The following is a 71,018-nucleotide window of genomic DNA, read 5'->3' on the forward strand; positions in this document are numbered from 1 at the left end:
TAACTCAGAGTTCATTAAAATGTACTCTTTTTCTGCTCAGCATGGGCAATTGGATTCCAGGGTAGATTTTATATTCCTGTAGGAGATGGCCTTCTAACTCAGCGGTTGCTTTGTCCTGACAGGGCAAGCAAACTACAAATGCGACACGCAATTATTGTGTCTATGATTCTGACATTGCAACTGGCTTAGGGGTTGGTTCATTCCTGTTCCTAATGGCCAGTCAAATCCTGATAGCGGTGGCAAGTCGTTGCTTGTGCTGCGGGAAAGCTTTGAGACCAAGTGCTCCAAGGGCATGGGCAATATGCTTATTCATCACCTGCTGGTATGTGCTTACCATCAATACTTATATTCGAGGATTTGGTCTTTTTCACCAATATGACTTGTTTTAGATGTACAAAATCAACCCTAGCTTGCTTCTGAACTTTTGCCCCAAGAAATGTACCTTTCATTGCCCTCTGGTGTTGGGTGGAGTGGTAAGGACGGTGCAGGGTTAGGCTAACTTTTAGGTTCATATATTGCAAACAAATAAATTAATATGTTTTCCCTTGTAATTATTTCAAACTTTACATTGACTTGCAATAGTATTTACATTTCAGGGTGACATTTATCATTGCCGAGGCGTGCTTGCTGGCTGGTTCTGTGAGGAATGCCTACCACACCAAATACACGACTAAATTGACAGACAACCCCCCTTCATGCGAGACGTTGAGAAGAGGGATCTTCGGTGCAGGGGCCGCTTTTGTGGTCTTAACAGGCGTAATCTCTGAGCTTTATTATGTTAGCTATTCCAAGGCCAACGATGATCATAGGTCTTCCTATGCCAGGGACACTGGTGTGAGGATGGGGAACCTATAGGCTAATGTGTAATAGTTCAGTTAATTGATTTTCACATCATGTGTATGAAAACTTACGTGTTAGTTCATGTAATTGGGTATGCTCATCTTATATATGGAGTTGCATTAGGAGTCATCTCTATAGACCTATTTTGTGTCTTATACATGTACTTGCTAAACCTTGCTGCTTGCCTATTATCTTTCTTTTGTACGTGAAATAAGGGATATGTTTAGTTAAGCGAAATTTTGAGAATTTTTGAATTTTTTTGGAGATGTACTGTTTATTGAGTTTTGTGAAAGTAGATGAACAAATTTAAATAATTTTTTTTTAAATATATTTTGTATTGGTATTGTGAAAGTAGGTCTGGTTGGGAATGAAAAAAATTTAAAAATAAAGAGCAGTATTATTGTTTCTCTAATGCCAATGTCTAAAAATCAGGTGGCTCTTAGAAAGAAATTTGATGGTTTTTCCTCCTTTAAGATCTCAAAATTAGCATCTTAGAAACAGCCGAAGCTTTACTACGAGTCCCTCTTGTTGACACACAAAGAAATTTGACTCCGAACCAGCTTACCAAATGTCATGATGTGTTATTATGTGTTTCAATTAGAGGTCATTACCACCATTCAGACCTCCAAGCCTTGCCGAGGTTGTCCACACTTTTTTTTAAAGGAGAACTAGGCTATTAAATTTATTGAAATCTCAATTTTGATAGAGGAATACCGTGAAAACGTAAATCAAAAAATGAAACCAACAAAAAATAATAATAGACCCATCCCTTTAAATCAAATTCTAGTATAAAGAAGGCTTAATTTTTCAGTCCTAATCCGACCGCTTAGTAAAGAAGGGACCATAGCCAAAGACTCCCAAGTTTGCTAGTTTTGCCAAGAAATCTATCGGGCTATTGCCTTGCCTATAAACATGCTGAATGGTGAAGTTGATGTCATGAAGTAACTCCATGAGCTCAATCCAATAATCTTCTAGATATCAAATGGGACAATTAGATGCAAAAATTCAATTTACAACAATTATAGAATCCATCTCTATTTCCACATTACTGAAACCCTATCTACTCAAATGTCTAACCCCAAGTAACAGGAACATGAATTCAACATAGTTATTAGTACTGAAATTAAGAGGGACTGAAAAGGCCAACACCAAATTTCTTGATGAATCATGTATTAAAGCACCAACACTAGCCTTCTTCAAGCTGTCCCGACTACTCCCATCTATATTTAATTTCACCCAATTTGCAACCCATTAATGATGATTTGGAGGCTCTAGCAAACCAAGCAGAGACAATTTCCATCCATGTGCTATGTTGATGTCGAAGGAACCCCACTTGCATGGCACATCTCTTCCAAACAACCATTGCCGCTTCACCCATTACCAAAACATGGTTCATGTCCTCATATTCCCCTTGTGAACAACAATTGTATTTGGAAACAAGTTTGAAGAGAACAAAGTTGTCAAGTACCTCCAATGGGGAAACAAGAATCGGTATGAATTGAATTGTTTCCAAGCTGATGTACACGTTGAGCCTCAGAGCAAATTGGCAGGCCCCTCTAGCTTTTTTTTTTCTCTTTTTGTTCTCTTTTTTTATTCTTTAAAGAAAGAGGACGGTACCTCAAATTTATTAAAAGTCCTCACTTATGACGGAGGAAAACTATGGATACAATCAGACTCCTGGGGGATATAAACAAACTTGCAAAACCAAAACTAAAGTGTAAAAAAAAAAAATCGTCCAAATACAATGCCAAGAAGAAGACAGAAAAACTACAACAAACTAACCCAAGGCCGGCCCCTCTAGCTTGTTTAGTTACATCTCAAAGACATGAAGGCTTGACATCACGAAGGTACCATCAATCTTTATATGAACTAAAACAAATGGATATCTCATCGTGGACAGGAAAAAATCATGTCCAAAGAGGCTCTTTAATTTAGAGTGCACCATAGAGCGCTGTCTGTATGAATTTAGAGTGCACCATAGAGGCTCTTTAACTAGCCAAGTTTACTATTTTAGGAGGATATGGCTGTCTCTATGAATTTTGAAAATGTTAAAATGATCGTGTGTACGTACCCTAATGTAAGCAACCCATTTTGATCAAGTTGAATAGAAAAGGCCAAAGGCTTCTATAAGTTTTGGTTATCCTCTTTCATTCTTGTTGTCTCTAGCGCAGAGTCCTCCAATTTTCAACATAAGACAACCAGTTTTTTTCTATATATTTAATGGGTTATGAATTTGTAATTTTCATTTTGAAATAAATTTGTAATTTTTTTTTAACATTACTCAGCAAAACACACAATATACAAAAGAATAATATATATATATAGTTATAAAAATATTAGCTGGGCCTGAGTACTCTATAATTGGCTTGGTTTTCAACATGGGTGGTGCTAATTAATTTGAAGCCTTATGACTCCGAACTTCCCTCCCCTTTGATTTGTTGCAGAACTGAATTTGCACAGCTGAGTTCTTAATGCAGTTGGCTCAACCATTGATGATTGAACCGAATGAAAAACAATATAAGCGAAGCTCAGAGGAATACATGCTTTAATGGTGGCCCAACATGGCAGATGCTCAGTTAAACTGGAAGGGAAGGATATGGGATGACCACCTTGGAAAGAGATTTTTGAAATAATAATAATAATATCGAAAGAGTTACTTTACAACCAAACTGGGTTGGAGAGAGAGAGAGAGAGAGAGAGAGAGAGAGAATGATTCTCCACAAGTGGTCAGGAACAAACAATCCAAATCAATCCGAATATACATATATATCCACAAGAATCTTCCGTCACATTCTATCAGATCAGGACTGCCGGAGACCCTTCTATCTGTGATCATCTAAAGCAATCCTCGAAATTCCATCAACATCTATGGTTAAGAACAAAACTAAGCTCCTTACGTACACGACACTAATCCATGATTCCATCAGAGGAAAGTGGTTGATAAGAGAGGGACATATACTGATGGACACCTTAGCCTGAAGCTGAAACTGAAAAAAAAAAGGACCGCTTCAAACAGTATACATCTTTCTCTTACGCTTACAGTCTACAGATCGTACAACAGAGATTATGACCAGTAGAAGAAGAACATAAAACCTGTGACACTGGAAAAGAACTTTCTTCTAACAAACATAAATAATTAAACACCCATTGATGCAAACTTGTAGACTGCTAACATGGTTAAAACTCTTTTATGGTTTGATTTCAAAATCATCCCAAGGTAGATTGAGATCAGTAGAGGTAAAGGTATTAATGTCATCCCAATTCCAGTAAGATGACGTATCCATGCCACTGCTTGTTGTAGGTATTTGCCATGGTTGAATGGCGGTGCTGCTTGTTTTGCCCATGATGTTGGTAATGGTTGGCTCCTCCATGGTTTTCAACTCTTCAGTGTAGTTATGAATTACATTTGAGGACTGGAAAGAGGTTGAAATTGAACATGGGTTTGTGTTAAAAGAGCTTGAACTTGAGAAGGGAAAGTGTTGGTTTTGGTCTAGAGGAGGACGCGGAGTTGAGTCCAAATATATGTTGTTGCCACTGAAATTATTGCTCTCCAAGTTGCTGCAGCTGATCAAGTTATTTTGTGGCGGAAAAGATGGTGGACGAAGCAAAGCCTGGTGGAAGATATCAGATATTTTGCGTTTCTGACCATCAATATTTGAAAGCGGAAGATTCTGCATCTGCTGCTGAGCTTGAAATGTCATGTGCATCTTGAGCCTATTATTGGCATCGCTGTTCTTGGTGGCTGTGGTGGCTGCAATACCGCTGGAGTTGGTACTGGTGGAGCCAGAAGTTGTTGATTTTTTCAGCCTCTTATTATTCTTGCGGCCGCCTCCAACAGGAACGTTGCGGAGAGTTCCACCCTTGGTCCAATGCCTTTTACAAGTTCTGCAGAAATGCCGTGGCTGGGACTGGTTATAGTTGTTGTAGTAACAGAACTTGGTGTTTGTTGAATCGCACCTTGGACACTTTAACGGCTCGGATTGTTGCTGCTGCTGCTGTCGCCTTATCGGAGGAGGCTTTGGGAGCTCTAAAGTTTGAGCCTCCAACAAGGTCTGGCTCCAATGATCAAGCCTATCACCAGAAACCTGCTTAGAACTCAAACCCATGATTTCACTCAACGTACACCCAAGAACTCTGAAAGAGCAAACCAAACAAAGAATAATATCTACGAACTGAGAATTGATTTCCAGCGAACAGAAACAAAAATAAGAGTTCTAGCCTTCGGATCGAGGAAATAGAAGAGAAATGAATCTGTAAAAGAGCAAGAGGATGAGATTGTTGCTTATCAACAACCAAACAATGAGTTGTTCTGAAAGAATTGGTGAGCGGAGAATATGGCTAGATGCAAGGAAATATCTAGGAAAGTGTGGAGAAGCGAGCATGACGCTGAGTCAAATCTTTTTATGCAAGCTTTCTATGGGTATAATCCTAATGCATGAATTTTATAATCTTCTGTAATGAAAAAGATTGATAAGAAAAAGATCAAAAATTACTTGAGCCTTGAATGGACCAAAAGAGTTTTGATTGACATATGTGGGGTGTAGTAGCAGTAGTGGAGGTGGCAACCCTATGAAATTATGCAGTTTTGGTGACAAAGCTAATGGTACCAGCAACCCAATCTTATAGCAGCAAGACTTAGGGGTTGGGGGTGGAAATAAGGGAGGAGAGAGAGAGAGAGAGAGAGACTTAGCCCCTAAGGTGTAAATCTGGGTTGGTTACACGTGGATGGATTTGGACCGTCGATAGTGGAGTTGCGTGCTTGGATTGTCAAAAGAGCGACGTAGATCTGCATGCTGTGATAAAAATAGTTTTAAGAAAGAAATGAGTACATTACATAAAGAGTTGGCACGAATGAATGAAAGTACACTACGGTCCATCTGTTGCATCTTCTTCGGCTGAATTATGATTTTTTTTCTATTACTAGGTTTCTATAGAATAGGTAAGAGAGAGAGAGGGGGGGGGGGGGTTGTGGTTTAATGTGGGACCGTAGAAATTGTATGGTTAAAAACAGTTGGCATCACGTGGTTTCGAGTGGGGTACCAGAATAAATGCAGTGATGATCCTATGGGCCTATGTACATGTGATTACATGTTACTAAATTCAATCCATTTGGGCATGCAGTATCAGTGTTTCATGCATGCACGTGTGGTTCGCACGAGCGAGTATTTTATTTTTATATACCTTTTTGGGGCTGATACCACTTCATATATACATATTCTTTAAGTAGTTTTGTTATATACAAATAGAGTCACGTACTAATCTATTAATCAATATTGATTTATTCATATTCAAAATTTAAATTAATATTTCTTTTAATAAAATCTACTTTTTAACCAATTACATTAAATTAGTACGCAGATTAGTACATAATTATGCTTGCAACTAAATTTTTCATTCTTTAGGAAATCACTTCATACATCTTCTTCTTTCAAAATAATCGGACCAATAAATTGCTCTGATAATTATATTTATGACAAGTGTACCATTTACAATAGAGAAAAGATATTTACAACCGTGAATTGTATAACTATCATGTAATCGTTTTAAAAAAAAGTAAGTAAAACGAGATATCCACATGAAAATTTTAATTTCTTAATAATAGATTATAATATTTTTTAAAACGATTACACAATTTTTATGCACTCTACACTTGTATGTAATATTATTGTTTAAAGTAGTAGGATTAGGTCATTTATCATCATGAGTTGATTTGTCCTTTGTTTTCCTTTTTCTATTTTGTGGCAAGTTTTGTATGCTGGATTGATCTCATTCATGATCAACTTACGCTAATGTTCCAAACCGCCCTGGACAATGTCCCATGCCATATATGCATATACTAAGTCAATTAAGAAGTTGATCAAAGGTCACCAATTAGGAGTAAAAGTGCGACGTTCTCATATCATGCGCTAAGAAGGTTGGGACATATAAGGTTAATTTTAATGGAAATCAAACTTGGTCGGTTGGTTAGGTAAAGTGTCTTTGTATATATGGTCGTTTTCTGCATTTTCAGAAGGGCAAAAGAATGTCTGTCTGCAACTTCGAACATGACTTCTTGAATATAAATATAAATAAATATACATATATATATATATATATATAAAGTTTTTACAACCAAACATGATCTTTCCGAGAAAGATAGATATTCCAAACAAGATGGCCACATGATAGAGAGAAAAACGAATTGATTATTTGAAAACACTCATTTTAATAAAAAAAAATAATCATTTTTATAAATAATAAATGATCACAAATAGATAATTTTCTTGTATATCTTATACAGCTTTGACATAACAATGAAGTTTTATATAAATAAATGAAAATAAAATAATTCATCAATTTGACCAATTATATATATATATATATATATATATATATATATATTTATGAACAGATAAAAGAACTCAAGATCAGTTTAAACAATTCATTCGCGTGCCAATGTTTGGTGGCTGCAACAACATTAATTAAGCAGCCTCCTCAGTTTAGTACGTATATATTATATTAATTTATATATGACTGATCATCTTATTGATTAAAGATTTATCACAATCAATTTAGTGTTAGGAGCAATCATCTAAAGGTTAAAGTCTCGCACGTGTCACTGCATGATGGTTCAATGGGTCCCCCCCTCCTCTACCACTGGTGCGATTCATGATGGTTCCAGCTTGGCCACACAAATTCTCCAGTACTACGGTGTATATATATTTAGGTAGGTGCAAAATACATCTTTTCGCATCTAATTCTTCAGCTATTTATTTGAAAATAAAATTTCTTGTTCTTTATTTATTTATTTTTTTAAATCGCATTGGCAATCCACCGTATGTAGTAGCTAGAATCATCAAAGTTGTAATGAAAATAAAATGACCAATTTCAATATTATATATGCTTGCTTCGAAGTGCATTTACTTTCCTAATATGTAACAGAATGAAGACATAAAACGTTAAGAAGCGATGATATGGAAAGCCAGACATGCTCTACAAAGTATGTAGAAAGCAACGTACGTGGACCGCTACATTGTTATCAAAGGTACTAAATCCAAAAGCATGCAGTGGACATGAAAATGAAACTTGTGCGGAAAGTAATCAACAGCACAGTGATACGTGGAAAATGCAGGAATAGTAGTAGTACTACTCTCTGACGCAATCAAACTGCATGCACCTCATGTGATATTGATGCATGCAACATATATGCATGGCTCGGTCTGGCTGCAATGTTACTACATAGACTACACCAAATTCTGTGCATTTTGATCTGTTGTCATTTGTCACCATCTGAGAAATTATCTTTTTTCTTTCTAAAGAAACGTCTGAATTAAGGGTCTTTTATGCAGGAAATTAGATGGTAGGAGAATTCAGTTTAGAATTATTGATGAATTTGTTTTCCAAATTATTTACCACGATTTAATGACTCTGCCGAGGTTTATATACATGTAGTTCCATAGGGAAAGTCCCAGGAGCTTTCCAATCATCATGTGCTCAATTTCTGGCCCTTAATGATGTCATTATACATTGACTGAGGTTCTTCTCCATTGAAAGCTTAAATGTTACCCAACATTAATAGACTTCGTAGCTGCCAATCAAGTTCACTGGTTAAGATGGCAATTACTAGCAGTGTTCATGGAGCACACCCAAGTAGTGCACGGATCTATCATGGGGTAATTAAAATCCTGCAAAGCCAATACCTGCAACAAGAGTCAAGTCACTCTGTGGACTAGGAATTTGCCCCTAAATTGGCTGCTTTTTGTATAAAACTAATGAGCAAGAAAAAGGGAAAAGAAATGAGCATGCAGTACCTTAATTCCTGAAAAGATGAAAAGTAATGGTTTTGTATCTATAGGGTTTATTAATTTGAGGCTTACTTGTACTTGAAACTAGCTTAGGAGATCATACTAGACCTCAATTTTCTGTTCCAAAAAAGATTTTTTCGTGCAAAAAACAAAAGCAAACCAATTGAAAGATCCCCTATACTCAACAAGCTAGGATGAAAAACCGGAACCAAAAGGAAAAGGGCAAAGGTATATTCTGGGAAAACATGGCTGATGGCAAATTTTATCACCTCTAGCGAAAGATACAATGTAGAGCCTGAGGAGGAACAGTTAGGTCGGTTACTTTTAACTTCCACTGAAGAAAAAACATTCACCCATCAATAAATGGTACATAACCGTGCATCAGATCTTTCCACTTGAGGTAGAGAAGGCGGTGTGATGAGTAGGTCCATGCATGATTCGACAATGTGTCTATATATATAGCAGGGGACAGATTAATGAAGAAGTAAGGTGTGTGTATATACAGAGAATACTTTAGGCACAAAAGAATTGCACAAAAGTAAATCTACAAAGTGGCTTCGTCAGATTGTAAAATTACTTTTATTATAAAATAGATCTAACAAATTTTATGAAACCTATATTTTGTGTAATCTCTCTTTATATATGTAGTAATTATATATATATATATATATATATATATCTGTGTGTATATGTATGTGTGTACTCAAGCTGCATGCAGAGGTCTAGAGAGAGAGAGAGAGAGAGAGAGAGGCCGGTCATAAAGAGTACTCGCGCACTATAACTAAAGTGCAAAAATTTTGGACCCTAATTAACAAAAATAAATCAAAAGTACCATCAAAGTAGGCTTTGATTATGATAGCAACGTTACTTCGTCAGTGCTTCAAGCAGGCGTCGAACAAAAAGGACTGCGGCAAAAGTGGATCTTACTTGGCAGGTGGCAAAACAAAGAAAGTTTATGGACTAATTATAATAACCATGAAATTAACCCCAGCATCTCTGCTCTTTTTTTCTTAATGGTGAAGAAGTTGTTGATGGACAACATTTATAAAGTTAGTCATAGATTATGACGATGATTCACATTTGAATCGCCCATCTTTTTTCACTTTTTGGCTTTGGATGCTTTGTGCATGCAAAAAATTTAAAAATGGGGTCCCCTGCAAAATGCAAAACCCAAGTCCAACATCAACCTTTTCCTCTAAAGATTAGTTAAGAAAAAAGAAGAAAAACAAAACGCCCTCCATCAAGTTTCGTGACACACCAATATGATCTTTAGTGCCATGATTATGGTCCGTGACTCATCATTTTGACCTTAACCACGTGCTACTGCGACATCCCTATCTCCCCCAAACAGCCATGATTGAATGTCAACGTCGGGCTTGAAGGAAGGCGAGCCATATATTCAACATCATTTCTTTTTTGTCTTTCGTTCGATAAAATTACCGTTTAATGGCTCTTAATATATAAAAACCAAAGAGAAGCCATTAAATGTGATCAATGGATGGCCAGTCTTCATCTTTAATCTTACTATTTACCATAAATACGTAAAGTTTTATTCAATTAAAAAAAAAAAAATCAACTGTCAAAGAATTGGCCATCGTATTCTTTAATGCCGTCTTATACATCATATCAAATGCAGAATGTACGCGTAGGTACTGCAAATAATATATTAGTTTTTTTTTTCTTTTTTTGGATCAGGGACATCCTCAATACGTCGTACCGTTTAGTTGCAAAACTTCCATCCAAATGAACGCACGATAAGTCCCGGTTTGTTCACTAGTTAAGAAGTTACGTATATAACATGTCTGGCTACTCTGTTTCAAAACAAAAATTAGCAATAGCATTCTAAACACCTTGGAAAATGGTGCTAGCTTCAAGTAAAACATGATTGCCCTGGCTAATCTCGCCAGAAACACAACTGCGGCCTACCTAGAACTTGAAATCCTTCTTCTTCGACTTCCCGTCCTTTTCCTGCATCTTCCGCTTCCTTTTCTTCTCATTCTGCACAAATAATATATCTTGTATCTTATGAACAGAACCAAAGGACAAGTCCACTTTAGTGGGAAAGCTCATTTCGTATAATCCCAACGGCCCCTTTTTGTATCCAAGTTTCCCATCAAAAACATTTGTTAAAAAGAAATTGTTATATATATATGAGACACACCTCAGCAACCATGTCACTGAAATCTTCCCGCTGACTCCGCTGCTTCTCTTCCTCTCTTGCTTCCTCATACCTATGAAAAAAGCAACAAATTTGAGAACTCATTCTGCCATAGAAAGCTAAAACAACAATAGTAATAATAGGTATATGAAGTATATCACTTACTTCGCTGGCAACACATTCTCCATGGCTTCCAACTCTTCTGGTAGTAGAGTGACATCCACTTTGTCTGATTTCTGACCTCTAAGCAGATCAACCTGCAAGAATAGAACCAACTAGTATCCAGTGAACCGTACTCTTACAGATCAATACATCCCAATTTGCTGGAAAGTGAATTGTGACCACTGAGCTTCAAAAATCCAATTACCATATTCTTCAGAAAAAATTTCCACATTTATGACAATGATCTTCCAATTAGATGATTGTGTGAGTACCTAGATCCCAGGGTCCCTCTCTAGAATTATACCATGAGCTGTTCACATAGTCATAAAGTGGAAAGCTTTTCCATCCAATGATATGCCTTTTAAATAAGTAAGAGTGTGGCCCTCCATGTAATTCTCTTTTTCCACCTTTTATCTCATTCCTACCCTCAAACTCACAATTTTTTTTTTGATAAGTACTTTTGACCAGAAGAATAATGCATGAGTTCATCATCCTATAATGCTGGAGGTTTTTTATGAGCTATAAATATAATCAAGCACATTAGCTTCTTCAAGAACGAACCAGAAGGGCCTAAATAGACATTATTACCCTTTTGGCAGCTGTCTTGTCTTGAGTGCCAGTGTTAACAACGTATCTGTAGGGAGAAAGGTGCAATAAAACAACTGTAAAGCAATAAAACCGAGGAGCAAAAAGGGAAAAAAACATAAAAACAAAAACATTGCATACGTGTGCGTTGTTCCAAGCAAAGTTCCAGGAGCAATTCTCTCCTCTTTTTCTTCAAGTACCTTTGAAAAAACACAAAGAAAGACAAAGTTGAGATGATATCATCAATTGGAGCATTAAATAAAGACAGTTAATAAAACAGAGCCAGGCTTAAATAACTATACTGACTTGGTAAAGAGGCCTCTCAGGTTCCTTTCTCTGCTGCTTTCGAAGGTCAATAACATCAGGTGTCTCAACACCAGTAGGAGTACTTAAAAAAAAAAAACACACAAATAAGTAATGGAAAATGCAGTATACAATACAGGATCAAGCAATGATCTACAAGAAGATATTTAAGTACACAAGTGTGCAGAGCCTAGCCCAAAAGTGGAGGTGCTCAACCATAAGACTCTGAGGACAAAAACAGTATTCAGGAACATTATCATGAAAGGAATCCTGTATACCTTGAGAGGCTATCTACAGATTGAATGCCAGCCTCTAATTCCTCTTCTTCAATCTCTTCTTCCTCTTCCTCCTCCTCCTCCTCCTCCTCTTCCTCTTCCTCCTCCAAATCACCCCAATGCTTGGTCTTATCAACTGGCTCTTCCTAAACAAAAATACAATTTATAATCAAAACATGCGTGATATTCAATCAATAATAAACCACCCTGTCAGTGGCCATCTTAGTCAGCTTCAGAAATTAAAACTAAAAACACAGAACTGACTAAACCAATCATAAGCTGAACCATATTATGGGAAAGTACCTCATAGTTAGGCTGATCTTGTTGATGAACACCAAATACATCTCCATATAAAGGACGTCCAAACTAAACATAGACAGGGACCCATGAAGTGATTATTTACAGAAAGCTGCTGCGCTAAAACAAGAACATAAACAGTAGGGCACATAAGGAAGCTATCAATACTAAGAAACCTACTTCATCAACAGGAGGCTTGCCCCAGCCACCAGGATGGTAACCAAAGCTAGCTCCAGGAGGTATAGGAGCATTCAGCCCAGGAATTTTCAGATGTGGGTATGATGGTGGTGGACCGTACCTCTGAACAAACATTGACAATTGACAGATATTAGAGAAGGCAAAAACCTTTAAAAAGAAAAAAGAAAAGGGAAGAAAGGGTCCTTCTGTGTAAAAAAAAAAAAAAAAAAAACAAACCTGCATGTTGATGAGCCATGGGGGAGGAGCACCATCTGGCATACCAAGAGCTTCTTTCAGTTCTTGTGACAACATGCCTGGTTTCATTTCCCTTAACTTCACCTATAAACCAGGAAAATGAATACAATTTAAATCACCGACTAAGTTGCAGTCTACCAAAACCATCTTTCTTAAGGTTATGACCCTCCTAAGTAAGTGATGGGCACCAAGGTGGACCTAATCTTAAAGATCATTTACAAGTTCCAGTTGGGCCAATTACAAAGTCAAGAGCTAAGAAGATCAAGAAAGCAATATAAAGATTGGTGCAGTCCACTTGAGACAAAGCTAACAAGACTCCAACATTCATTATGGGCTTAAAAGAAGGAGAACTAGTTTTGATCCATTTGGTACAAGCTATGGAAGAGGGCAACATGACTTGGGATTTATTATTTGGTCTTATTATTATGTTTATTATTTTGAGGCTTTGGATTTGTTGAATATTTGGACTTGAGTATATTTGGTCCGCATATGTCTTATTTTTTATGAACTATGGTTTTTGGGAAGGCCTTGTATTTTTTTTTTTTTTAATAAGTAATAAGACATTTTATTGATGAAAAGATAGGCATAGCCCAGATACAGTAGGAAGGCCTTGTATTTTGGCCAAGAGCTTATTGGAAAAGATATTATATCAACTAGGGCTTATTAGTAGAGCACAAAGGCGACACCGACCATGTAGGGTTTTGTGGGTATTTTTGTCTAGAGTTATTTTAATTGGGATTGCTTATTTAAAGTCATGCAGCCGCCCATCACAAGGGTTGGACATTTGATGATTATTTCATTGTGAATTGAGTTTATCTCCTATTGTTTTTTAATGAACTTTTGAACTTATTAAATGTAAATTACAACTTTTATAGCATTCCTTTTTGTAATCTGGGTTCTTGAGACAGATTCTTCAACGAGTCTAGATTCCCTATAATCTAGGTTCTTGAAACAAGTTCCTCAACAAGTCTAGGTTTTCCATTGGCTTGATTTTGACTTTCTTGTGTGAGTTTTCAAATTGATTGTGAGTTCAAGGGATTTCAATCATACGGGTTCATATCAGTAAGTAGTTTTGATGCCTTGGGAATAGAAGATGATGAGCATGTAGACCAATTATATTATTATTATATATACATCAAGAATACATTCATTCACCCAAATATTTTCTTTTCTTTTCTTTTTTATTGGTAAAAGTGATAATATATTGAATAAATGGAATAGCCATAGTCCAAGCACACAGGATGTATATGAGGAAACACTTACAAGACTAACTGGTATGTTGAATCTAAAAGTAAGATTATACTCATTCACCCAAATATTGAAAAGAAAAGATCAAGTTAATCCTTTTTTTCTGAGTCATCATAAAAGATTACGTTTTGCCAATATCTCCATAAGCTACAGATAAAACATATGCCCGGAAAAAAAGAAAAAAAGAAAAAGATGGATACCTCAAACTCTTTCCCTTCATGATACAGATCTCCAAGACTTGTAAGCTTTGGCTTAGTTTGGTATTTAAAGAATGCATCATGGAGAACCTAACAAATAGTAACCATAAAAAGGCTAATTAGACAAGAAAGAATTATTCTGAACACACAGCAGCTGCAACAAGACATGCAGACAAAAGAATCTAAAAATAACTTTATAGGGTCAGTTATTCATAAACAAAAAATAACCACCAAAAAATACCTGATAGTCGATATCCATCTTTCCCATCTTTGGCTGCATCCTCTCTCTTTGCTTCTGTTTCAACTTCTTACTGTCCTCTTTTTCAATGTATGCCTGTATAGACCACCAGGAAAAAATGTAACTGATCATGATCAGACATGGTGAAATGCATATATATTGGCAGATGAGTCATGCTGGAATAAAACCACCCAAAAAGATCTCAAATAAATGTCAGATGTTGATGGATACGGTTGACTGAAAACATCATGAAAAGGATGAGGAGATGAGATATCGAAGTTGCATTCTCATCTCCATTGGCCTTCTGAGAAGAGGAGTTTCCAGACTAAGAAGAGAAAAGTATTGACACCATGGACCATAGCTAGGGGTGAAAACAGCTATAGAAAACTTATATTTTATTTTGACACAGATAAGGTAGTCTTAGAGCAACACAAGATTTATTCTTCATTCGCATGAAGGAACTCATGAAAGTAGACTTGCCTGTCTGATTTTCTCAATTCCTGTTGCAGCAATAAAATCAGGAAGCTGAAAAGGTTGTTTCTCAATACCACGCTTTCCCTGCAAAACAATACCCAATGCCCGATGAGATACAAGTAATTACAAATATGGAATCAATTCTGCATCTAAATCAGGTTGGTAATTAGATTCTTTCAAAATTAAGAGGAATTCAGCTGGAGCATTAAGCACAACCGAAACTCATCTGTAAATTCAAAGCAGATTAATTAGCACCTTTAACTGTAAACAAATCCCCAATATCCACCATGCAAAGGTTCTGATAGAACTAAAAACTTAAAATTCCCCATGAATGGCATCATATAATGTCTACAGCCCTCAACCACACTAGTGAATACATAAAAAGGGAAATCATATAAGGGTGCCCATTGCCAAACACCTACAAGTCCGGGCTCCATGATTGTCACAGCAGCTCCCCTGCAAGAACCACATATATACATATAAGAGAAACCTTATCAGCGTGATCTTCCACCCCCTATTTCCTAAACCCCACATGTTCACTTTATTTATCAATCATGTATGCACATTTGAACCCATAAGTCTTCAATTCTAGTGAGGCTAGTTAACCTGCAAAAATTTCCTCTTCTGGCACCAATGCCTAGGGACTGGTACAGTATTTCGGTATGATTTCAAAAAAACCAGCAACTTTGGGTCTGCAGCGGTTGCATCCCACACCTGGAAATGAATAAGAGGATACATATAAAACATATGTATAAATAGGTAACGATACAAAAGAAGATTTTGAAGAAGCAAAAAAATCACAATCAAATATCCATACCTCAACAACATCCGGCCTTGAGGATATTTGCTTCAATTCAGCAATCTTCATACGCCGTTGAAGCTGAAAAAGATAACAAAAAGAATTCCATTATCATTTTTTATAACAGAAGTTCATACCCTGATGATGAGATGACAATAACGAAAAAATAACAAAACAATAAAGAGTTGTTCATACCTTTTTCTTCTTATTTGACACACCTCTCTCTTTTTGTTGGTTATCCTGTTCTTCCTCTTCTGAGTCTGAGTCGGCCTTCTTGCTCAAGACTGCATTTGGAGCAGATTCATCCTTGATATCATTCTCCTGGATGAGAAGAATATCAATCCATCAGACTAAGTTCCTTAATGAAAATGTTAAAATAATTACGAGATGTAAAATTGCACTAAGATGATAAAGAATTCCATTTACCTGAATACCGGCAATTTCACGGAAACTGAACTTTTCAAATATTTTTCTAAATTCTTCATCCATGCCATCATCAAGCTCTGCCTGCTCTGGGACATACTCCACTTCAACTTGCTCCACAAGCTAAATTGTTCAATGAAATTAAGATTAATACACATCTTCAGATCCATATATAAAAGCTACTGGGTTTGTGAAGCATCAAACAACAACAATATGGATCTATTATAAGATCTTAATAAGCTTTTCAAGCAAATGGGAGAACATCAGCCTAAACTGAAAATGAAACATCTATTTTACTCGATTATTTCTCTTCACAAAGTAAAGTGAAAAAAAAAAACTGAAATTGACAACAAAAATCAACCAAGCTCCATAATAGAAAGAAATGAAAGGAATTGGGTTTAATAATCCTTTTCCAAATTCCTTTCACTTCCTTTCACTTTCCAAATTGGGTTTAAACCCAATTCCTTTCACTTTCTTTAACCAGATTCTAGAAGTAAGATGAAAACACGATACCCAATAATAATCACCATGAGACTCTGCATTTCCTTTATCCTTCCACAAACAGAATTGAATCAAAACAAAAAATTCCTCCAAGTGTTGAAAAACGGAGGACTAACACATGAAGCTTATGTTCACTCTATTCAAGGTTACAAAAGCACGGTCACTTAATTTCTCGCCATGATTGAATATAGATCCCTGAAATTTCCTTGACACATTTTTTTCGTTTACCACCACTATCTGGACAAACAAACACACAAAATAAGCACGACGTGAATCGCGGACCAAATGTTAACCACAAACCCTAATGTCGCCAATCCATTACCAAAATCCACTAAAAAATCTCCAACTCCAGCTTCATTTCAGTAATCAAAGATTCATAACAGCCACACAAAAGCACGTAGAATAAAAAATTTCTGAACCCGAATAATCAACTAGAATTTTAAACAAAGAGGATACTAGAGGGAGAGAGCGAGAGGAAAAACCAGCTGAGGATGGTTATTCTCCTTGGAATCATCATCGGGGGCGTCGCTATCGTCTACGGAGGAGGGGTCGGCCGCCTGGGAGGCCTTGCTGTTCTTCTTCTGCTTCCGCCGGCGACGACGCCGATCGTTGTCGCGTGACTTCTTGGCGGTTGTCGGATTAGGGTTGAAGCTCAGATCTCCGTTCGGGAGCGGGAGAGTTTCCGCCACCATCTTCGGGCGTGCGTTGAGACTGGCACGAATCGAAGGGGTTCTGTGTGTAACAGTAAAATGTGCAGGACTCGGGAGGTAGGGAGGATGAGAAAGAGGAAGGACGCTTACGGGCCGAGTCGATCGAGAAATATCCGAGAAACTTGAGACATGTGAGGCTGTTGGCACATGAGCATCAGTAGTCGGCACTACCAAACGTGGGTGTGACTGTGGACTGTGGAGTTTCTATAAAAATTAAAATTAAAAAAAATTAAAAATTAAAAAAAAAAGGCAGATATAAATTTCGTACAAATTCTTTAACAAAGGGAAACGTTAATTGAGTTCAAATTCTGTGATATAATTAAGAAAAAATTTATTTATCTTTTTTCTTCATAATCTTCTCATCAACTCATTATACAATATTAAATAATAAATTTATAAATAAAATATAATTTATAATTTATAATTTATAATTATCTAATAACACGTCAAAAAATAATAATAAAATGATGATAATTAAAATAATAAATAAAATTACTCATTATTAATGTTTGAGAATTAAATTTATGTTAAAACATTGGTAATTATTATTATAAAAATTAAGCATGACAGAGTACAAGTCTTGTCCAAATAAGTACTATTTGGTTTGGGAATTAAAAAAAATTACCTATTTGGTATAATAAAATAAGTTAAAGATTTTGTCTTAAATTATAAAATCTAAGAGAGAAAGAGTATACATATAAAATAAAACTAATTAATTACTTATATATTTAATATTATCTAAAAAGGTTATCAAATCAAATAAAATAGATCAGATAATTTCATTTAAATAAGACAAATCTATGTATCACCTTTTTTATTACTAGAGAACTTTTTTAGACGTGTAAGTCTCGGGATATATCTGATATAATGATTTAAATAAAAAAAAAAAGTGAAAAAGTTAATAACTTATTTGTCTTGTAAAAGAAAATACAAGGTTAAAAAAATGTAAAATAAAATAAAATAAAAAAATCTAAACTTCAGCAAAATATGAGCATTGGTTTTAATCTATATTAGATTGCCTATTTACTCTCTATATAATAATTAAATGTTATTAATTTTTTAATTTTTTAATTTTTTTATCACATTTTATAGTTTTACTAATTAAAATATTAATAATAATTCAATAATAATTAAATTAATAATTAATATTATATATTAAGTGTTTTAAGCATTTTATTAGTTAAATTTACTTAAAGTTGGATTTTATAACGAGAATGCTTTAAAATATTTCTGTTCTAAAAAGTAAAGTCATTTTAATTTTTTTATTTAAAAAATTGAAACAAAAAGAAAGAAAAATAAGTGCACTATCAAAACAAAAATGACATGAAAAAGAGACATCAATTCATGTGCGCCACCCGCTATTGAGGACATTTTGATAAAATATGATCATTTATTAAATTCTATAAGGGAGTTACAGGTCAAATAGTCAAGCATTTTAAAGACCTTTAATAAAAATGATTATTTATTAAATTTTATAAGAGAACTACACGTCAAATAGTCAAGAATTTTAAAAGCCTTTTAGTAAAACAAGACTAGTTCTATAAATAAGATATAATAAATAATATCTAATAATTTAATATTATATTATAAAAAATTATAAAATAATAATAATGAACAGCTTTACTCCAACCCAAGAAAAAAATGTTAGTTGCTTTGAATATTAGGCGGGTAGCAAATAAAACTTTTTCCAAAGCATCATTAATTATTTAGCGACTTTTGGTTAACCGTTAAAGTATTCATTTGGAGTACATTAATCATATTTTCCAAAGCATTATTAATAATTTAATCATTGATAAAATACTTGAGCCCGTTTGGATATTAAGTTAAGTTAAGAATTGAAATGAGTTAATTTTTTTATAAATAGTAGTGAGTTGAGATGATAGAGTAAGGTAGCGTTTGGTTACCAAGTCTAACCCAACTCAACTAATCTAATCATTCCAACTTTTTCAACTTACAACACAAAATATAATAAACAATTTAACTTTTTAAAATCTCAATTTAATTTTTTCAAATTTCAAAATAATAATAATATTAAAAAATAATATTTTAAACTTTCATCTCAATTCAACCCACTATCCAAATCGGGTCTTTGTGAAACTCACCTAAAATGAGTTTAGATATGTTTAAATGTTAAGATAAGTTTAAATGTATTTATAGAAAGTTGAAAAGGGTTATAGGTCCTACATGTAAAGAAATGTTGAGTTGAAAAAAATTTTAGGCTCGTATAAAGAGATTTTGAGTTAATATGAGTTTAATAATTTAAAAGTTGAGGATTTAGATGTTAGACTCAACTTAAAATGATATCTCAATTTAGTCCAATTTTCAAACGGAGCTTAAGTTGTCTTCAAATAAAGAGATTACCTCAAATTATTGCATAAATTTAAGAATTTTAAATGAAAACAATACTAAAATTATTAATTTTATAACATTTATTGATACTTGTATAAATAATTAGAGTAGCATTAAATGAGCACTTGTATTAACTATAGATTTGATGTCAAAGTTAAAAGAGAGATGATATTTACAGTCACGAGTTTATAAGCGTCATATAATTAATCTTAAAAAGGTGAATAAATATAAAACTCACATAAAAATAAAATTATTTTTTAATAATAAATTTTAATATTTTTTAAAACAATTGCACGACTATTATACTATTCATAATTATACATAATATTACCATGGTGGCAATAAAACCACGAAAACAGGTACCAAGCTTTTAATAGGAGCGTTCATTGCATGTGCCTTTAATACATATTCAGAAATGCTTTGGGACCCCAATTTGGATCCCGATTTCCTGTCCCAAAACCTTTTTTTTTTTCAAACTTAGTGATTTAAGCAAATATCTTTTAGTGATGTTATGAAATTAAAAAAATTTCAGAATATAAAAAAATAATTAAAAAAACAAATTGCCTCATTTGGTGGATTCTCGGGCTTGATACATATCTTTATATATATATATATATATATATATATCTAAAGTGGCTATTTAATAGCTACTAACAAAAATTATTGTTTTACCGTCTATTTTTTTGTTTTATTTAATGCCGTTTGTCTTGTGAATTGGTGGGGTCGATATCAGCGTCCGATACTCTTCTTTCATTCCATCCTTGCAATTGTGCATTTGGAGCTTCATATGGGAATTATTGAGTTTTTGGTTCCCTTTTCCTTCGCTTCTTGAACCCTTATCTCGAACGTCTATGAAGTCATCTTGATAGCCCCCACCCACTTCATAGGTTGCAGCAAACAAGGCCAATGACTGCTTCCTTTTCTAGGATTGTTTTAGTAGATATTGCTGCTGGTGGTTGCCAAGAGAGTAGGTAATAATGGAGAAAAAAGGGTGGACAGTTAGGTTGGCAATGGGTGGAGATGTGTGTGAGCAAGCGGAGAAAAAGAGGGTGTTCAACATTTTTTTAGTTCACTTCCCGATTTTGGAGTTTTGGTTTTTAGACAGAGAAAGGGAAAGAAGAAGAGTAAGAAAAAAAATTAAACCGTTTGTGGGATGTTGTCGGTGCAAGAGTAAGAATGCGAGAAGGGGATGAAGCAATAAAATCGAAAATAAAACCCAAGAGAAAAACTGAAGAAGACCCCTGTGCCATTTTTTTCCTTTCTTATATGCCCTCTAGCATGCTTGAAAACAGACAAAACCGAGAAGAGGAAGAAGAAGGAAGGCAACGACGTGCAAGAGAAGAAGAAAAGAATAAGAACATCACTGAGTTCCTGAAAGAAAAAAGGTACAGATCAGCCACTATAGCAAACCACAACACACACATGATGTTGATTTTCTCTTCTTATTTTTTTTTTGGACTTTTTTTGTTCCCATAATGCTCCATTGTTTTGAGAAGATGAAAGAGGCATTTCGATTTGGCTTGAAACTTTTGGTGGAAGCTTTCATTTGAAGCTTCAAATGGAAGCCTCATCCCCTATTTTCCAAAATTATTATCTCGCCAGGCAAGGAAGCTAGAAGCCAGAGAGAGAGAGAGAGAGAGAGAGAGAGAGAAGCATTCCCTATTTCAAAAAATTTCCCAACATACCTTTACATCACCAAGCATGTCGTTTCGGAGTATGATCAGTGAGGTCAAGACCATGAGCAGCCAACTCATACCCCAACAACTCCAAGAGAAACTCTACTCCAAGCTTGGAATCCCATTCTGTACTCTCTCCTCTTAAATGATTCTCATCATCGATAAACATAATGGGTTTTCCATAAATGAAAATTCTGAAGTTCTATTTAAGCACAAGAATCACCCCCAATCGAAAAGTTGAAAGTTTTTAAGGTCCCACATGAGAAGTGACTCTCCATTACCATCAACAGAGGAGAGCAAATTTATGGCATATTCGAGGGAATCCATTTTACATGGAAAGGGGAGCTACAAAAGAGGGAGGGAAGCGATAAGAAGATTTTCTCAACAAGTAAAGCCTTAAGGGCTATGGCCAAAACGGCGTCGTTTATAGAGAAATGGAGGACTAGGCTGCAAGCTACAAGTTTGGCTTCAAATCCGAATGGGTTGGGCCCAAAAGAGAATAAAACACACTAAAATAAGTCCAATCCAAAAAAGAAGGGTCCAATAATTTTTTTTTTAAAAAAAAGCACATTAAAATAAGAAAATAAATTGTACAACTTAGTGATCATAAGTACTAGAATTTTATAAACACCACAATAGTGAAATATCCTCAAAGAGGTTATAAACACCACAACAGTGAAATCCCGATCCTCATTTTCTTCGACTTCGGCATTAAATAAATCTCATTGGAGATTTAAATACATAGACAAAAGGAGAAATAAATCTCATTTGACTCAAAACACGCCATTAAATACCATCATTTTGATGATGCAAACTCAATCATCTTGTTAAAGTATTGATCATAGTAATTAATTTATTTGTTAAACTTTCTTTATAATATTCTATTAATTATATTACTTGTATAAAAGTTGAAGCAATGTCTTCTAATAGCTTATGTCATCAACTAATTTTACATATTTTGTAAAAAAAAATATTATTTTTGTAAAATAATTATTTGATCCAACTAAGAAAATGCGCTTTGTACATTGCTTTTGATCTAGTAATAAACTGATAAAAGAAAACTATCAAGCCCTCATAATGAGATAGAATAAATCTACTTGCACCCGGCGTGGGGTACCCCCCGCGTACCCGTCCTTCCACGTGGAAAAATTGACACGGCATGTTTTGATTTGGAAAAATATAATTGCAAGCATAATTGTGCACTAATGTGATATGATTGGTCAAAAAGTAGATTTTATAAAAACCAGTGTTAATTTAAATTTTAAGTATGAATAATCAGTATTAATATACAGATTAATGCACAACTATACTTGTATGTAACAAAACCCTTTTGATATTGACTCAAACAGCAGAACACGAAACCACGAATAGAGCAAGGTCTGTCTTATTTCTACCCACGAATAGAGCAAGGGTGGGTCTTCTTCTATTCTTCTTCGTTACCCACGAAGACGAACACGGGTTGGGTTATTCTCATCTTCTTCTTCCCATGCTTATAGCAGTACGTGGTCGCATGCCCTAAAGATCAGGTTTGGCGATTTTGGGTCTTCTTCTCATCTTCGGCGTCTACCCACAAAGACAAACACAGGTTCCCAAAGTAACCGAATCGAAATCCCCCATTGGTAGTGTTTCTTCAATCCTCCATTACACCTGATTTCAAAATTTGGAAACCCTAATCCTAACCCTAACTATCTGTATGTCATCTCAGATTTTATTCTTCTTCTTCTTCCAGATTTTATTTTGAAATTCAATGTAGTAATTGTTTTCTTTTGTCTGAAGCTCTTAGTTTTGTTTAGAAAATAAATCTTGCAATAGATCTTCTATCATTTCCAACTATACTTGAAATTCCTTTAAAAAGTTAGAAATAGTTCATTGGTAGAACTTGAATATGTTAGAATGAGTGTCCTAGCTCAGTGTGTGTTCCTCATTGTTGAGTGTCCTAGCCCAATGTGGTTGTACACAACATTTTTCATTTATATCGCAGTTTAATCAAGTTTTTTTTTTTGGGGAAATTTTCTATTGTTTCAGTCTTTAGTCTTTAGTTTACACTAACTGTTGAGCCACAAGAATTATTGAGTTTTGTTGATGTTAATCAGATCCCATGGTAGTTGAAAGGCATGCTCAGAATGGAGAAGCTCGACCTCACTTACCTTAGAGCCTATCTGTTTGGTTTTATGTCTCTTAGAGTTTTTACTTTTAGTCCTGCTGTTGCTTGTTGCTTTACGTAGTGTTTGGAATCTGTATTATTTCCTGCCTCTTCAGGAGGTGTTTTATTTTGAATAAATTTCAGAAGGTGCCGTCCCGCTTTAGAAAAAGAAAAAAAAAAAGAAAAAGGAGAGGCCAGGTGCATAAGAGGAGAGGAGTAATAAGATTTAACTTTTCTTGCAGTTATGGAATTCTTATTCTTTTATTTGTTTCCTAACCATTTATAGTTTCTTTTGCATTAACAATGGGTAAATCGTGGGTGTCAATCATATACTGTGAAGTTGAGAGATGGCATTTGAGCCTCATTATTTAAATTGAATTGATGCACTTGTTGATGGACTTTATTTTGATGCACTTGTTGATGTTGTGGTTTGGTGTGCCTTGCTCGGTGCTTGTAGGACCTATGGTAATATAGAGGTTGGGAGGCAAATCCTCAAACAGCTTTTGGTGATGGAGCCATATAATTCGGGGCTTTACGTGTTTCTCTCAAACATATACTGTGAAGTTGTGAGATGGAAGATGTGAAGAAGATAAGGAAACTAATGGATGGCTGTGGGATCAAAAATTGTAGAGCAATTAGCCTCATCGAGATTGATGGTTGTGTTCGTGAATTTCTGGTTGACGGCAAGAGACATGAAATTTGGAGCAGTATACGCTCGATGCTTGATCAATTAACACAACATTTGAAGTTTTCATGATATTCACGCAATATCTCAAGTGCATATTTGGATGTAGATGAAATATACCCCCTTGCCCATTTTTGAGTTGTATTAATAAGTTGTGAGAAAGTAACTTGAAACACTAGAATTATATCTTTATTCTTTCCCTTCTATTATTTGTAAAACATGACAACTGTTTTCCTTCTAATTATAAAATCAAGAAAGAGTACGTGCATGAACAAGAAATTATTAAAGAGTTTCTATTTCACAATGCAGATTTTTACATTTATTTCATACAGTTTAGCCATTAGCTGATGATTATTCAAGGCAGCTTCCATCGTTACAAAGAATTTGAGGTCTTCTTGTCACGATGATGTAGACATACCAGTCATTCTATAGGTCAATACTAAAAACAATTGCTCTAACTTGTTTCTGTGACTGCAAGAAACAACACGGCAAAGAAAGCTACAGGGAGCAGCTTATGGGTTCCCTGCTCCTAATTCATTTGAAACTCTAGTACTAAACAAAAAACGAGACAGATTTTAGAAAGGTAGACTACAGTAGCCACCTGGAAAATGTAACAATAAATATCTTTTACATATACGTGTGTACATGCGTGTCTATAATCTTTGTCTGTGGACATGTTCAACTGAACAAACCTTGCTGGAAAAAAAGAAACAAACAAACCTTGCTGTTAAAAAAGAAACAAACAAACATTGCTGCAGCACCAAGTCCGTATGTTAAGCATATGCATACAACCAAAATATAAAACAATCTCATTCAACCAACACTGATAAACCAAAATGAACAAGGAAAACTTAAAAGGGGAAAAAAGGTACTACCAACCATACACAACTGGACGACAAATTTATATTAAGCAATATCGAATCCCGTCACAAACTGGGGTTGGCATTTAAAGTGTACCCCAATATCCAGCTCCATGGTTCATTCTACATACGAGTAACAAAGAAAAACAATTTGCTTTACAGAAATACGAATTCCTGACAATTTACAAGCAGGTGATCTGACAATTTCCACCGAAAACAAATACAGCTAAAACAGTGCCAAAATTCAAGGCTTCCTCCAAAATTCTAAAATGAAGATTCAAGGCCAATGTACAAAAAATCAAGCCTTCCACCAAAATTCTAAGCTGAAGATGCAAGGCCAATGTACAAAAAATAGGCATTCCACCAATATCTTGTAAAAAAGGGGCAACAAGCATCAGCCAGCGTATAAATAGAATTGAATTATCTACTAAATCTCTTGGGAAACAAAGCAAGCAAGTGTTTCAAATACTCAATATCAATATCAACAATAATAACCTGGAAGAACCGAATCAGACAAAAGCTTCCTGAGAGCAAAAGAAGCTGTTGCTTTTGAAATTAAAGCAGCTAAGGAATCTCATTTAGCGTAATTGATTATATTTTTCCTTTTTTCAGTTTTGCTACATTCACAATTACAAAATAAGTTAAATAACTCTAACACTGATGTGACTTCATCTTATTTGTTAGATATATTTTATAATAAATATAATTTTACAATATGATAAAACACATCAAGCCATATCAATCTGTGAAATTATTTTTATATAATCCTTTTATAGTTAGAGTATTTACCATTTTTATGCATTCAAATTTATACTTAGACAATATGTATTTTTTTATTATATATATAAAGTTATGTTTTACACAAATTTTTACACTTGCCTGAGAGCACTCTCACCAGATTATCTATATGTAAAAAAATTATATTTTTTAGCTATTAAGGATGAAAATGGGCTCACAATGGATGATGCAAAGTCAAATAATTTGTTTTTGACCTACAGTGTTTGTAAACTGAAATTCAAATTTGATGCTTACTGTTGAATGAACAAATATATATTTTATTATTTTTTTATAACACTCTCTTTTCTCTCCATCTACATCTACAAACATCTAAATAATTTAATTAGAATATGATTACTAATTAACATATAATAAGTGAAAGGGTAAAATATGATAAAATAAAATACATTAATAATTAAAAAAATTAAATATTTTTGTAATTATTAATTACTCATTACTATATAATGAATAAATAGATAATTCAATGTAGAGATTTAATGTGAATAGTCAAAGTCAAATTCATATCATATTATTTCATTGTTATATAATGAAAAAATAGCTATTTCAATATAGAGACTTATATGAATAGAATAGCCAAAATATAAATTTATCTTGTATTTATTAAAAATGTCCTTTATATATGCATAATCTATTAACAATGCTCTTGAGCCCGCTAAATTAGATTTATGGATTCGCCCCATGCAATCGAGAATTTTATTCTAATAAAATAGTTCTAATTGCTGGCATTATAAGATAAATGCTTACTAGTGGTTAAATATTTGTTAGGAAGACATCATTTGCTACAGTAATAAAATAACTGTCAATTATTGTTGTGAGTACTGTTCCAAATAAATTAATTTGAAGTATGATTTTAGAAGTGCTTGGTAGGGTTACCACTAGCTAGTCTTTAAAAACCCTAAAGCTCTATCTCATTTTTCTCTCTAGAGGCTCACCTCCAACAAAAACGAAGCCAGGGGGTGAGGCTTTAGCTCTTCCCTCCCTCCTCTCATCTGTTTAGATTAGACAGTATGTAATAATTTTTCTAGTTTTTTATTTGTGTTTTTCAGTTCAAAGTGTGTTGAAACGCTGATTTGCTATTCTCTAAAGCCCAATGACTACCACAAGTCCCACTGTAGGATTTCCAAACCGCCGATCCCTCAAACAAGCAAAGAATTTCACCGAGCGGAACAGCGCGTGAGTCATACAAACTAGTCAAAATGTGTGTGAGTTTCAAGCATCACCACATGGGAAAGCTCCTACTACAACCAAGCACGTCATTTTTGGGACCAGGGCCTTCAGTCTCTTCAGACCCAACCATCCGTTACACTTATAGGGTGGCGCGTGTCCCTTACATGCCACCACAGTCTATTTGTTTTTGTATTTTCTTGCTATAAGGTTGAAAATGTAGATCTACAATTTTTCAGATTGTAATTCATCATTTTCACATTTATATTTTTTATTTTGTTATTTTTTTTGTTTAGGTAAAAATAAAAGAAGAAATAGTTTATTGGACATTTTGTTCATGGAGTGAAATCTTCTCCTTTTATGGATGGTGGAGTTTGGGAGCCCTCTCCTCCTCTGGCAAGTGGGAGATGAAATCTCTACTTTAGGTAGAATATGGTCTCTCAGACAGTTTATCTGTAGAGAGTTATAAAAGTTAAGACTATACTAATCATAAAGTAATTTGTGTACTGGAAATACTTCAATTGTGAGTAGTTGACTTGTAATTATATCAAGTCACAACTTTAACTTGCTTTCATGAATGAATAAAGTCTATTTCTTAAAAAAAAAATTAATTAATTAATTTGTTATTTTTTGTGACTTTGGGTTAACACGTTGAATTCAAACTTTGATTAAACTGTTCATTTTGAACAATTAGTCCTTTAATCATTTAAATAGTGAATAGAACTTGAGCTCGAAGTTCTCATATATATGTTTTATGATAAAATTAGGCAGCCTAGAAAGTGTTACTCGTATATAATATTCGTTGAAATTAAAGCGACAATATTTTAACATAAACAAAAAGCAGGCAAAACAACGTAGCAAGTGGTACGTTTAAGCTTGTTTGTTTATATAAAATTAAATTATCTCATTTTATTTTATATAATTATTAATTATTATAATATTTTAAAATTTTTATATAAAATATAATAAATAATTTAATTTTTTTATAATTTAAAATAAAATTAATATTAAAAATATATTATAATAATATTTTATTAAATTTTTAACAAAATATATCATCTTATATTCTATTAACTCTATAACCAAACGACTCATCTATACCGCGAAAGCAGTGACAACACTTGACGGCTATTGACTCCTCCCATGTCACTCGTAAATCAGCTTACGTTTTTCTTGTGTACGGGCAGTAGGATATAAAGAGAAAATATATTTGTGAGTTCGTAAGGGTCAGGTTATAATTTAAAAAAAAAAATAAATATAAAATTTATTTAAAAATAAAATGATTTTTTAATAATAAAATTTACTCTTTTCTAAAAATGTAATTATACAATATTTACACTATTTACAACTATACACGGCGTCGCTCTTTCGGCAATAAAACGATAAATACAGGTGGCAAGCTTTTAATGGGAGCATTCATTGTGCCTTCAACACATGTTATAAACTGACAAACGAAAACTCTGAATACATTCTCTATCTTGTACCTAGGAGGAGAGGTTCAAAAAGTTCTCCACGTCTCTTTTGCTTTCTATATCTTCGGCCCCTTAATTTCATTCTTCAAACTTTGAGGCGTGTGACAATGGCAGATGATGAGGTGATTTTGCTGGATTACTGGGTTAGCGTGTTTGGGATGAGGGTCAGGATTGCGTTGGCTGAGAAGGAGATCAAGTATGAGTCTAGGGAGGAGGACTTGTTGGGAAACAAGAGCGATCTGCTTCTCAAGATGAACCCGATTTACAAGAAGATTCCAGTTCTAATCCACAACGGAAAACCTGTATGTGAATCACTCATCATCGTTCAATACATAGACGAGATTTGGAATGATAGATCTCCATTGTTGCCCTCTGATCCTTATCAGAGAGCTCAAGCTAGGTTTTGGGCTGATTTTGTCGATAAGAAGGTATGCGCGTCTTCATCTTGGCTGATTAATTAGTTTCTCTTACGGATTAATTTGTTTGATGAATTTGATTCGGTTTTAGAATCTTCTCTCAGTCTCAGCAAACGATTCATTTGTGTGTCCTTGAAGCAAGATATTAATGAGTCAACTGTCAGGAGTTTATAAGTGTTTGTTTATCTATTTTATTGTTTTGTAAATTGAGCTTGGGTTATCTATTATGATCCCTAATAAATTATGACTTTTTTTTTTCCTGGATTTAAAAGAAGTATAGAAAAATTGAAGAAACAATTAAACTGATCTCCTCCATTTGTTTTGTAATATAATGAGTACTGTTAATGCAAATAAGTGCAAAATTGCAGGTGGCTCCAAGGGGAGTACTATGGGGAAAAGGAGAAGAGCAGGAGGCAGCAAAGAACGAGTTACTTGAGACTTTCAAGATATTGGAGGGAGAGCTGGGAGACAAGCCTTATTTTGGGGGTGAAACATTTGGGTTTGTCGACATTTCTCTCGTCACTTTCTCCTGCTGGTTCCATGCCTTTGAGATGTTTGGGAAATTCAGCATGAAGGCGGAGTTCCCCAAGATCACTGAATGGGCAAAAAGGTGCAAGCAGAGAGAGAGTGTCGCCAAGAGTCTTCAGGACCCCCAGAAGGTCGATGAGTTTGTTGTGGAGTATAGGAAGTGGCTTGGCGTCGAATAGAGTAATGTTTTTGCCTGAGGGTAGAAAACTGTGAATGTCTGAATTTGTATGGTTTTGGCTGAGGGTCTTGGTTATCATGTGTGTCGTCCGTTGAGTTTTTTGGATACTTATCGTGTACGTGTCTTCTATGTGTTAGTCGTTAGGTCGAAAGACGCATGTAACATCCGTTATGTTCGAATAAGAAAAACTCCTTTTTTATAGAAATATTTGGTAGAAAATCCCCGAGGTAATTTCATTAGGATGCAGTTAATGAAAGGTTTCAGACAACTATGACTTCCCAATTGCATGCATTTCTTATATGATTGCGGTATATAAATATGTGATAAATTAAAACTAAAATAGGAGAGAAATATATAGAGAAATGCTAATTGTACTTGGAAGAAAAATTTATAAAAAACTTATTATCTATGTGTCAACTATTAATATGGTGAAAATTTATAAGTTTGAAATTTAAATTTTTTACTTTTAAAAGCAAACTAATAAGATGAATCTTGTATATTTTTATAAGTGAAATTATAAGTACATGCAGTACTATTTAAATATATATTATCTGTCAATAGCATGTGGCTTAGATGGTATGAGACCCAGCCTCCATAAGAGAGGTCTTGGGTTTGATCCCCCTCCCCAATCCCCAATATCAAAATATATATATATATATATATATATATTATCTAACGAATTGAATATTTAATGTTTTTAGAAGATTTATCTAATTATCAAATGAAATGGAAAGCAATTGAAAAGTGTGTGCCATTCTGCATTTCTCTCTCTAGAGGCCGTTTTCTCTCTTCCAAACTTCTAGCCACTGCCAGAGGGGTGGAGCACCCTTCCAACCCCCCTTCCCTCATGTCTCTCCAACACGAGCTGTTTATAGTTTTTTTTTTCTTCTCGATTTTTCTTAAGTTTTTCGTTTGTAAAACCAAAATGTGCCAATCTACTGCTTACCAACCTCTTACGACCGCCACGCGCCCTATCAGTAGACTTTCTAGCCGTTGACTTTTCAGAAAGTTGAAGAAAATTGATCAAAAGCATGGCGTGTGAGTCTCATGTGCAGCTCATACCGCATGTGAGTTTCACGCGCCATCACACCAGAGAGAATTTGCAACCATCATTCCCGGTACCACTAGGATCAGCGGCTTCGGATCTCTCAGATCTGACCATCACATTATTTTTTAGAGTAGCGAATGAACCACACGTGCCTCCATAGATAGTGACAGTTCTATGCTGATGTATCGACTCATCTTCTAGTTGCTACGTTCTTATGTTTCCATTTTCCCTAACAAATGATCAATATAAAGTAATCATGAAAGTCTCCTACAGCCAGTCTAGACGAACAAGATGTAGTATACATCAATTCACTACAACTTTTAGTCATAATCTTATAGTCTGTTTATTAGACTATGCACAAATCACTTCAAGCAGCTTCTCCTTAATAGAAAATGGGTGAGAGCCAATTTTTGGTTTCAGATCCATCTTTTTTTTATTCCACATTTGCTTGTTTTGGGATGACTATTGAGGGCTCCCACTCTATTGAATCTAGTATCTTGTAACTACTTAGCTTATCTATGAATTTATTTGTTGAAAAAATAAAAAAGAAAGCAATCGGTAAGGAGAATGTAGCAGGGCCAGGGGCCAAGGCTCCCCAAAAATCTCAAAAAAAATAAAAAAATAAAAAAAATTATGGGATTACTAGAGAAGTTAAAAACTCATTTGATTCTCACATGCATTGCCTCAAATTCGAAAATCATCTATCTTCAACTCAAATATCAAATTTCAGCTGCAACATTACCAGTGCCATATTATCATCCAAATCTATAAGATTTATCCATAATTTATTATTTATATCGGGTATTGAAAACTACCAGAAAGGCCAATGTATATTATCAAGTTGATAGATTGATCCGATTTGTTTTGATTCTTCCAATTTCAACGGCAAGTACTGAATGAACTTTTTCAATCATGAACATGAATAAGGCAAGGTTTTGAAACAAAATGAAAGATGACTTTCTTAAAAATTATTTAGTAGTCAATATTGAGGATGAAATTGCTAAAAGACTTAGCATGGATGCCATATTTGATTAATTATATTTAATGAAAAAGTGACAATCTCATTTAGCATAGTTGATTATATTTTTCCTTTTTTAAGTATTGCTACATTCACAATTATACAAAATAACTCTAAAACTAATGTAACTTCATTTGATCTGTTAGATCTACTTTATAATTAAGGTAACTTTACAATCTGATAAAAAATATCAAGCCATGTCAATTTATAAAATTATTTTTATATAATTATTTTGTGGTTAGAGTACTTAGACAATATGTATTTTTATTTTGTTTTTTATATATAAAAAGTTATGTTTTGCACAAATTTTTACACTTGCCTCATCCCACTAAATTAGATTTCTAGCTTCGCCCATGGTAATCAAGAATTTTATTATAATAAAATTAGTTCTAATTGCGGCATTATAAGATAAATGCTAGTGGTTAAATATTTGTTACGAAAACATCATTTGCTACAATAATAAAATAAGTGTTAATTATTGTTGTGAGTATTGTTCCAAATAAATTAATTTGAAGTACGATTCTAGAAGTGCTTGGTAGGGTTGCCGCTAGCTGGTCTTTAGAAACCCTAAACCTCTATCTCCCTTTTCTCTCTAGAGTCTCGCCTCCAACAAGAACTAGGCCAGGGGGTGAGGCTTTGACTCTTTCCTCTCTCCTTCCATTTATTTAGACTAGATAGTGTGTAGTGTTTTTTCCAATTTTTTATTTGTATTTTTCCGTCCAAAGTGTGGTGAAATTTTGATTTGCTGTTCTCTAGAGCCCAACGATCACCACGCGTCCTACCGCAAGATTCACAAACCGTCAATTTTTCAAACAGTCAAAGAATTTCGTCGAACGGAACAGCGCGTGAGTGACACACGCGGGTCAAAGTGCTCATGAGTTCTAGGCACCACTGTGTGGGAAAGCTCCTGCTGTAGCCACGTGCGTCATTTTTGGGGACCAGGCCCCTCAGTTTCTTCAAATCCAACCATCCGCTACACTTTTAGGGTGGCGTGTGCCGCTTACGTGCCACTACAGCCTATTTGTTTTTGTATTTTTTTACCGCAAGACTGTAAATACAGATCTACAATTTTTCAAGTTGTAATTCGTCATTTTCACATTTATATTTTTTTATTTACTTTTGTTTAGGTAAACATAAAAGAAGAAATAGTCTCTTGGATATTTTGTTCATAGAGTGAAAGTCCTCTCCTCTTCTGGAGGGTTTAGAAGTCCTCTCTTCCTCTAGAGAGTGGGGGAGAAAATCTCTACTTTAGGCAGAGTGTAATCTCTTACATGGTTTATCTGTAAAAAGTTATAGACGTTAAGCCTATACCAGTCATAAATTAATTTGTGTACTAGGAGAACCTTAATTATAAGTAGTTGGCTTGTAATTATATCAAGTCAAAACTTTAATTTACTTTCATGAATGAATAAAATCTATTTCTCAATAAAATAAAAATAAAAATGAATTAATTTGTTAGTTTTTGTGACTTTTAACATGTTGAATTCGAACTCTGGTTGAAGTGTTCATTTTGAACAACTGCTCCTTTAATCATTTCAATAGTGAATGGAACTTGAGTTCGAAGTTCTCATATATGTTTTATGGTAAAATTAGGCGGCCTAGAAAGTGATACATGTATAGAATATTCCTTGAAATTAAGGCGACGTTAATCGTCTTTTTTATTTATTTTTAATGAAGTCTACTCGCTTGTTTAAAAATAATAATAAAAAAAAAAAAACCAAAAAGCATGCAAAACAACGTCATAACAAAGAACTTATTAAATTAAAAAAAAAAACAAAGCAAGTGGTACATCTAAGGATTGGTTTGCTTTTACAAAATTAAATTATCTTATATTATTATAAAATATCATTAAATTTTTTTTAAATTTTCATACAAATTAAATATAATAAATAATTCGATTTTTTTCAAATTTTAAAATAAAATTAATATTAAAAAAATTATATTATAATAATATTTTATTTAATTTTTAATAAATTATCTCATCATATATTATATTAACTGTATAATCAAACGAGCATTTATAGTATACTTACATGATCCGGACCATCTGGAATTACGCCGAAGGTTGTAGGGGATACTATTACGAATTTACGAGAACGACACACAAGGGTAGGTAGTTGGTAGAGTCAAATAAATTAAAAAAATATTCTTGTAGAAAGGTATTTTATAAAATTAATTTTACAAATTGATGAAATTAATAAATCTTAAAATTATTTTTATTATAAGATATATCTATTAAATATAAGAAATCTTTAATATATGAAATTACAGTCCAGTTTTGATAATAAAATAAGATGAGATAGTTTTAAATAAAAATAAAAAATTGAATACAAAATTATTAAAATATTACTTTTAATATTATTTATATTTTAAATATTGAAAAAATTAAGTTGTTTATTATATTTTATGTGAGAATTTAAAAAAAATTATAATTATGAGATAATATGAAATAAAATATTTTGGAGAATAAGTGATGTTTTATTTTTTATTTTACTTTTAATATTTTTTATTATTATTTAAAAAACCTTATTTTGACGGAGGAATACATTTTTTAAAAACTCAAAACGGCCCAAAACATACAACATCGTTTAAAAACCCAATATAAAAAACCTTACAATTAATACATTTGTGGTTAGAGAATTTTGAATAAGTTCGCAAAATACTCCACGACTCTTTTGCTTTCTGTATCTCCGGCCCCTTAATTTATTCCTTCAATACTTTTGACTCTTTGAGGCGTGTGACAATGGCAGATGATGAGGTGATTTTGCTGGATTACTGGGTTAGCATGTTTGGGACGAGGGTCAGGATTGCGTTGGCTGAGAAGGAGATCAAGTATGAGTCTTGGGAGGAGGGCTTGTTAGCCTTGGGAAACAAGAGCGATCTGCTTCTCAAGATGAACCCGATTTACAAGCAGATTCCAGTTCTAATCCACAACGGGAAACCTGTATGTGAATCCCTCAACATCGTTCAATACATAGATGAGATTTGGAATGATAGATATCCATTGTAACAGTAAAATGTGCAGGACTCGGGAGGCAGGAAGGATGAGAAAGAGGAAGGACGCTTACGGGCCGTCCGATTCGATCGAGAAATATCCGAGAAACTTGAGACATGTGAGGCTGTTGGCACGTGAGCATCAGTAGTCGGCACTACCAAACGTGGGTGTGACTGTGGACTCTGGAGTTTCTATAAAAAAATAAAAATAAAAATATTTAAAATTAAAAAAAGAAAAAGAAAAAAAAAAGGCAGATATAAATTTCGTACAAATTCTTTAACAAAGGGAAACGTTAATTGAGTTCAAATTCTGTGATATAGTTAAGAAAAAAATTATTTATCTTTTTTTTTTTTCCGTAATCTTCTCATTAACTCATTATATAATATTAAATGATAAGTTTATAAACAAAATATAATAAATAATTTATAATTATCTAATAACATGGCAAAAAATAATAATAAAATGATAATAATTAAAATAATGAATAACATTACTCATTATTCATGTTTGAGAATTAAATTTATGCTAAAACATTGGTAATTATTATTATAAAAATTAAGCATGACAGAGTACAAGTCTTGTCCAAATAAGTACTATTTGGTTTGGAAATTAAAAAAAATTACCTATTTGGTATAATAAAATAAGTTAAAGATTTTGTCTTAAATTATAAAATCTAAGAGAAAAAGAGTATACATATAAAATAAAACTAATTAATTACTTATATATTTAATCTTATCTAAAAAGGTTATCAAATCAAATCAAATAGATCAGATAATTTCATTTAAATAAAACAAATCTATGTATCACCTTTTTTATTACTAGAGAACTTTCTTAGATGTGTTAGTCTCGGGATATACCTAATATAGTGATTTAAATAAATAAAAAAGTTAAAAAGTTAATAATTTATTTGTCTGGTAAAAGAAAATACAAAGTTAAAAAAAGGTAAAAAAAAAAGATAAAAAAAATTTAAACTTCAACAAAATATGAGCATCGGTCTTGATCTATATTAGATTATCTATTTACTCTCTATATAATAATTAAATGTTATTAATTTAATAATTTTTTTAATTTTTTTCATTACATTTTATAGTTCTACTAATTAAAATATTAATAATAATTAAATTAATAATTAATATTATATATTGAGTGTTTTAAGCATTTTATTAGTTAAATTTACTTAAAGTTAAATTTTATAATGAGAATGCTTTAAAACGTTTCTGTTCTAAAAAGTAAAGTCATTTTAATTTTTTTTATTTAAAAAAATTGAAACAAAAAGAAAAAAAATAAGTGCACTATCAGAACAAAAATGACATGAAAAAAAGACATCAATTCATATGTGACACCAACTATTGAGAACATTTTGATAAAATATGATCATTCATTAAATTCTATAAACGAGTTATACATCAAATAGTCAAGTATTTTAAAGACTTTCTGTAAAAATGATCATTTATTAAATTTTATAAGAGAATTATACGTTAAATGGTTAACAGCTTTAAAAGCCTTTTAGTAAAACAAGACTAGTTCTATAAATAAGATATAATAAATAATATCTAATAATTTAATATTATATTATAAAAAATTAATAAAATAATTATAGTGAACAGCTTTACTCCAACCCAAGAAAAAAATGTTAGTTGCTTTGAATATTGGGCGGCTAGCAAATAAAACTTTTTCCAAAGCATCATTAATTATTTAGCGACTTTTGGTTAACCGTTAAAGTGTTCATTTGGAATACGTTAATCATATTTTCCAAAGCATCATTAATAATTTAATCATTGATAAAATACTTAAAGCCCATTTGGATATTAAGTTAAGTTAAAAATTGAAATGAGTTAATTTTTTTATAAATACTAGTGGCTTTTGGTTACCAAGTCTAGCCTAACTCAACTAAACTCATCTCATCTAATTATTACAACTTTCTCAACTTCCAATACAAAATATAATAAACAATTTAACTTTTTCAAATCTCAAAATAATAATAATATTAAAAAATAATATTTTAAACTTTCATCTCAACTCAACCTACTATCCAAACTGGGAGTTTTGTGAAATTTACATAAAATGAGTTTAGATGTGTTTAGAGGTTAAGGAGAGTTTAGATGTATTTATAGGAAGTTGAAAAAAGTTGTGGATACTACGTGTAAAGAAATGTTGAGTTGAAAAATATTTTAGATTCGTGTAAAGAGGTTTTGAGTTGATATGAGTTTAATGATTTGAAAGTTAAGTATTTAAATGTTAGACTCAACTTAAAATTATATCTCAATTTAGTCCAATTTTCAAATGGAGCTTAAGTTGTCTCCAAATAAAGAGGTTACCTGAAATTATTCTATAAATTTAAGAATTTTAAATGAAAAAAATACCTAAAATGATTAATTTTATAACATTTATTGATACTTGTATAAATAATTAGAGTAGCATTAAATGAGCACTTGTATTAACTTTAGGTTTAATGTCAAAATTAAAATAGAAATAATATTTGCAGTCGTGAGTTTGTAAGAATCGTATAATAATTTTAAAAAAATAAATATAAGATTCATATAAAAAATAAAATTATATTTTAATAATAAATCTGACTATTTTTTAAAACAATTATACATAATATTACTCTTTTTATCAATAAAACCACGAAAACATGTAGCAAGCTTTTAATAGGAGCGCTCATTGCATATGATGTGCCTTTAATACATATTTAGAAATGCTTTGGGACCGCAATTTGGGTCCCGAATTCCTGTCCCAAAACTATTTTTTTTTTTTAAACTCAGTGATTTATCTATATTGATGTTATGAATTTTTTAATGAAGAATATAAAAATAATTTAAAAAAAACAAATGGCCTCATTTGGTGGATTATCGGGCTTGATACATATAATAAACTGATAAACGAAGACTCTGAGTCTCTGAGTGTGTTGAATGCATTCTCTATCTTGTACGTAGGAGGAGAAGTTCAAAAAGTACTCCACGTCTCTTTTGCTTTCTCTATCTCCGGCCCCTTAATTTCATTCTTCAAACTTTGAGGCGTGTGACAATGGCAGATGATGAGATGATTTTGCTGGATTACTGGGTTAGCGTGTTTGGGATGAGGGTCAGGATTGCGTTGGCTGAGAAGGAGATCAAGTATGAGTCTAGGGAGGAGGACTTGTTGGGAAACAAGAGCGATCTGCTTCTCAAGATGAACCCGATTTACAAGAAGATTCCAGTTCTAATCCACAACGGAAAACCTGTATGTGAATCACTCATCATCGTTCAATACATAGACGAGATTTGGAATGATAGATCTCCATTGTTGCCCTCTGATCCTTATCAGAGAGCTCAAGCTAGGTTTTGGGCTGATTTTGTCGATAAGAAGGTATGCGCGTCTTCATCTTGGCTGATTAATTAGTTTCTCTTACGGATTAATTTGTTTGATGAATTTGATTCGGTTTTAGAATCTTCTCTCAGTCTCAGCAAACGATTCATTTGTGTGTCCTTGAAGCAAGATATTAATGAGTCAACTGTCAGGAGTTTATAAGTGTTTGTTTATCTATTTTATTGTTTTGTAAATTGAGCTTGGGTTATCTATTATGATCCCTAATAAATTATGATTTGTTTTTTTTTTCCTGGATTTAAAAGAAGTATAGAAAATTTGAAGAAACAAGTCAACTGATCTCCTCCATTTGTTTTGTAATATAAAGAGTACTGTTAATGCAAATAAGTGCAAAATTGCAGGTGGCTCCAAGGCCGGGAGTACTATGGGGAAAAGGAGAAGAGCAAGAGGCAGCAAGGAACGAGTTTCTTGAGACTTTCAAGATATTGGAGGGAGAGCTGGGAGACAAGCCTTATTTTGGGGGTGAAACATTTGGGTTTGTCGACATTTCTCTCGTCACTTTCGCCTGCTGGTTCCATGCCTTTGAGACGTTTGGGAAATTCAGCATGAAGGCGGAGTTCCCCAAGATCACTGAATGGGCAAAAAGGTGCATGCAGAGAGAGAGTGTCGCCAAGAGTCTTCAGGACCCCCAGAAGGTCGATGAGTTTGTTGTGGAGTATAGGAAGAGGCTTGGCCTCGAATAGAGTAAGGTTTTTGCCTGAGGGTAGAAAACTGTGAATCTCTGAATTTGTATGGTTTTGGCTGAGGGTCTGGTTATCATGTGTGTCGTCCGTTGACTTTTTTGGATACTTATCGTGTACGTGTCTCCTATGTGTTACCCGTTAGGTCGAAAGAGGCACGTAACATGGGTTATGTTTGAATAAGAACTCCTTTTTTATAGAAATATTTGGTAGAAAATCCCCGAGGTAATTTCATTAGGATGCAGTTAATGAAAGGTTTCAGACAACTATAACTTCCCAATTGCATGCATTTCTTATATGATTGCGGTATTTAAATATGTGATAAATTAAATCTAAAATAGGAGACAAATATATAGAGCAATGCTAATTGTAAGTGAAGAAAAAATTTATAAAAAACTTACTATCCACATGTCAGATATTAATATGGTGAAAATTACAAAATTTGAAATTTAAATTTTTTACTTTTAAAAGCAAATTTATAGGATGTATCTTGTATGTTTTTTAAGCAAACCTGTAAGTATATGCAGTACCATTCAAATATATATTATCTAATGAATTGAATACTTAATGTTTTTAAAAGATTTATCTAATTATCAAATGAAATGGAAAGCAATCGGAAAGTGTGTGCCATTTTGCATTTCTCTCTTAGGCCATTTTCTCTATTCTAAACTTCTAGCCATCTTCCCATTTCTTTCCACCATAGGGGTGGAGCACCCTTCCATCCCCCCTTCCCTCGTGTCTCTCTAACACAAGCTGTCTATAATTTTTTTTTCCTATTTTTCTAAAGTTTTTCATTCGTAGCACCAAGATGTGTTAATCTATTGCTTACCAACCTTTTACGACCACCACGCGCCCCACTAGTAGACTTTCCAGCCATCGACTTGTCAGAAAGTTGAAGAAAATTGATCAAAAGTGTGGCGTGAGTCTCGTGCAGCTCATACCGCACTTGAGTTTCATGCGCCGTCGCACCAGAGAGAGTTTGCAACCATCACTCCCGGTATTACTAGGATCAGCGGCTTCGGATCTCTTAGATTTGACCATTACATTATTTTTTAAAGTGGCGCATGAACCACACGTGCCTCCATAGATAGTGACGGTCCTATGTTCTTATGTTCCAGTTGCTACATTCTTATATTCTCGCTTTTTCTAACTAATGATCAAGATAAAATAATTGTGAAAGTCTCATACAGCCAGTTCAAACAAACAACATGTAGCAAAACATCAATTAACTACAACTTTTAGTCGTAGTCTTATGGCCTGTTTATCAGACTATGCACAAATTGTTTCAAGCGGCTTCTCCTTAGTAGAAAATGGGTGGGAGCCAATTTTTTATTCCAGATCCATCTTTTTTTTATTCCACTTGTGTTGCATTTGTTTGTTTTGAGATGACTATTAAAGACTCCCACTCTATTGAATTTAGTATCTTGTAACTATTTAGCTTATCTATGAATTTGTCTGCTGACAAAATAAAAAAGAAAGATATCGGCAGGGACGAATTTAGCAGTGCCAAGGGCCAAGGCTCCCCAAAAATCTAAAAAAAAAAAAAATTATGGGATTACTAGAGAAGTTAAAAACTCGATTTGATCCTCACATGCATTGCCTCAAATTCGAAAATCATCTATTTTCAACTCAAAGATCAAATTTCAGCTACAACATTACCAGCGCCATATGCCTTATCATCCAATTCTACAAGATTTATCCACAATTTCTTATTTATATTGGGTATTGAAAACTACTAGAAAGGCCAATGTATATTATCTAGTTGATAGATTGATCCGATTTGTTTTGACACTTCCAATTTCGACGGCAACTAATGAACCTTTTCAACTATGAACATCAATAAGGCAAGGTTTTGAAACAAAATGAAGGATGACTTTCTTAAAAATTATTTAGTAGTCAATATTGAGAATGAAATTGCTAAAAGACTTAGCATGGATGCCATATTTGATTAATTATATTTAAGGAAAGAGTGACAAATCTCATTTAGCTTAGTTGATTATATTTTTCCTTTTTTAAGTATTGCTACATTCACAATTATACAAAATAACTCTAAAATTGATGTAACTTCATTTGATCTGATAGATCTACTTTATAATTAAAGTAACTTTACAATCTGATAAAACACATCAAGCCACATCAATTTATAAAATTATTTTTATATAATTATTTTGTGGTTAGAGTACTTAGACAATATGTATTTATATATATATATATATATAAAGTTATGTTTTACACAAATTTTTACACTTGTTTGAGCCCACTAAATTAGATTTCTAGCTTCACCCCTGGTAATCGAGAATTTTATTCTAATAAAATTAGTTCTAATTGCTGGCATTATAAGATAAATGATTACTAGTGGTTAAATATTTGTTACGAAAGCATCATTTGCTACAATAATAAAATAAGTGTTAATTATTGTTGTGAGTTCTGTTCCAAATAAATTAATTTGAAGTACAGTACTAGAAGTGCTTGGTGGGGTTGCCGCTGGCTGGTCTTTAGAAACCCTAACGCTCTATCTCCCTTTTCTTTCTAGAGTCTCGCCTTCAACATAAACCATGCCAGGGGGAGTGAGGCTTCAACTCTTTCCTCCCTCCTCCCATCTGTTTAGACTAGACAGTGTGTAGTATTTTTTTTCAATTTTTTATTTGTGTTTTTCTATCTAAAGTGTGGTGAAATGCTGATTTGCTGTTCTCTAGATTCCAGTGACCACCACGCGTTCTAGCGCAAGATTCCCAAACCGTTAATCCTCCAAACAGGTAAAGAATTTCGTCGAGCGGAACAGCGCTTAAGTCACACACGTAGGTCAAAGTGCTAGTGAGTTCTAGGCGCCACCTCATGGGAAAGCTCCTGCTACAACCATGCGCATCATTTCTGGGACCAAGGCCCTCGATTTCTTCAGACCCAACCATCCACTACACTTCTAGGGTGGCGTGTGTCCCTTACGTGCCACCACGGTCTATTTGTTTTTGTATTTTTTTTACTGCAAGACTGAAAATGCAAATCTACAATTTTTCAAGTTGTAATTCGTCATTTTCTCATCTATATTTTTTTATTTTGTTATTTGCTTTTGTTGAGGTAAATATAAAAGAAGAAATAGTCTCCTGGACGTTTTGTTCATAGAGTGAAAGTCATTTCCTCTTCTAGAGGGTTTGGAAGCCCTCTCTTCCTCTAAAGAGTGAGGGATGAAATCTCTACTTTAGATAGAGTGTAATCTTTTACACAGTTTATCTGTAAAGAGTTATAGAAATTAAGACTATATTAGTCACAAATTAATTTGTGTACTAAGAGAACTTCAATTATGAGTAATTGGCTTTAGGGGTGAACAAATAAGCCGCTGTTCCGAACCGGCCGATTTAACCTATCCGAACCGACACAAAAAAACCCGAACCGTTCCAGTATTCTTCGGAAGCGGAAATGGCCGCACCCGTTTCTGACTTAATCGAAAATTACCCGATACCCGTTTCTCTCGCTCTCTCCTCCTTGCTCATAAACCCGGCAAGCATTTGTCGAATACATGATGATCTGAAACCAAATGTCTTATGCAATGAAAGTGAGAAAGAATACCAAAATCTCCGTTCTCCAAATAAAAATTTCCTGATGAGAAAGTTGCCTCTAAAAGCAGCTAAATTCGGGTTCAAAATCGTGCGTTGTACATATAAGTATATTATTTATTAAAATGTTATTTCAACTTTGATAGAATCGATTGGATATCGTCGAAAGAGAGAGAGAAACGGACCTGTTTGACAGATTCGGCGATCTCCGGGCCAATACCATCCCCAGGGAAGAGAGTGGCTCGGATCGACGTGGGCACGGACGAGAAGGCCCTGGACATAAACGGTGGATTAGCATTTGGGGTTATGGCGGAGGAGAGGATCTGGCTCGACCGGTTTTTGAGGACGCGTCGATGGAAGCCATGATCATTGAATCACGGCCATGGTTCAGACCAGTAAATACTGGAAACCTTAGAAGACGTTATCATTATCGAAAAGAAGCTTGTAGAAGCCAGAGGAATGTTGGTCTGGGTTCGGCTTGAAAGCAAAGAAGCTGAACCATTTGGGTTTGGGTTACTGGGTATTCGAAGAGAAAAGGTCTGAAACGAATGTCTTATAGCATACCAAATAAATTAAAACGGAAAACTCGAAACAAAACGAGTCGGGTAAACGGGTAACGGGTAACGGTTCGGGAAAGCCATATTCGGTAGTGGAAACAGGCGGGTCGGGTCGGAATGCTGCTAATACAGTCCGGATCGGGTCGGGTGAACAGCCCTAATTGGCTTGTAATTATATCAAGTCACAACTTTAACTTACTTTCATGAATGAATAAAATAAAATAAAAATAAAAATTAATTAATTTGTTAGTTTTTGTGACTTTTAACACGTTGAATTCAAACTTTGGTTTAAGTGTTCATTTTGAACAATTACTCCTTTAATCATTTCAATGGTGAACAGAACTTGAGTTTGAAGTTCTCATAAATGTTTTATGGTAAAATTAGGCGACCTAGAAAGTGATACACGTATATAATATTCGTTGAAATTAAGGCGACGTGTATCATGTTTTTTATTTTTTTAATAAAGCCTACTCGCTTAAAAATTAAAAACATGCAAAACAACGTTATAACAATGCAAGTGGTACATTTAAGAGCTGGTTTTCTTATATAAAATTAAAATATCTCATTCTATTATTAAATATTATTAAAATTTTTTTAAATTTTCATACAAATTAAATATAATAAATAATTTGACTTTTTTTAAATTTTAAAATAAAATTAATATTAAAAATATTATATTATAATAATATTTTATTTAATTTTCAATATAAAATCTCGTCTTATATTATATTAACTGCGTAACTAAATGAGTCATTTATACTACGAAAGCAGTGTCAACACTTTCATGATCTGGACAATCTGGAATTGCGCGGGAGGATGTAGGGGATACTATTACGAGGACGACACACAAGGGTAGATAGTTGGTAGGGTCAAATAAATTAAGAAAATATTTTTGTGGAAAGGCATTTTATAAAATTAATTTTATAAATTGATGAAATTAATAAATTTTAAAATTATTTTTATTATAAGATATATCTATCAGATATATGAAATCTTTAATCTATGAGATTAAGGTGCAGTTTTGATAATAAAATAAGATGAGGTAGTTTTAAATGAAAATAAAAAATTAAATAAAAAATAATTTAAAATTATTTTTTAATATTATTAATATTTTAAATTTAAAAAAATTAAATTATTTATTATATTTTATGTGAAAATTTGAAAAAATTATAATTATAAGATAATATGAGATAAAATATTTTTATTATGTAAAGAGGAATAAGTGATGTTTTATTATTATTATTTTTTAATATTTTTTATTATTATCTAAAAACCCTCATTTTGACGGAGGAATAGATTTTAAAAACTCAAACGGCCCAAAACATACAACAACGTTTAAAAACCCAAAATTAAAAACCTTACAATTAATACGTTTGTGTTTAGAGAATTTTGGATATGTTCGCAAAATACACGACGACTCTTTTGCTTTCTGTATCTCCGGCCCCTTAATTAATTTCTTCAATACTTTGACTCTTTGAGGGGTGCGACAATGGCAGATGATGAGGTGATTTTGCTGGATTACTGGGTTAGCATGTTTGGGATGAGGGTCAGGATTGCGTTGGCTGAGAAGGAGATCAAGTATGAGTCTAGGGAGGAGGGCTTGTTAGCCTTAGGAAACAAGAGCGATCTGCTTCTCAAGATGAACCCGATTTACAAGCAGATTCCAGTTCTAGTCCACAACGGGAAACCTGTATGTGAATCCCTCAACATCGTTCAATACATAGATGAGATTTGGAATGATAGATCTCCATTGTTGCCCTCTGATCCTTATCAGCGAGCTCAGGCTAGGTTCTGGGCTAATTTTGTCGATAAGAAGGTATGCGCCTCTTCATCTTGGCTGATTAATTAGTTTCTCTTACGGATTAATTTGTTTGATGAATTTGATTGGGTTTTAGCATCTTCTCTCACCAAATGATTCATCTGTGTGCCCTAGAAGCAAGAAATTAATGAGTCAACCGGAGTTTATAAGTGTTTGTTTATCTATGTTATTGTTTTAAGTTCTTTGGGTTAATTGAGCTTGGGTTATCTATTATGATCCCTAATAAATTATGACTTCTTAATTTTATTTTATTTTATTTTATTTTATTTTATTTATTTATTTATTTTTTTTTTTCTGGATTTAAAAGAAGTATAGAAAAATTGAAGAAATAATTGAACTGATCTCCTCCATTTGTTTTGTAATATAAAGAGTACTGTTAATGCAAATAAGTGAAAAATTGCAGGTGACTGTGCCTCCAAGGGGGGGACTACTATGGGGAAACGGAGAAGAGCAGGAGGCAGCAAAGAACGGGTTACTTGAAACTTTCAAGATATTGGAGGGAGAGCTGGGAGACAGGCCTTATTTTGGGGGTGAAACATTTGGATTTGTCGACATTTCTCTCGTCACTTTCTCCTGCTGGTTCCGTGCCTTTGAGATGTTTGGGAAATTCAGCATTGAGGCAGAGTTCCCCAAGATCACTGAATGGGCAAAAAGGTGCATGCAGAGAGAGAGTGTCGCCAAGAGTCTTCAGGACCCCCAGAAGGTCTATGAGTTTGTTGTGGAGTATAGGGAGAGGCTTAGGAAGAGGCTTGGCCCCGAATAGAGTAATGTTTTTGCTGAGGGTGGAAACTGTGAAGAGAAAATCTTCTAACAGGTCATTCCAATAATATCTAAAAAAAGCCACTAATAAAATGTTGCCACGTAAGTCTCTTGAAATACTTAACTTGGACCACAAAACAGAGGATGCCGTCTAGACCCACCCTCTTCCAAACCGACGAACACCCTTGCTTCCCAACCCTCGGATTTGCCCAAAGCCAGTTCCCTCACCGAATGCCGCCCAGACCCACTCTCTCCATAACCAACTATCTCTCCCAACCAAAGGCATTTTGCCAAAAAAAGAAAAAAGTTCGAAATTCTTGACAATTTTATTTTGCAAAGTGACCACGATTGCTTGTTCTAGGCAATCTTTGGTGTTTCTTGTAATTCTCTGTGATCTTTGGTGATCATTCCAGTGAACTATGGTGTTTTTGCAAGTTAATGAAAAAGAACGGATGCTTTTATCATCTTTGGTGTTTGTGATGTTATGCTCTCATCTCCAGTGAGTTGTGTCATGATTGCCATCATTGTTAGAAATTATGATCGGAAACATCTCAAGGTAGAAGACGACGCTGCCTCTCTAAAATTACTGAACTGAACAAGCAATGCTAAAGAATTTCTCACTCTCAGGGTAGGGACGCAAAAGATATGATGTGGTAGGGAAAACGCAGATGTAATGTCCAACATTTGGTGCCCTAGATGCCCAGAAATCGCAGCCAATGGAATCTCACTCTCGGGGTAATATTTTCGTCGCAAAAACTGAAATGAAGCCACAAATGATTAGTTTACGTGACGGTCTATTGGTTTGCCAAAAGTGACGAATTTGCCGGGAAAAATTCCAAAACTCACGGCAAAATGTAAATGGGAGGCAAATAGACCTTGGTTGAACTATTAATGGCGACAACATTTTCGACGCAAGTACTTCAACGTTCACGCAAGTACCTTCTACGGCGCTTTATCTTGTCGGAAATGGCAATGTATTTGCAGCAAAAACTTCGCTGACATTGGCTACAAAATTCTAGAGCATTACAAATAGTCTACAATCATGATTTCCCAGGTAGGTGTACATCGTCGTAAATTGTATAGATTGCAAAAACCAATCTAATTGGGTTGCAATCGTTGTAAATTCATGCCAAACAAGAAATGGTCTTTTTTGCTCTCTAGTTGCTTGCAAAAACCAAAAATCTTAATATTTGATGCACTTAAATCTTTTGGCACTCTCCCTTAAATCAATCACCTCTTAAGTATTCTTCAAACTAATCATGATCAATAATTTTGCTTTTTACAAACAATCAAGTATTATCCCACAAATACCTAAAATAACTGGGGAATTAAAGTGTTGCACAAAGCATTACAGTGCTGATGATGGCCATAATCCATACTAAAAGACCAGGTTCAATTGTTTGAGTTCAAACCTGTGTAACAGCATAATACCTTGTGCTATTAATGTAAATAGTGGCCACTTACTAGATCAGCTGGATGCATATAGGCCTCGTAGTTACAATTGAGAAATTGAAACAGATCCCATTGAAAGCAAAAAAATATTACACTCATTTAGAGGCTAAACATAGATACATGCACAAAAAGCAACAAGCAGTAGAAGTGTATTTCTTCATCCACGTGAGTAATGTACCAAATTACAGTAAGCTTTTAACTTTGATAAACTTAACATCCCAATTTTAGAGAGCCTCTACAGCAAAGCTAACCATTACCCTGGTTTTTAATATTTATTGGCCACCTTTTTAATAAAAAAAAACAATTGGTCTCGTTTTAATGTTTTTAAATTAATTCTAAAAACATGACCATTAGTAAAAAAGATAAATCTTAAAAAAAAATTATTGTTGGAAACATAGAAACATATTTTTTTTTAAGATATATTAACTGCATGTTGGGAAGTGGTGGACTTTTAAAAAAAAGTTCTATTTATACAGTCATTTTTATATATTCTTTGTGCTATCTACTGACGTGACTTGTCAAAATAATTATTTTATATTAAAAAATAATGTAGTTAATCACATTAGTGACTGCACATAGAATTTTTATTTAAAAAAATAATCTTAAAAAGACAATAATTTAACCCAAAAAAAAAAAAAAAAAGAAAAAAGAAAGAAGAGGCGCAAGCTTTCATTGGACGTGCCTTTATACAAATTATAAAAAGGTGGGTTATGAAGTTCACAAGAGTACTACTCCATATCTCATTTGCTTCCTCTATCTCCCTTTAATTAATTTCCTCTTTAATCCTTTGAGGCCGGTGACAATGGCAGATAATCAGGTAACTCTATTGGATTTCTGGGTCTGCATGTATGGAATGAGGTTCAAGATTGCGTTGGCTGAGAAGGAGATCAAGTATGAGCGTCTGGAGGAGGACTTGATCAGAAAAAAGAGCAATCTGCTTATCGAGATGAACCCAATTTACAAGAAAATCCCAGTTCTAATCCACAACGGGAAACCTATATGTGAATCACTCATCATTATTCAGTACACAGATGAGGTCTGGAATGACAGATCTCCACTGCTGCCCTCTGATCTTTATCAGAGAGCTCAAGCCAGGTGTTTGGCTAATTTGATCGATAACAAGGCATGCACGGCTTCATTTAGGCTTTAGTTTCTCTCACTGTTTGACTTCCTAATTGCATGCATTTCTGATATGATTGCGGTATATAAATATGTAATATATTAAATCTAAAAATAGAAGATAAATATATAGAGTAATGCTAATTGTACTGAAGAAAAATTTATAAAAAAAACTTCTGACCAATGTGTGAGTTATTGATATATTGAATATTATAAAATTTAAAATTCAAATTTTTTACTTTAAAAAAGTAATAAAACAATTCTTGTACGTTCTTTTATAAATAAAACTGTAAATATATATATATATATATATATAGAGCACTACTCAAATATATATTATCTAAGTAATTGAATATTGAATGTTTTTGAAAGATTTATCTAATTATCAAATAAAATGGAAAGCAATCGGCAGGGACGAATGTAGGTTGAAAAACGCTATGAAGGCTGGAACATCATCTGGTTGATCATGATAGATTTATTCGACTTGTCTTGACACTTTTATTTTCAACGGCAACTACTCAGAGAGTTTTTTCGGTTATAAACATCGTTAAAAGACAAGGCTTCAAAACAAAATGGATAATGACTTTTTTAGAGATTATTTAGTAGTCTATATTGAAAAGAAAATTATTAAAAAATTTAGTATAAATGTCATATTTGATTAATTATATTTAACGAGAGAGCGACGATCTCATTTAGATATTTTGATTAATTATATTGTACTTAGATAGAATATACATAAGCATTTTGTAAAAAATAGGTCATACTAATAAATAATAGGTTTTGTTAACGTGTTCATTTGGAACAACTACTCCTTTAATTGTTTAAAGAGTAATGTTACGTACAGTCATTTTTGTGCACTCTTTACGTACTTCACTGATATGATTGACTGGATTAAATTTTTTTTAATACACAACCAATCATATCACTGGAGTATACAAAGGACTCCACAAAAATGATTGCACATAGAATTTTCCTTGTTTTAAGTAGTGAATAGAGCATCCAACTATAGAAAAATGATAGGCTGATAGCCTCCTCACTCCTGTATAATTTTTCTAGAACTTTTTAATAAAATAATATTTTATATGTTTTATGGTAAAATTAGGCAGCCTAGAAACTGATGCTATACGTTGAAATTAAGGCGACATTTTAACATTAAAAAAAAAAAAAGAAAAAGCAGGCAAAACAACGTCGTAACAAAGCAATTAGTGGCACATTAACACTACGAAAGCAGTGACATCACTGAGATTGTCCTCCGCTTTAGAAAACAACACACTAGGGGAGGTTGTTGGTAGAGTCAAATTAATTAAGAAAGTACTTTTATAAAATAATAAAAATAATTTTATAATACGATAAATTACGTCAATTTTTAAAATTATTTTTATATAATTTCTGTGTTACTACCGACACTGCTTAATAAATTATTCAAGCTTTTCATTGGATGCATGCCATTACAAATTATAAATAGAAGGATTAAGTTCTTTAACGTGCTCCACATCTCTTTTGCTTCCTCTGTGTATCTCACTTTAATTTCTTCTCAATCTTTTGAGGTCTCTACAATGGCGGCTGATGATCAGGTGATTCTACTGGATTTCTGGGCCAGCATGTTTGGGATGAGAGTCAGGATCGATCGCCTTAGCTGAGAAGGAGATCAAGTATGAGTCTAGGGAGGAAGACCTGCTTGGAAACAAGAGCGATCTGCTTCTCAAGATGAACCCAGTTTACAAGAAGATTCCAGTTTTAATCCACAACGGGAAACCGGTTTGTGAATCTCTCATCATTGTTCAATATATAGATGAGGTTTGGAAGGATAGGTCTCCATTGATGCCCTCGTGTCCTTATGCAAGCTAGATTCCGGGCTGATTTGATTGATAAGAAGGTACGAATTCTAATTTCTTTTACGATTTGATTTGTTTTGACAAATTTATCTATTTTTAGTGCTTCAAACTCTGCACCTGTTTTGTAATATATGAAGAGTACTTATGACGTATACAATATTTGAGAGTGTAAAATTAATGCAGGTGTATCTGCCTTCACGGAGAATACGGACCACAAAAGGAGAAGAGCAGGAAGCAGCAAAGAAAGAGTTCTTTGAGATCTTCAAGATATTAGAGGAAGAGCTGGGAGACAAGCCTTATTTTCAAGGTGAAGCATTTGGGTTTGTCGACATTTCTCTCATTACTTTCTCCAGCTGGTTCCAAACCTTCGAGACGTTTGGTAACTTTAGCATGGAGGTAAAGTTCCCGAAGATAATTGCATGGACAAAGAGGTGCATGGAGAGGGAGAGTGTCGCTAAGAGTCTTCCTGATCCGAAGAAGATCTTGGAGTTTTTCCGTGGAGCGTAGGAGGGAGCTTGGCTTGGATTAGAGTAATGTTTGGGCAAGAGTACTGTCGAATTCGTGTTAGCAACTTAGCGTGCATACTTGCACATTTTTGTCTGATCATGGTCGTCATGTACTGTGTCGTCCGCGCGTTGAGTTTGTTGTATACTTAAAGTTTAGGTAAATAAATGTCTGTTGTGCGTTAGGCCAAGAGATACATGTAACGTAAATTATGATCTTTTAATAAAAACCCGGCCTCTTTTGTTCAGGTCAAGATCAGAGGCATGAATGGTGTTTATCTTCTTTTACTTTTTAACTTTTAGTGCACCTTATCCATCATGTATAGTACTCTAAAAAGGGACCAAACAAAATAGAGTAATGCTACATACAGTCATTTTTGCACACTCCCTGCGCACTCCACTGATATGATTGGCTGGATTAATTTTTTTTTAATACACAACCAATCATATCACTGGAGTGCACAAAGGAGTCCGCAAAAATGACTGCACATATAATTTTCCAACAAAATAAACAAATGTTTGATTACAACATTTCAAATTCCAAAAATGTGAGGTGACAAAAGTATAATAATAGACATGCATGAATACTTTTCACAACTTTTTCATAACTAAGTTTAATGGTTACTAAGTTTAATGGTTATATATGTATGTGCATATATTTTTGTTGCATGTATGTTTGTGGGTGTATCTATGTGTATGTAGTATAAGCCAATAAGATCCGAAACTTTGAGAAATGCATACCAAATCAACTACCATTGAAGGCAACTGAATCTAATCGTATTGTATTATTCAATAGGGGTGCTACCCTGACGAGAGGTCTCCTTGTTCCCATCTTAGCCCTGCATAGGGGGACCGTTTGGGGCTCTGAATCCTGACACTACCCCTTATGGGCAGGTGCCCTCATCTGCATGCCGAGGGGCAAATTGGCCCTCCAATCCCTATGTTCGTCATCCCATCTTATACCATATTACAAATTCGAAGATCAAGATATAGATCTTACATGATACAAAGCTTACAAAAAAGGAGAGGTGAGAGAGAATTTTTCTTTTTAATTGTTAGGGTTATATTTTGAAGCAACGTCGTTCCATTCGTTACAAATCTATTATGAGCTAAGCTACTTTGCCGCCTCCTATTGACCGATTCCTCTTACCAGTATGCCAAAATCACTCCCTCATTGTTTTTAATTTTTTTCTTCATATTTTTTTATCATTTAAAAATATTTTTAAAAAATATCAATATACTAATAATCACTTCCTTAAATATTAAATAAAAAAATTTTTCAAAAAATATAAAAGGTGTCAAAATTAGGTGTCAAAATAAGATGTCAAATAGCATTTCTCATCTATTATATAAATATATATATCTATATTCTGCCAACGACAACAATAAAGCAATTTCGTGCTACTAACTTACTAAGATTTATTTAGGAACTCCAAGATGACTTTTTGTATTTTTTTTTTAAATTTCTTAATGAAAACTTAGATAATGATGATTAGGTGATTGTATTTTTCTGAGAAATAAAATAAAATCTTTTTTTAATAAATATCACAGTCAAAGTGGCATCCAGTCAAGTAGGCTGGTAGCAAAGCCTAAAGTGATACATCTGACGGCAGCAATGACATCGTCCACATGTAAATAATGATCAATCAGATGTATTTGATGCAAAGACTTCGTCCTATCATCGTTTAAAATTAGGCAACCGGGGAATAGCCAGCCCTGTAGAGTTTTTAAGGAAAACTTCTTCAATCTTTTGAGGTCTCTACAGTAATAGTAAAGAGCTAATACAACAAAATCAAGTTTTTGCGGCATAATAAAGCGCCGTAAATGATATTTCCCGTCCAACAATTTTTGCCGCTAAAATGGTCGGTAGTAATCCGTCTAAAAAAGTTTACAATGGCAAAATTTGAATGGCATCACTAAAAACAGTTGCCGTTACTTCAGTTTCAGTTTCAGTCGCGGCAATAAAGTACTCAAAAGATATGGTAGGGAAAACGCAGGTAATGTCCAACATTTGGTACCGTAAATGCCCATAAATTGCTGCCAATGGAAATATCACTCCCGGGGCAATATTTTCGTCGCAAAAACTGCAATGCAGCTACAAATGATAAGTTTACGTCACGGTCTATTATGTCGCCAAACTGAAGAATTCGTCGGAAAAAATTGCAAAACTCGCGGCGAAATGTAAATTGGAGCCAAACAGACCTTGGTTGAACTATTAATAGCGATAATATTTTCGACACAAATACTTCAACGTTCACGCAAGTTCCTTTTACGACGCTCTATCTTGTCGCAAATGGCAATATAGTTGCAGCAAAAACTTCGCTGACATTTGCTACAAAATATGAAGAAAACTAATAAAATAATTGTTGAACTTTTTTGTAAGTAATTGAAATATATATTATCTAAATAATTGAATATTTATGGACCATTTGAATTCAGAGTATGTTTTATTTCATTTCATCTTATTTCATCATTATAAATTTTTTAAATTCTTACACAAAATATAATAAACAGTTAACTTTTTCATATCTTAAGTCAACTTTAGGATATGAATCTTAAAGTTGGTGGATTGGGCTTGGACCTAAATATTTTTACCCCTTCATATATAGTATGTGTATAATTTCTTATTTTATATATGTATCTTCATATGAAAAATATGCTAAGCACACGGACATTATGCACGGGTTGCATGCGACATTAGCATTGTAGAATTATATTAAAATTATGATAAAATTACTACAACATAAATCCTAGTAAAAACTCTCGTTGACAGGATTGCCTAAGCTCCTCATGGCTCATGTCGTGTGCCCGGCTAGTAATAATTAAAACGTAGGCACAGCCACCGCCGGGGCTCCGAATTCCGCTAGCTATTCTTGCTTTTTGTTTTTTTAATTTTTTTATTTACATGTATTTTTTTATCACTTTTAAATATTTTTTTTAAATTGATAACATTATTAAAAATACTTATTTAATCATTAAATAAAAATAAAAATAATAAAAAAATAAAAAATTTCAGTTGCAACCAACAAAAAGAATAACATTTTCCTTAATACGTAACTTTATATTAGGGTTGTACACTAATGGGTTCGGCGTCGGTTTCGGTGCCAAACCGAGACACCACTGACTTCTGCCATAACTTTATTAAACCAGTTGAAACTGAGGATTTGGGGAGAGAAAACCAATCATATTGGTCTCAATATGCATTGATGCAGTCATCGGTCTACCATTGGCATTTTCTGTAAAAGAGGAGGAACTAAGGAAGAATAAAGAAGATTTGTGCCGTCGTCTAACATGGAAGAAGAAGGAGGTTGTAGAGAGGAAGAATTGAAGAAGATGATGCGGGGAAGAAGAAGAGGGGGACCAGATCAGTCGGCAGTAGTTTCCCAGGAGTTCAAACTAGCGCTGAACCGCTGATGTCGATTTTCCTTCAATTCCTCTCACTCGCTGATTAGTTCTTTGCCGATTCCGTACTCCAGTCGTCGGTCTGATCAGTTCACAGCCAGTTTGGTCGGTTCCTATACACCCCTACTTTATATGCAGGACTAGAACAAGGGTAGCTGATTTGGGGGGCGAAATTATAAAATAATTTTTTGCGAGAGTAAAATTTAATTTAAGAGTTTGCTTTATATAAATAATTTGTAAATATTAAATTTCAAGGAAGTTTTTCAAATTTTAAGTAGCCTGTAGAGGGTTTAATGAGATCAGCTACTGATTTGATGTCAAGTTAGAAAACAGGTGGCTCTTCCAAATACAGTAAGCTAACCATTATTACTCTGGTTTTTAATATTTATTGGCCACCTTTTTTTTTTTCTTAACAATTGGTCTCATTTTTATTAAAGCAATGACTGATTGAAAAGTTTTTAAATTCTAAAAACATGATCATTAGTAAAAAAGATAAATCTTAAAAAAAAATTATTGTTGGAAATATATTATTTTTTAAGATATATTAACTGCATGTTAGGAAGCGGTGGATTTTTAAAAAATAGTTATATTTATATAGTCATTTTTGTGTATTTTTTATACATTCTACTAATATAATTGGTCAAAATAATTATTTTATATTAAAAAATAACGCAGTTAATCACATTAATGGTTGTACATATAATTTTTATTTAAAAAAAACTAATGTTAAAAAGACAATAATTTAACCAAAATAAAAAATAAAAGAAAACGGCGCAAGCTTTCATTGGACGTGCCTTTATACAAATTATAAATAGGAGGGTTTTGAAGCTCACAAGAGTACTACTCCACATCTCATTTGCTCTTTAATCCTTTGAGGCCGGTGACAATGGCAGATAATCAGGTAACTCGATTGGATTTCTGGGTCTGCATGTATGGAATGATGGTCAAGATTGCGTTGGCTGAGAAGGAGATCAAGTATGAGCGTATGGTGGAGGACTTGATCAGAAAAAAGAGCAATCTGCTTATCGAGATGAATCCAATTTACAAGAAAAATATCCCAGTTCTAATCCACAACGGGAAACCTATATGTGAATCACTCATCATTATTCAGTACAGAGATGAGGTCGATCTGGAATGACAGATCTCTATTGCTGCCATCTGATCTTTATCAGAGAGCTCAAGCCAGATGTTTGGCTAATTTGATCGATAACAAGGCATGCACGGCTTCATTCAGGCTTTAGTTTCTCTCACTGTTTGACCTCCCAATTGCATGCATTTCTTATATGATTGCGGTATATAAATATGTAATATATTAAATCTAAAAATAGGAGATAAATATATATAGTAATGCTAATTGTACTTAAGAAAAATTTATAAAAAAAACTTCTGATCAATGTGTGAGTTCTTGATATATTGAAAAAACTGTAAATATATATATATATAGCACTACTCAAATATATATTATCTAAGTAATTGAATATTGAATGTTTTTGAAAGATTTGTCTAATTGTCAAATAAAATGGAAAGCAATCAGCAGGGACGAATGTGGGCGGGGCCATGGGGCAAGGACCCCAAAAATCTTAAAAAAAAAAAAAAAGGATTACTAGAGAAGTTAAAAACTCGACAAAATTTGATACCCAAATTTGGTTCTCAATTGCATTGCTTCAAATTCGATAAATAAAATCATTTATTTTCAACTAAAAGATCAAATTTTAGGTGGATCAACATTATAAGCACAATGTATATATCTTATCATCCAGATATGCAAGACTTGTCCACAATTTCTTATTTATAGTGGCTATTGAAAACTGCTAGAAAAGGTCGGTATATCATCTTTGATAGATTAATTCGACTTGTCTTGACACTTTTATTTTCGGTTATAAACATCATTAAGACAAGGCTTCAAAACAAAATAGATAATGACTTTTTTAGAGATTATATATTTAGTAATCTATATTGAAAAGAAAATTATTGAAAAATTTAGTATGGATGTCATATTTGATTAATTATATTTAACGAGAGAGCGACGGTTTCATTTAGATATTTTGATTAATTCTATTAATGTACTTACATAAGTTATATATAAGCATTTTGTAAAAAAGTAGGTCATATTAATAAATAATAGGTTTTTTCACTCTTTTTTTTTTTTTTTTTAACAAGAATTCTAAATTTGTATGAAATTTATCTATTTAAAACTTTACAAATCATTTATCTAAATTAATTTGTTAGTTTTTGTTACTTTTGGTTATAAACAGCTTGATCATTTCAAACTTTTGTTAACGTGTTCATTTGGAACAATTACTCCTTTAATTGTTTAAAAAGTGAATGGAAGATCCAACAATAGAAAAATGATAGCCTCACTCTGTGTAATTTTTCTAGAACTTTCTAATAAAATAATATTTTATATGTTTTATGGTAAAATTAGGCAGCCTAGAAAGTGATGCTTTACGTTGAAATTAAGGCGACATTTTAACATAAAAAAATAAAAAGCAGGCAAAACAACGTCTTAACAAAGCAAATGGCACGTTAAAACTGGCTGCGGCAGTTTGTAGAAACTCAAAAGGGAATGTAATTGAAGTTTGGATTGAGGAGCATCCTATTACAACTTCAGTATCACTGAAGCTCTTGTAGTAAAAATGGCTTTTAAAATGATTGAATTCATCAACATTTCTCACATTTTCTTAGTTGAAGATTTTCAGTTGATAATTTCTTTTATCTCTAAAATAAAAGTGATTTGGTAAATATTTACAATTTCAAATGATATTGTAAATTCTTTAAAATTACATTCTGGATGATGCTTCAACAAGATAGATCGGTTTCAAAACGAGTTACGCACTCAATTATGGAATGGACAGCTACGAACTTTTTATTTAATAGCATTTTATTAGATTTTATTCTTTACAGTAATTTCCTTTTAGACAATGGAAAAGACCTCCAAATGATCTGTAATACTTTATATTTTATTAATATATGCATGCTTGAAAAAAAAAAAAAAACAAAGTGGCACAGTAACACTACGAAAGCAGTGACATCACTGAGATGATCCGGACCATCTGGAATTGCGCAGAAGGACGCAGGATTCTCCTACGCTTTAGAAAAGAACACACTAGGGTAGGTTGTTGGTAAAAAATTACAAATTATAAATAGAAGGATTAAGTTCTTTAGCGTGCTCCACATCTCTTCTGCCTCCTCTGTGTATCTCACTTTAATTTCTTCTCAATCTTTTGAGGTCTCTACAATGGCGGATGATGATCAGGTGATTCTGCTGGATTTCTGGGCCAGCGTGTTTGGGATGAGAGTCAGGATCGCCTTAGCTGAGAAGGAGATCAAGTATGAGTCTAGGGAGGAGGACTTGTTTGGAAAGAAGAGCGATCTGCTTCTCAAGATGAATCCAGTTTACAAGAAGATTCCAGTTTTAATCCACAACGGGAAACCGGTTTGTGAATCTCTCATCATTGTTCAATATATAGATGAGGTTTGGAAGGATAGGTCTCCATTGATGCCCTCGGATCCTTATGAGAGAGCTCAAGCTAGATTCTGGGCTGATTTTATTGATAAGAAGGCACGAATTCTAATTTCTTTTACGATTTGATTTGTTTGACAACTTTATCTATTTTTAGTGCTTTAAACTCTCCTTCACCTGTTTTGTAATATATGAAGAGTACTTATGACGCATACAATATTTGAAAGTGTAAAATTAATGCAGATGTATCTGCCTTCACGGAGAATACGGACCACAAAAGGAGAAGAGCAGGAAGCAGCAAAGAAAGAGTTATTTGAGATCTTCAAGATATTAGAGGAAGAGCTGGGAGACAAGCCTTATTTTCAAGGTGAAGCATTTGGGTTTGTCGACATTTCTCTCATTACTTTCTCCAGCTGGTTCCATACCTTCGAGACGTTTGGTAACTTTAGCCTGGAGGTAGAGTTCCCGAAGATAATTGCATGGACAAAGAGGTGCATGGAGAGGGAGAGTGTCGCTAAGAGTCTTCCTGATCCGAAGAAGATTTGGACTTTTTCCGTGGAGCGTAGGAGGGAGCTTGGCTTGGATTAGAGTAATGTTTGGGCAAGAGTACTATTGAATTCGTGTTAGCAACTTAGCGTGCATACTTGCACATTTTCGGCTGATCATGGTCGTCATGTACTGTGTCGTCCGCGCGTTGAGTTTGTTGTATACTTAAAGTTTAGGTAAATAAATGTCTGTTGTGTGTTAGGCCAAGAGATACTGCATGTAACGTAAATTATGATCTTTTAATAAAAATCATCTTTTGTTCAGGTCAAGAGAGGCGTGAATGGTGTTTATCTTTTTTACTTTTGAACTTTTCGTGCACTTTATCCATGATGTATAGTACACTAAAAAGGGACCAAACAAAATAAACAAATGTTTGATCACAAGCATTTCAGATTCCAAAAATGTGAGGGGACAAAAGTAATAGACATGCACGAATACTTTTCACAACTTTTTCATAACTAAGTTTAATGGTTATATATGTATGTGTATATATTTTTGTTGCATATATGTTTGTGGGTGTATCTATGTGTATGTATGTATAAGCCAATCAAATCCGAATCTTTGAGAGATGCATACCAAATCAACTACCATTTAAGGCATTTGAATCTAATCGTATCCTATTATTCAATAGGGGTGCTACCTGAGAGGTCTTCTTATTCTTATCTTAACCCTACATAGAGGGACAGTTTGGGGCTTCGAACCCTGACACTATCCCTTATGGGCACTTGCCCTCGTCTAGATGGTGAGGGGCGGATTGGCCCTCCAATTCCTATGTCCGTCATCTCATCTTATACTATATTACAAATTTGAGGATCAAGATATAGATCTTACATAATACAAATCTTACAAAAAAAGAGAGGTGAGAGAGAATTTTTCTTTTAATAGTTAGGGTTATATTTTAAAACAACGTCGTTTCATTCATTACAAATCTATTATGGGCCAAGTTACTTTGCCGCCTCCCATTGACCGATTGGTCTTATTGCTATGCCAAAATCATTCCCTCATTATTTTTAATTTTTTAATTTATATTTTTTTATCATTTTAAAATATTTAAAAAAAATATTAAAAAAATATCAATACAATAATATTAATCACTTTCTTGATATTATTAAGTAAAAAAAAAATTAAAAAAATACAAGAGATGTCAAAATAAGATGAATAAGATGTCAAATAGCATTTCTCATCTATTATATATATATATATATGTATATATATATATATTCTGCCACCCACTCCTGTTACTCAACGATAAAAATAAAGCAATTTCATGCTACTAAGATTTATTTAGGAACTCCAAGATGACTTTTTGTGATCGCGTATAAAAAATTTGTTGCATGAAGGTGACTTCTAATTTGAAAAAAAAAAAAAAAAAAAAAGCATACTACTCGCCCCACTAGCAATAGACCCTTTTTTTTATTACATTATTTATAAAATAGGTTATAGGTGTTCAATTTGTCAGCAATTCACCAAGATGACTTTTAAATGTGATGGGGTCAGACTTATTATTTCTTAATTATATAAGTATGTTTATAATATATAAATAAAAATATTATTATTTAAAAACTGAAAAGAGAAGATTGGGGATCAGGTGATTGTATTTTTCTGAGAAATAAAATAAAATCTTTTTTTAATAAATATCACAGTCAAAGTGGCATCCAGTCAAAGTAGGCTGGTAGCAAAGCCTCAAGTGATACATCTGACGGCAGCAATGACATCGTCCACATGTAAATAATGATCAATCAGACGTATTTGATGTAAAGACTTCGTCCTATCATCGTTTAAATGAGGCAACCGGGGAATAGCCAGCCCTGTAGAGTTTTTAAGGAAAACTTCTTCAATCTTTTGAGGTCTCTACAGTACTAGTAAAGAGCTAATACGACAAAATCAAGTTTTTGCGACAAAATAAAGCGCCGCAAATGATATTTCACGCCCAACATATTTTGCCGCTAAAATGGTCGGTAATATCCGTCTAAAAAAGTTTACATTGGCAAAATTGAACTACATCACTAAATACAGTAGCGGTTGCTTCAGTTTCAGTTTCAGTACAGTCGCGGCAATAAAGTACTCAAAAGATATGGTATGGTAGGGAAAACGCAGGTAATGTCCAATAAATGCTCATAAATCGTAGCCAATGGAATATCACTCCCGGGGCAATATTTTCATCGCAAAAACTGCAATGGAGCCACAAATGATAAGTTTACATGACGATCTATTATGTCGCCAAAGTGAAGAATTTGTCAGAAAAAATTGCAAAACTTGCGGCGAAATGTAAATTGGAGGCAAATAGACTTTGGTTGAACTATTAATAGCGGTAACATTTTCGACACAAATACTTCAACGTTCACGCAAGTTCCTTCTACGACACTCTATCTTGTCGCAAATGGCAATATAGTTGCAGCAAAAACTTCGCTGATTTGCGACAAAATTATGAAAAAACTAATAAAATAATTGTTGAACTTTTTTTGTAAGTAATTGAAATATATATTATCTAAATAATTGAATATTTACGAATCATTTGAATTCAGAGTATGTTTCATTTCATTTCATCCCATCTTATCTCATCATTATAAATTTTTTAAATTCTTACAAAAATATAATAAATAGAACTTTTTCAAATCTTAATTTAATTTTTTTAAATCTAAAAATATTAATAATATTTTATTTAATTTTGATCTAAAATCATCTTATTATCTAAATGATACCATATTTTTTAAAGATTTATCTAATTAGCAAATAAAATACAAAGCCATCGGCAGGGATCAATGTGGGCGGGGCCATGGGGCGAAGGACCCCAAAAACCTTAAAATAAAATAATAATAATAATAATAGGATTACTAGAGAAGTTAAAAACTCCATAAAATCTAGTCCCCAAATTTGACTCTCAGTTGCATTGCCTCAAATTCGATAAATAAAATCATGTATTTTCAACTAAAAAATCAAATTTTAGCTAGAAAATTATAAGCACGATGTGCCTTATCATCCATATCTGCAAGATTTTTCCACAATTTCTTATTTATATCGGGCATTGAAAACTGCTACAAAGGTTAAGGTATATTATCTGATTGATAGATTAATTCGACTTGTCTTGATACTTTTATTTTCAACAGTAATTACTGCATGGGTTTTTTCGACTATTGAACAAATATTGTTGTAAAACAAAATAGATGTTGATTTTCTTAGAAATTATTTAGTAGTTTATATTAAAAAGAATTACTGAAAGATTCAATATGAATGCCATATTTGATTAATTATATAGAAAGGGAGAGCGGCGATGTTATTTAGATATTCTACTTTTCTTTTATGTATTCAAACCTGTACTTAGACAAAATATTTATATATATAGAGTTATGTTTTACACAAATTTTTACATTTGCATTAGCCCCCTAAATTAGATTTCTAGCTTGGGCGATCGAGAATTTTATTCTAATAAAATTAGTCCTAATTGCTGGCATTATAAGATAAATGCTTATTAGTGGTTAAATATTTGTTACGAAAACATCATTTGCTACAATAATAAGATAAGTATTAATTATTGTTGTGAGTATTCTAAATAAATTAATAAATAATGTTAGATATAAATTTTAAAGAGAGGCACTTCGAGCCGGTGGCACCTATAACTTGTGTTTATCGGAAACCAATTGTGAGCTGACACGTAACAGGCACATAAAAAATTAGTACTGGCCACATAATAGGGGATCAACTCTTGATCATCGAATTGAAGCCCCCTTCCGAACGAGCCGAACCCTACTCTCTCTCCTGCTCGAATTCGCTCTTCATTTCTCTCCTTCGCCGAACTCTGCTCTCTCTCCTTTGCAGTCTCCTCCTCCCTCTCTTGCAAGCCGAAACCCAACCACTAAAGATTTTCTCATTAGTTATAGGCTTTCCTTAGCATTTCATTTATCTTTTTCCTGGTCTAGGTAGAGATTGAACGGAAGACTTTTTTTTTTTTTTCCTTTTGATGTTTTTTTTTAATATAATCTAAATTTTTGTCCTTTTTTTCTTTGAATTTGTTTTATTGAATAATTTTGTTGATTATTGATGTGGGTTTGTGAGGAATTTGTTATCTTATTGATAAATCTAGGGCTTTGATGGAATGGAGATAGACTGGGGATTGATTCATTTGCTTGAAGATGTTTGTAATTGAATTGTTTCTATTGGGAATGGCAAAATATACAAACTTACCAGCAGCAAAAACCATCACCAGGGAGATTAGCTGAGAAATGGGAGATTCTCTTCTCACGACCCTTTCAATGGAGAATCACCACCTGTCTACGCTCTTGTCCATGGATTCTAGCGCCTCCTCACACGACAATTTGGATTTGGAGATGAATCGGCAAATCATTCTTCACCGTCTGCCGGATATCAATTTACCCTTGTCGGCAGAGCGCAATCCACCTCCACCTCCTCAGCCATGGAATCTAGACCCCTGTGATATTTTAAATGTTGGGCTTGGTCCACAAGTTTATGAGACGGAGAGTTTTCTTACCATACCTACAGTTGGAAGGAAATGCGCCAAGCAGATTGATACTATCTAGGTGCCTGGTTTTTTTTTAGCTTTTACTTTAAACTCGCGATGAATGAGAAATCAAAGGCAAAGATTATCAGGGACAGCAATGGAGTGTCAGGGTTTGACAAATCCGATCTCAATCTTGATGTTTTCATGGTTCAGCATGACCTGGAGAATATGTACATGTGGGTTTTCAAGGAGAGGCCAAAGAATGCATTTGGGGTCGCCGAAACTCGAAAGCAAGCCGAAACCCGACCGATTGGGGGTCGCTGGAATACTTGAAAGAGAGAGACCGAGTTGCGAATGAGAGATACTGAGATAGGGTATGGGTGAGAGAAGAGCTGAAACCAATTGGGGCAAAACAGAATGATCCCTTGTAGCGCGGCTTCATTCCTTCAAGTTCCATTGCCTACGTGTCAGCTCACCATTAGTTTTCGATAACTACACATTATAGGAGACACCGGTTTAAAGATTTTCTCAAATTTAAATAGACAAATTACATATAAACATTTAACAAAAAAGTAGGTCCCACTAATAAAGGATGTAGTTTTTGATATTTTTTTTTACGTGAAATCTACCTTTTTACAAAAATTCTAAATTTGTATGAAGTTTATCTATTTGGGGCTCTAGAAATCATCTCTCTTATAAATTAATTTGTGTTATAAAACTATCGAAATGAGAGAGAGAGAGAGAGATAGAACTCAAGAGAAGTTATGAAACTTATGAATTTCTTAAAGAATTCAACGATATATATAGGCGTACAAAAGGAACTATGCAAGTTACTATGCAGTACTATACTGGCACTGTGCATATTTACTATGCAGTACTATGCTGGTACTATGCACTGTGCGATGTCGGCCATTTACTATGCCGGTTACTATGCAGTACTATGCTGGCACTATGCGCACTGTGCGATGTCGGCCATTTACTATGCCAGTTACTATGCAGTACTATGCTGGCACTATGCACACTGTGCGATGTCGGCCATTTACTATGCCAGTTACTATGCAGTACTATGCTAGCACTATGCACTGTGCATTTGACGGCTAGCTCAAGGTGGTCATACAATTTTACAATGTTATTTTACAACACTCCCCCTTTGGATGACCACATATAATGAATATGCCTCGTTAAAACCTTGCCAAGGAAAAACCCTGTGGGAAAAAACCAATGGCGAAGGAAAAAGAGTACAATATTCATGTGTACCATAAAATGCTTTAAGATTGCCTCATTAAAACCTTGCGAAGGAAAACCCAGTGGGATAAAACCTTAGCGAAGGAAAAAGAGTACAATCAGCATAAGTCTTCAAGACGTTACTCTCCCTGAAAAGTGCATGATAAAAGGTCTTCAAGTCTCCGCATTCCAATGTTCTGCACAATCTTCTTAAATGTTGCAGTTGGTAATGCTTTTGTGAATAAATCTGCCAGATTATCACTTGATCGTATCTGCTTGACTTTAATTTCACCTTTTTCTTGAAGTTCATGAGTATAAAAGAATTTAGGTGAAATATGTTTGGTTCTATCACCTTTGATATATCCTCCTCTAATTTGAGCAATACAAGCAGCATTATCTTCGTATAAAGTTGTTGGACTATCATTAATCACTGGAAGACCACACTTTTCTTGAATATGTTGGATCGTTGATCTTAGCCAAATGCATTCTCGACTTGTTTCATGAATTGCAATGATCTCTGAGTGATTTGAAGATGTAGCAGATAGTATTTGTTTGACAGATCTCCATGATATAGCAGAATTTCCATAAGTAAATACATATCCAGTCTGAGATCTACCTCTGTGTGGATCTGAAAGATAACCTGCATCTGCATATCCAACTAATTGTGGACTTGAACCATATTGATAAAATAATCCCATATCAACCGTACCTCGAAGGTATCGAAGGATATGTTTAATGCCATTCCAATGTCTTCGAGTTGGTGCGGAACTATATCTTGCAAGTAAATTAACTGAAAATGCAATATCAGGCCGAGTGCAATTTGCAAGATACATCAGGGCTCCAATTGCACTGAGATAAGGTATTTCAGAACCAAGAATTTCTTCATTGTCTTCACAAGGACGAAATGGATCCTTCTGCACATCAAGTGATCGAACAACCATTGGAGTACTCAGGGGATGAGCTTTGTCCATGTAAAAGTGTTTCAAGACTTTCTCTGTATAATTTGATTGATGAATGAGAATTCCATTTGGCAAATGCTCGAGCTGCAGGCCGAGACAAAATTTCGTTTTGCCAAGATCTTTCATTTCAAATTCATTCTTTAAATATGTAACAGTTCTTCTGATCTCTTCAGGAGTTCCAACAAGATTTAGATCATCAACATAAACCGCAATAATAACAAATCCGGAGTCTGATTTCTTAATAAAAACACATGGGCATATTGGATTATTCTCAAATCCTTCTTTCAATAGATATTCGCTAAGGCGTTTATACCACATGCGTCCGGATTGTTTTAACCCATATAAAGATCTTTGAAGCTTAATAGAATACATACTTCTGGATGTACTCAGATTAGAAGCTTCAGGCATTTTATATCCTTCAGGGATTTTCATATATATGTCATGATCTAATGATCCATATAAATATGCGGTGACCACATTCATCAACTGCATATCCAATCTTTTTATAACTGCCAAACTAATCAAATATCTGAATGTGATTGCATCCATAACAGGAGAGTATGTTTCCTCATAATCAATCCCCGATTTCTGCAGGAAACCTTGTGCAACAAGTCGTGCTTTATATCGCACAATTTCATTACTTTCATTACGTTTACGTATAAATACCCATTTATATCCAACGGGTATTACACCCTTTGGTGTTTGTATAATTGGTCCAAAGACCTCTCGCTTTGCTAGCGAGTTTAATTCAGCTTCAATAGCTGATTTCCATTTTGGCCAGTCATCTCTACGTCGACATTCTTCGACAGTTCTTGGCTCAATTTCTTCATTACTTCTGGTAATGTCAAGAGCCATTTTATATGAGAATATGTTGTCGACAACAGTTTTATTTCTATTCAAAATTTCTCCTGTATTCATGAAATGTATCGAGATCTCGTTATTTTCAGGTATCTGTCCCTCTTCAAGGGAAGACATTTCATGAAATACCTCTTCAGGAGGTTCTTTCTCAGGAGATTTACTCTCTTCATGAGCATCAATTACTCTTATGGCCTGTGTTGGTATGGACTCTTCAGGAGTACCAAATTCATTTTGTATTTTCCTCTTCCGAGGAATTTTGTCCTTAGCACCAATAGGCCGTCCACGCTTCAGGCGTATCTTAGACTCGCCTATTGCTATTTTGGCAACTTGTCCTTCAGGGACTGCAATCCTTGCTGGAACATTAACAGCAGGAATATATGATTTTACCACACCTTTAGTGTCAGTAAATGCATCCGGTAATTGGTTTGCAACACTTTGCAAATGAATAATCTTTTGAACCTCTAGATTACATTCTTTTGTACGAGGATCAAATTGGGAAAGAGCTTTATTTTTCCAAGTAATTTCTTGTCGTGCTTCAGGCACCGACTTCTCATTACACAATGTTTGTCGTGCTTCAGGCACCGACTTCTCATTACCCATTGTTGGAAAAATGGATTCGTCAAAATGACAATCCTCAAAACGTGCCTTAAACATATCCCCTGTAAGAGGCTCAAGGTATCTGATAATAGATGGAGAATCAAACCCAACATATATCCCAAGTCTACGTTGAGGGCCCATCTTTGTACGTTGTGGAGGTGCAATTGGAACATATACAGTACATCCAAAAGTACGAAGATGAGAAATATTTGGTTGCTAACCAAATGCAAGCTGTAATGGTGAATATTTGTGATATGCTGATGGTCTAACTCGAATTAATGATGCTGCATGAATTATAGCATGTTCCCAAGCAGAAATAGGAAGATTTGATTTCATGAGTAAAGGTCTAGCGATTAGCTGAAGCCTTTTAATCAATGATTCAGCTAAACCATTTTGAGTATGTGTGTGGGCAACTGGATGTTCAACATCTATTCCTATTGACATGCAATAATTATCAAAAGCTTGAGATGTAAATTCTCCTGCATTATCCAATCGAATAGTTTTAATTGGATAGTCAGGGAATTGTGCTCGTAGCTTAATTATTTGTGTAAGAAGTTTAGCAAATGCAGCATTTCTAGTGGAAAGTAAACAAACATGTGACCATCGACTTGATGCATCAATTAAAACCATAAAATATCTGAACGGTCCACTTGATGGTTGAATAGGCCCACATATATCTCCATGAATCCTTTATAAAAACGATGGAGATTCAAAACCAACCTTTGAGATAGATGGTTTGATAATCAATTTACCTTGAGAACATGCAGAGCATGGATATTCATTGGGTAAGATAATCTTCTGATTCTTTAGGGGATGCCCATACGAATTATCAATTATTCGTCTCATCATTATTGATCCCGGATGTCCAAGGCGATCATGCCAAGTCATAAATATTTTGGGATCAATGCACTTCTGGTGCATTACAACATGTGATTCAATTGTTCTCATTTTTGTATAATACAATCCAGATGAGAGGGCAGACAGTTTTTCTAATACGAGCTTCTGGCTCGAAATTATTTTAGTAATGAGAAGATGCTCTTTATCGTCTTCGTTAATGGTTTCAATATGACAACCATTACGACGTATATCTTTAAAACTTAATAAATTTCTTCTGGATTGTGAAGAAAATAGAGCATCATCAATGCAAAATTTGGTGCCATTGGGCAACACAATATAAGCTCTTCCGGAGCCTTCAATTAGATTCGATGAACCGGAGATGGTATGAACATAGGCTTTACTCAATGTTAGATTTTGAAAATATTTTTTATCCTTAAGAATTGTGTGAGTTGTAGCACTGTCAGCCAGACATACATCTTTATTATTCATCTCGGAGATAGAAAGTTCATCAATAAGACTCATGATTCTACAAAATATATAAAACTTTCATTACTAAAAAAAAAAATTACAGAATAAAAATATTTTACAATAATATAAAGGAAATACATTAATTAAAAAGGAACACTTCCATGATCAACTCTACCACTAGAATCCTCAAAGAAATCAGAAACATCAAGACTTGTAATATCTTCTCCATCTATAGAATTTAAAGCATATGATGGTTCAGCAAAATTTGTTTCAAATTTCTTTGTTTTTTCTTTTATGGAAGATTGGTATAAGTCAACCAAGTGTTTAGCTGTACGACAGGTACGAGACCAATGTCCAGTCATACCACATCTATGGCATTCATCTTCATATTTCTTTACAAATTTATTTTGAGGACCTTTGCCCTTTTCTGAGTTGAACCACTTCTGGTGGTACGGTGTATATCTATTATTTTCCCTTTTAGTGTGGTCACTTCTAAGACCTCCACTTCTATAGTTTTTCTTACCACGTCCACGCCCTCTTTTTCTTTGAAAAGATGCACCATTCGCTTCTGGGAATGATGTAAATCTAGTACCATTCACTTCAGGGAATGATATAGAACCAGTAGGACGTGACTGGTGATTTCTTAATAAAAGCTCATTATTTTGCTCAGCTAATAGAAGACAAGATATAAGTTCAGAATATTTCTTGAACTTTCGCTCTCGATACTGCTGCTGCAGGAGCACATTCGAGGCATGAAAAGTAGTATATGTCTTCTCTAACAAGTCATCATCAGTGACTTTTTCACCACATAATTTCAATAGCGAGCTAATTTTAAAGAGTGCAGAGTTATACTCACTAACACTCTTGAAGTCTTGCAACCTCAGGTGCATCCAATCATGACGAGCTTTTGGGAGGATTACAGTTTTCTGGTGTTCATATCTCTCCCTTAAATCATTCCACAAAATAAGTGGATTTTTCACCGTTAGATACTCAGTTTTTAATTCTTCATGAAGATGGTGCCGAAGGAAAATCATTGCCTTAGCACGGTCTTGCAGGGACCCTTGATTTCCTTCTTTAATTGTATCTCCCAGGTTCATTGCATCCAGATGGATCTCAGCATCAAGGATCCAAGATAAATAATTTTTTCCAGAAATGTCAAGAGCAACGAATTCCAATTTGGTAAGATTTGACATTTTCTACATATATAAATCAAGAACATAAGTATGTTTAATATTTCATATTCATTTTGAAAACTATAAAAAAATATATTGAAAGACTTACTTGAAGTAGAGGACTATTAGCTTCAAGATCGTCAGAACTCTCGTGCTGATAACGTGTTATAAAACTATCGAAAGGAGAGAGAGAGAGAGAGAGAGAGAGAGAGAGAGAGAGATAGAACTCAAGAGAAGTTATGAAACTTATGAATTTCTTAAAGAATTCAACGATATATATAGGCGTACAAAAGGAACTATGCAAGTTACTATGTAGTACTATATTGGCATTGTGCATATTTACTATGCAGTACTATGCTAGTACTATGCACTGTGCGATGTCGGCCATTTACTATGCCGGTTACTATGCAGTACTATGCTGGCACTATGCGCACTGTGCGATGTCGGCCATTTACTATGCCAGTTACTATGCAGTACTATGCTGGCACTATGCACTGTGCATTTGACAGCTAGCTCAAGGTGGTCATACAATTTTACAATATTATTTTACAACAATTTGTTATTTTTTGTGACTATTGGTTAACGCGTTGATTTTAAACTTTTGTTAACGTGTTCATTTTGAACGATTACTCCTTTAATAATTTAAATAGTGAATAGAACATCCAACTATATGAAAATGATAGCCTTATTACTTCCGTCTAATTTTTCTAGAACTCTCTAATAAAATAATATTTTATATGTTTTATGGTAAAATTAGGCAGCCTAGAAAGTGATACTCATTTGTTATTCGTTGAAATTAAGGCGACATTTTAACATAATAAATGAAAAACAGGCAAAACAACGTCGTAAACAAGGCAAGTGGCACATTTACACTACGAAAGCAGTGACATCACTGACATGATCCGGACCATTTGGAATTGCGCGAGTAAGCACGCTAACACGAATTCAGCGGTACTCTTGGGAAACATTACTCTAATCCAAGCCAAGCCCCTTCCTACGCTCCATGACAACCTCCCACATCTTCTTTGGATCAGGAAGAGTCTTAGCGACACTCTCCCTTTGCATGCACCTCTTTGTCCATGCAGAAGTTGCCAAACGTCTCAAAAGTATGGAAATAACAGGTGTAAGTACTGAGCAAAATGTCAACAAACCCAAATGCTTCACCCTGAAAATAAGGCTTGTCTCCCCAGCTCTCCCTCTAATATCTCGAAGACCTCAAAGAATTCTTTCTTTGCTGCTTCCTGCTCTTCTCCTTTCGTTGTCGCTAATCTTACTGAAGGCAGATACACCTGCATTAATTTTACACTCAAATATTGTATACATCAAAAGTACTCTTCATGTATTACAAAACAGGCGGAGGAGAGTTTAAAGCGCTAAAAATAAATAAATTTGTCAAACAAATCAAATCGTAAAAGAAATTAGAATTCGTACCTTCTTATCAATAAAATCAACCCAGAATCTAGCTTGAGCTCTCTCATAAGGATCAGAGGGCATAAATGGAGACCTATCCTTCCAAACCTCATCTATATATTGAACAATGATGAGAGATTCACAAACCGTTTTCCCGTTGTGGATTAAAACTGGAATCTTCTTGTTAACTGGGTTCATCTTGAGAAGCAGATCGCTCTTGTTCTTCAAGTCCTCGTTCCTGTACTCATATTTGATCTCCTTCTCAGCTAAGGCGATCCTGACTCTCATCCCAAACATGCTGACCCAGAAATCCAGCAAAATCACCTGAGCATCATCCGCCATTGTAGAGACCTCAAAAGATTGAAGAAGTAATTAAGGTGAGATATACAGAAGTAGAAAAAGAGATGTGGAGCGCGTTAAAGAACTTAATCCTTCTATTTATAATTTGTTATGGCGGTATGCGTGGAATGAAAAGCTTGACTAATTTCTCGAGGAGTGTTTGCAGCAATAAAAGATCTTTTAGATATCTTTGACTAGGCCGGTTTGTACGGTAAAAATATTTTATTTCATCCTATTATTATAATTTTTTAAAATTTTTATATAAAATATAATAAATAATTTAATTTTTTCAAAAAGTAATATTATATATTATTCTACTTTCAATTTTTATCTAAAATTATATTATCTCATCTCATTATCCAAACAGCATCTTAATCAAGAATAAAATTTTTTATAAATCTATCATATATATATATATATATCTTATAATAAAAATAATTTTATAATTAATGAGCTTTGTCGATTTCTAAAATTAATTTTATTTTTTTAATTTATTCAACTCTAAGTCTCTATCAACTACTATCCTTAGGAAAAAAAAAAAAAAATTACTATCCTTGTGTGTTGTTTTTTATATCTCTTTTATTTTTATAAATAAGGTAAGATGAGTTAAAATAAAAATAAAAATTTAAATAAATTATTATTAAAAAATATTTTTTTAATATTATTCTTATTTTAAAATTTGAAAATTTTTATTATTTATTTTATTTTATATAAAAATTTAAAAAATTATAATAATAAGATAAAATAAAATATGATAAAAGCTGACACGAGAATAATTGTAAAAACATACTGGCCTAAAGCGTAATAGTTTCGCCTATATCCTTCTGCGTAATTCCAAATGGTCCGGATCATGTTAGAGCACAGCATTGGTTTGTTTCTTTATATGGATC

At 33.7% G+C, this 71,018-nt stretch overlaps 9 protein-coding genes, 1 long non-coding RNA gene and 1 pseudogene across 11 annotated transcripts in view; 8 read left to right on the forward strand and 3 right to left on the reverse strand.

Moving 5' to 3' along the window:
* Positions 1-1,104, forward strand: part of LOC122278074 — a 3,073-nt gene extending 1,969 nt beyond the window's left edge. The window contains exons 2-3 of the mRNA XM_043088156.1: positions 123-322; positions 597-1,104. Coding sequence (XP_042944090.1) covers positions 123-322; positions 597-855 — 459 coding nt within the window. The 3' untranslated portion in view covers positions 856-1,104. The remainder of the gene's footprint in view (positions 1-122; positions 323-596) is intronic.
* A 2,460-nt stretch (positions 1,105-3,564) lies between these two features.
* Positions 3,565-5,445, reverse strand: LOC122280070 (dof zinc finger protein 4-like). The gene has a single exon (XM_043091022.1). It carries the CDS (start codon positions 4,944-4,946, stop codon positions 4,029-4,031), a length of 918 nt encoding a protein of 305 aa, XP_042946956.1. The 5' UTR covers positions 4,947-5,445; the 3' UTR covers positions 3,565-4,028.
* A 4,756-nt stretch (positions 5,446-10,201) lies between these two features.
* Positions 10,202-17,598, reverse strand: LOC122279155 (splicing factor 3B subunit 2-like). Its single transcript, XM_043089538.1, has 18 exons — positions 17,199-17,598; positions 16,219-16,338; positions 15,988-16,113; positions 15,811-15,873; positions 15,600-15,707; positions 15,000-15,077; positions 14,523-14,615; positions 14,285-14,371; positions 12,819-12,920; positions 12,585-12,704; positions 12,411-12,473; positions 12,111-12,253; positions 11,836-11,917; positions 11,671-11,729; positions 11,533-11,578; positions 10,948-11,039; positions 10,786-10,855; positions 10,202-10,622 (listed from the first exon to the last, which is right to left on the reverse strand). The coding sequence occupies exons 1-18, from the start codon at positions 17,406-17,408 to the stop codon at positions 10,551-10,553; spliced, it is 1,734 nt and encodes a 577-aa protein (XP_042945472.1). The 5' UTR covers positions 17,409-17,598; the 3' UTR covers positions 10,202-10,550.
* A 5,168-nt stretch (positions 17,599-22,766) lies between these two features.
* On the forward strand, positions 22,767-24,558 carry LOC122279157. The gene is made up of 2 exons (XR_006229487.1): positions 22,767-23,070; positions 24,052-24,558. It is a non-coding gene; the product is annotated as an uncharacterized LOC122279157 (long non-coding RNA).
* Positions 24,559-28,567: 4,009 nt separating this feature from the next.
* LOC122279104 (probable glutathione S-transferase) lies at positions 28,568-29,900 on the forward strand. The gene is made up of 2 exons (XM_043089445.1): positions 28,568-29,001; positions 29,358-29,900. The coding sequence occupies exons 1-2, from the start codon at positions 28,681-28,683 to the stop codon at positions 29,694-29,696; spliced, it is 660 nt and encodes a 219-aa protein (XP_042945379.1). The 5' UTR covers positions 28,568-28,680; the 3' UTR covers positions 29,697-29,900.
* A 4,491-nt stretch (positions 29,901-34,391) lies between these two features.
* On the forward strand, positions 34,392-34,988 carry LOC122279105 (probable glutathione S-transferase). Its single transcript, XM_043089446.1, has 2 exons — positions 34,392-34,705; positions 34,787-34,988. The coding sequence occupies exons 1-2, from the start codon at positions 34,505-34,507 to the stop codon at positions 34,892-34,894; spliced, it is 309 nt and encodes a 102-aa protein (XP_042945380.1). The 5' UTR covers positions 34,392-34,504; the 3' UTR covers positions 34,895-34,988.
* Positions 34,989-37,732: 2,744 nt separating this feature from the next.
* On the forward strand, positions 37,733-45,952 carry LOC122279102 (probable glutathione S-transferase parC). The gene is made up of 3 exons (XM_043089442.1): positions 37,733-37,790; positions 44,407-44,726; positions 45,133-45,952. The coding sequence occupies exons 1-3, from the start codon at positions 37,784-37,786 to the stop codon at positions 45,490-45,492; spliced, it is 687 nt and encodes a 228-aa protein (XP_042945376.1). The 5' UTR covers positions 37,733-37,783; the 3' UTR covers positions 45,493-45,952.
* Positions 37,784-39,019, forward strand: LOC122279103 (probable glutathione S-transferase). Its single transcript, XM_043089444.1, has 2 exons — positions 37,784-38,104; positions 38,464-39,019. The coding sequence occupies exons 1-2, from the start codon at positions 37,784-37,786 to the stop codon at positions 38,803-38,805; spliced, it is 663 nt and encodes a 220-aa protein (XP_042945378.1). The 3' UTR covers positions 38,806-39,019.
* Positions 45,953-47,742: 1,790 nt separating the features above from the next.
* LOC122278311 (probable glutathione S-transferase) lies at positions 47,743-50,651 on the forward strand. 2 transcript variants are annotated; one of them, XM_043088499.1, is made up of 3 exons: positions 47,743-48,035; positions 49,908-49,935; positions 50,078-50,651. In XM_043088499.1, the coding sequence occupies exons 1-3, from the start codon at positions 47,743-47,745 to the stop codon at positions 50,399-50,401; spliced, it is 645 nt and encodes a 214-aa protein (XP_042944433.1). In that variant the 3' UTR covers positions 50,402-50,651. The 2 variants fall into 2 exon arrangements, with proteins under 2 accessions (XP_042944433.1, XP_042944434.1); XM_043088500.1 differs by lacking the exon at positions 49,908-49,935 and having other exon boundaries at positions 47,743-48,083; positions 50,098-50,651.
* A 6,301-nt stretch (positions 50,652-56,952) lies between these two features.
* Positions 56,953-58,077, forward strand: LOC122278310 (probable glutathione S-transferase). The gene is made up of 2 exons (XM_043088498.1): positions 56,953-57,361; positions 57,506-58,077. The coding sequence occupies exons 1-2, from the start codon at positions 57,038-57,040 to the stop codon at positions 57,848-57,850; spliced, it is 669 nt and encodes a 222-aa protein (XP_042944432.1). The 5' UTR covers positions 56,953-57,037; the 3' UTR covers positions 57,851-58,077.
* An 11,058-nt stretch (positions 58,078-69,135) lies between these two features.
* LOC122279698 lies at positions 69,136-70,227 on the reverse strand (annotated as a pseudogene).
* Positions 70,228-71,018: the final 791 nt, after the last annotated feature.

Source organism: Carya illinoinensis, chromosome 10 (assembly GCF_018687715.1).
Source record: "Carya illinoinensis cultivar Pawnee chromosome 10, C.illinoinensisPawnee_v1, whole genome shotgun sequence".
In the NCBI taxonomy this organism is placed as follows: Eukaryota; Viridiplantae; Streptophyta; class Magnoliopsida; order Fagales; family Juglandaceae; genus Carya; species Carya illinoinensis.

What these genes read in the sequence shown, in the direction of transcription:
- LOC122280070 (XM_043091022.1), bottom strand. Translation starts at nt 4,946, where the DNA reads ATGGGTTTGAGTTCTAAGCAGGTTTCTGGTGATAGGCTTGATCATTGG.
- LOC122279155 (XM_043089538.1), bottom strand. Translation starts at nt 17,408, where the DNA reads ATGGTGGCGGAAACTCTCCCGCTCCCGAACGGAGATCTGAGCTTCAAC. An exon ending in AGAAGAGGAAATTTTTGCAG is followed by an intron (nt 15,078 to 15,599) that starts GTTAACTAGCCT and finishes ATTGTTTTGCAG; the next exon opens with GGAAAGCGTGGTATTGAGAA. An exon ending in CATGGCTCATCAACATGCAG is followed by an intron (nt 12,705 to 12,818) that starts GTTTGTTTTTTT and finishes ATGTTTGTTCAG; the next exon opens with AGGTACGGTCCACCACCATC.
- LOC122279104 (XM_043089445.1), top strand. Translation starts at nt 28,681, where the DNA reads ATGGCAGATGATGAGGTGATTTTGCTGGATTACTGGGTTAGCGTGTTT. An exon ending in CTGATTTTGTCGATAAGAAG is followed by an intron (nt 29,002 to 29,357) that starts GTATGCGCGTCT and finishes GCAAAATTGCAG; the next exon opens with GTGGCTCCAAGGGGAGTACT.
- LOC122279105 (XM_043089446.1), top strand. Translation starts at nt 34,505, where the DNA reads ATGGCAGATGATGAGGTGATTTTGCTGGATTACTGGGTTAGCATGTTT. An exon ending in TAATCCACAACGGGAAACCT is followed by an intron (nt 34,706 to 34,786) that starts GTATGTGAATCC and finishes TAAAATGTGCAG; the next exon opens with GACTCGGGAGGCAGGAAGGA.
- LOC122279102 (XM_043089442.1), top strand. An exon ending in CTAATTTTGTCGATAAGAAG is followed by an intron (nt 44,727 to 45,132) that starts GTATGCGCCTCT and finishes GAAAAATTGCAG; the next exon opens with GTGACTGTGCCTCCAAGGGG.
- LOC122279103 (XM_043089444.1), top strand. Translation starts at nt 37,784, where the DNA reads ATGGCAGATGATGAGATGATTTTGCTGGATTACTGGGTTAGCGTGTTT. An exon ending in CTGATTTTGTCGATAAGAAG is followed by an intron (nt 38,105 to 38,463) that starts GTATGCGCGTCT and finishes GCAAAATTGCAG; the next exon opens with GTGGCTCCAAGGCCGGGAGT.
- LOC122278311 (XM_043088500.1), top strand. Translation starts at nt 47,743, where the DNA reads ATGGCAGATAATCAGGTAACTCTATTGGATTTCTGGGTCTGCATGTAT. An exon ending in GCATGCACGGCTTCATTTAG is followed by an intron (nt 48,084 to 50,097) that starts GCTTTAGTTTCT and finishes GCCTTCACGGAG; the next exon opens with AATACGGACCACAAAAGGAG.
- LOC122278310 (XM_043088498.1), top strand. Translation starts at nt 57,038, where the DNA reads ATGGCGGATGATGATCAGGTGATTCTGCTGGATTTCTGGGCCAGCGTG. An exon ending in CTGATTTTATTGATAAGAAG is followed by an intron (nt 57,362 to 57,505) that starts GCACGAATTCTA and finishes AAATTAATGCAG; the next exon opens with ATGTATCTGCCTTCACGGAG.